Source organism: Pocillopora damicornis, chromosome 4, assembly GCF_964200805.1.
Source record: "Pocillopora damicornis chromosome 4, jaPocDami1.2, whole genome shotgun sequence".
NCBI lineage: Eukaryota > Metazoa > Cnidaria > Anthozoa > Scleractinia > Pocilloporidae > Pocillopora > Pocillopora damicornis.
In genome coordinates, this window is record NC_142673.1 from 4,297,241 (window position 1) to 4,354,740 (window position 57,500).

Genomic DNA, 57,500 nt, shown 5'->3' on the forward strand with positions numbered 1-57,500 from the left:
ATTAGATAATTTAAACAAATACATTTTATTCGGTTTTTGCCGTGATATTCGTCACCATTGGTTTTACAATTTCAAGATAGTTAGAAAAAGGAGAGTAGAAAAAGGAAATTTAAATGTGTATTATAGCGTATTTGTTGTCGAACTATCCTAAAAAAAAATGATGACTCTGGTTGAAGAAACTACTGTTCGTTTTAAAGTTTTGAAATTGGCCAAATTGACAACTTTGTAACTTATGCTCAGGCAGATGACGCTTTTGTGATGTTCAAATCACGTGCGGTATAAGGCGAGGTTGCGTAGAGGTTTTAATAAGTAGATCTTGTAGGTAATTCAAGTATTGGGACTTGCGGATCTAACTGAAGGCAGGTGGTCCTGTGTGTAGCAAACCTGGTGCTTAACTTCTGGCACTTAACTTTTGGGCATAAACTAAGCTCGTTTCAGTTATATTACACTTATACTTTCTTCAGTAAAGTACGACGCAAACTGAACAAGACAGTTTTTTTAGGTAAGGAATACCTTTGCCTTTTAAATAGAGTTACTTGTTGCAAAATTACTAGCCGGGTGGCCGCAGTCACCCGTTTTCACTCTAATTTTTAGCAAATTAAAATCAGATAGTCGATCGTCGCTCCTCAGAGCGTAGCGTGAGGAAAGTGTGGCTTAGCTCTTTATAGTGTAAAACGTGCCAGACAAAAGTTAAATAACAGTTAGAGGCATTTTGTTGGCGTGATAAATATTGCGTAAATGTTGAGCCGTGGAGTGAAACTGATTGCCGAGTCATAAAAAACTTAACAGTCTCTGAAAATAATTCATCTACAATCCTCGACCAAAATATGGAAAAGAAGAAAAAAAAAAGAAAAGACCTAGGGTTGATTCTTGTTTCTTTGCGCTTGTAGAATATTCTAATTATAACTACACAGAGCATTATCCGTTAATTACGGCAATTCACGAGCTTTAACTCCCTAATACTTTAACACCTCTTCTCATTGACAAATACTTTTTTTTCTTTAATAATGTGGACCGGGATATATATGTATATATATACTAATTATGCTCTTCAGACGAGAGAGAGAGAGAGAGAGAGAAATTAACTGTGTGTTTCACAAAAACGAGTTACCTTTGTCGCCAAGAAAAATAGAAATTTGGATATTTTTAAAAATTAACGCTACTTTGAATTGTATTCCAGAACGTTTTGTATTTGTTTATCACCGACATTGTCTTGATATGGTAAGCTTCTATCATGGGGGAATTAATTATTAATTTCTTTTTGTTGCTTACTAAGGCATGTAAAAATACTGAAACATTTGTAATAATATTCTGATGCAAGTTATAAGGTGTTTCTCGAATCTTGCAACACAATATTACTCCACGAAATGGATATTTGAGGTTTCTTTATTGCGACAAGTTTTAGTGTTTTAAAGAAGAAAGGGACACCTTCAAACAGTTACTACGAGATGGATGAGGTACAGGGAACATTAAAACAGTTTTATCATGCGATCAAACTTCCTTGGAAGCAATTCTAAAACTTACCGGTGTCGTGCTAGCTTGATCAAGGGAGGCTGAATGGATGGAAAAGTTCTGGGAAAAATTAAAATTGATTCCCGTGTAGAACGTAATAAACCTTGCCTATCGCTATGATTTGGACCGGGATATAAAAATTGTTTCATTATGTTCTTTAGACAAGAAAGAGAGAGCGGGAAGTTAACTGTACGTTTCACAAACACGAGTTACCTTTGTCGCCAAGAAAAAATAGAAATTTGGTGATTTTAAAAATTAATGCTACTTTGAATTCTGTTTTAGAGCGTTTTGTGTTTTCTTTATCACTGCCATTGTCTTAATATGGTAAGCTTCTATCATGGGGGAATTAATTATTAGTTTCTTTTTGTTGCTCATTAAAGCATGGAAATATACTGAAAACTTTGAAAAGCATTCTGACGCAAATTATGGGGTGTTTCGAAACACAAAATGGATATTTGAGGATTCTTTATTGCGACAAGTTTTAGTGTTTTAAAGAAGAAAGGGACACGTTCAAACGGTTATTGCGAGAATGATGAGGTACAGGGAACATTTACAAAGTTTTATTATGGAATTAAACTTTCTTGACTCGGAAAGAAATTTGAAAACTGAACGGTGTCGTGCTAGCTTGATCAAGGCAGCCTGATGGAAAAGTTGTGGGAAAAATTATCGTTGATTCCTGTGTAGAATGTAACATACTTTGCCTACAGCTATGCTTTGCATTTGTACTGCATTGTATATCTGAGAATCACTTAATGGGTGGCTGTGAAGGAAGCAATTACGTCATGGTATCAACTGAGAAGAATTACCTTTGAATAGTACAGTGATGATGAATAAAGATATCTCAAATAGGTTAAACTAACCAGGGAGAAATAAATTGCGGAGTGGCGAAAGTATACAAAAATGCAAATGACTAATTCGAAAACGTCAAAGCAAGTTTTTCAAGATGGAAATCTATTACTCAGTTGACCTTTAATTTCATTATGGTTACGAAGACTTCTTGCCGCCAATACAATTTTAATATATGCAATACTTTAGCAGTTTCTTTTGGTTTCTTTTTTCGAAGTTTTTGCTTGACTAGTTCTCAATAAGCATGACCTTGTCATTATTCAGTGAATTTAAGGGTCTGATGATAACCAGTTTTTCCCTCAGCTGTTCCTATTATTTATGACGATTGTTTGTATCATAACTTCAGCTTCGTGGGGTGCCAAGGATAAATTATGTATCAGAACTTGTAAACAACCTAGCTCGGAAAGTAATTGATTTTGAACTGACACCGTTCACCGATCGAGATAATGAGTAACGCGTCGTTAATCTCCGGCGGGTGAGGAATCAGGCACACACTCCGAACTAAATGGTAATAAGAATAAAACCTGTGCCTTCCCCTTTGTATTGTCAAGTTTATACACGGTAGCTTGATGAATGTTTGATCAGGTATTGAACAACTTCGAAATTTGGGTCATTTTGTATTTTACAACAGGCTCCGTTTTATCCAGAAATCTTCTCCTCTGTAATATGCAACTACTTTATTTTTTTTTTCTGAGATGGCTCCTCCTTTCCGAAGTTCATTCAAAATTAAGATAAACCATTCCACAATTCAAACATGGCGATACAAGTGTTATCCTTAAATCTTTGACTTTCCGTCTAGAAACCGTGAGCTGTTTATATAACATTGCTTGGTTGGATTAAGACTCTAAAACGCACCTTCTCTTTTCCCTTATCTCGGGTGTCTAACTGGCTTTCTCAACTCTTTCTGGAGAGTTTTCTTTAAAACCATCTTGTGGGTGGAGGGCAGGTGAGGAACTGAACTGACACTATGTTTCCGCGCGGAAATGGTGTAACTTATGAGGTGTCAAGATAAAGTGTCTCTAAAAAAGCATGAAAATTAGTTTCCACGAGGAGGTCTTCCAAAGTTCAATATCAAATTGTCCTTGTTTGGGAGCTAGTTGCAAACCTATCTTACAACAGTTGGATCTATCGAGGCCGCCTACTGTTATTTTTTAATTACGTTCCCTTCTAGCTAAATAGTGTCACGAGAACAACGGTCACATCTTTTTTTTTTAACACGGTGCGAAAGCCGACCGAAGTCGGTGAATTTGCGTGATGCAAATTTTAAAAGTAATCACTAGTGAATGACGGCGTTCAAATTAAAACGAGTATTTCTATTCCAGAGTGTGCATCAACTCGCTGGAATGATGCTTCCAGTTGTACAGAGAACACATATGCTTCTTGCCAGCTTCTTTCTGATGATTGCCGCTAATTTTCCCTTACAAGCAGGAGGCTCTTCAAAAGACATCATCGGTAAGTTTTATCCCTTGATTGTAAAAAAATCCAGGCGAAAGCTGTTAAAATTATCTGTTCTGTTCAATTAGCCATCAAAAAAAAGTAAAAGCTTCTATGTAATGTAGGGGCAGAATTATGAACGTCTTGAGAAACTGCTCTTCTTTTGTTTTCCGTCTATAACCTATTTTTCGGTGATACAGAGAATCGAAGTGTAAGGTGAAGTATGTACGTACAAAGGCTTCTGGGATAGAATAAAAGATGGCGTTCTTTGCAGAACACGTGTGGTAGTTTGATTCACAAACAACACAACATGGTGGCAGAAGTGGGATCTTTTCAATCAGGTTTAAACTGAAGGAAAATTAGAAAAAACGGAAATATGGGAGACCCTGTCCCAGGCGAAGCTGGAAATCAAGCTGTTCAACAGCCCGTAGTTGATGAGCCGAACGAAGATGTCGTTTACCCAGCACGGCTTGCACAACAACAAGCCGTCATGCTTGCACAGCCTACGGTCCAACAGATCGCTGAGGCAAATTATCCAGTTCCACCGTCGGAAAAATTCAGTTTTAAACCCGACGAGTGTTTCGAACGATTTCGAAAGGCGAATGGCCTCGACCAAAAGGACGGTGAAAGCCAAGTAAACACTTTAATTTACTCGATGGGAGAAGAAGCTGATGACATTATTGGCTCATATGGAGTAACCGCCGAGTAAGCAAAGTTGTATGACGTCGTGAAAAGCAAGTTTGAAGCTCATTTTGTTGTTAAGAGAAAAGTAATATTTGAAAGAGCCAAATTTAACTCGAGAAGTCAACAGGATAGTGAGTCCGTGATTAATTTCATAACAGATTTATATTGTCTACTTGAATAATGTGAATTTGGAACATTTAGAGATGATCTAATCCGGGACAAAATCGTTGTAGGTTTAAAAGACAAAAAGCTCTCTGAACAGCTGCAACTTGATCCCAAACTGACTTCAGAGAAGGCAGTTATTAAGGCTAGGCAGTCTGAGACAGTGAAGAAACAACAAACTTTCTTACAGGAAAACAAGTCTGAACAACCACCAGTTGACCGCTTTTCTAATGGAGCGGGAAAAGATGCTAAAACTAAACCAAAAGATCCAAAGAAGCCCCCTAAGCCTAGCAAAGGGACAGAGAAGAATCCTGAAACACAGTGTTCAAGGTGCCTGAGTCCACCACGCCCAAAGAGACGATGTCCAGCCAGAGAATCTAAGTGTATCAAGTTCTCCAAAGTAGGACATTGGGCAAAGGCTGGCAAATCTCGATCTGACAAGAGAGTAAATGAAGTCCCCTTACCATTGTATCAGAACACAAAAGAAGAATCGGATAGAATGTTAAAATCAAGCGTCATATCCAACGTTGACGAGCCCACGGATTGATGTGCTCCCATGGTGGTTGCCCCAAAAAGCAATGGCAAAGTCAGGGTCTGCTTGGGACTTAGCAAGCTGAACGAGTATGTCAAAAGAGAGAACGACCCACTTCCAGCAGTCGACACAACTCTGGGAAGATTGGCAGGCTGCAAAGTCTTCTCAAAACTTGATGCAAACCCAGAATTTTGGCAGATAAAGCTTGCATGGGAATCAAGACAGCCGACCACATTCATCACTACATGGGGCCGATTCTCCTTCAATGTTCTACCCTCTGGTATCAACTCTGGTTCTGAAAAATTCCAGAAGAACATGAATCAGATTCTTCAGGGATTAGAGGGCGTAGAGTGCAACACAAGTGACGTTTTAGTTCACGGAAGAAACCGAGAGGAACATGAAGAAAGACTTGAAACACTTATTAAGCGTCTGGTCGAGGCCGGCGTGACACTCAACCTTGACAAGTGCAAGTTTAGCACAGACAAAATTAAGTTCCTCGGACACGTCATTAGTTCCCGCGGAATTGAGGTGGATCCTGACAAGTTGCATGCAGTTGCAGCTCTCCCGCCACCTCAAAACGTGCAAGAAGTGATAAAATTTCTGGCCATGGTCCTGAAAAGACGGGGAACTCCTTTGTAAGGGAATCAGTAGACATGAGGAACTGAGCAAGAGAAAGCGTTTGAGTATATCGAAGCTGACCCCACACGAGTTCCATTACTGGAGCTTTATGATCCTGACAAGGACACCAAGATAGCAGCTGATGCCTTATCCTATGGTCTAGGCGGAGTAGTTCTTCAACTCTGATAACTCCTGTCAACCAGTTTCCTTCATGTCGAGCGCGATGACTCCCACCGAGACTAGATATGCGCGGATAGAAAAGGAGGGGAGTACATCAATCTCTGTGGACACTGACCATAAACTCCTCGTACCACCTCTGAGAACGCACACACTGGATCAACTCCCACCGAGGACCCAGCGATTCAGAATGCGACTGATGGGATTCCACTTTCAAGAGATCAAGCACGTTTCTGGGAAGAAGATGTACATAGCCGATGCACTTTCAAGGTTTCAGGCCAAAAACAAAACAGCTCAGTCTGCAATTGATGACGATGAAATGTACGCACACATAGAAAGTGTGTTCTCATCGCTGCCTGCCTCAGATACGAGACTATTGCAGATAAAGGAAGCACAGGAAGAGGATCCTGTTAGCAGACAGATCAAAACTAATTCTCCTCAGGGATGGCTTGACAAACATTCGCTAAACGATGTCATGAAACCGTATTGGTCGAGCAGAGGTGAATTGTTTGTCGTGCAGGGCATTCCACTCAAAGCATCCAGGATCCTTATCCCATCCTCCATGCGTCTTGAGATCTTGGAAAAGATCCATGAGGGACATCACAGGAATCACCAAATGCCGCGAGCGAGCCAAAAACTCTGTTTGGTGGCCAGGACTCAGTGAAGAAATCCAGGATCTGGTTCAATAATATAGGGTCTGCGCTTTGCATAAGGAAAAGAAGCCCGAACTGCTTATAGCAACACCCTTACCAGACCGCCCCCGTCAAGCCGTAGCCACAGACCTCTTCGAGCTGAAAGGTATCGACTACTTGATTGTAACAGACTACTTCTCAAAGTACATAGAAGTAGCAGCCATGAAGAAGAAGACAATGTCAAGTGAGGTTATAAGAGCAGTTAAGTCGATATTTGCCAGACATGGCATCCCCGAACAAGTGCGATCCGACAATGGTCCTCAATGTTACAGTACAGAATTCTCATACTTTGCAAAAAGTGGGGATCCAAGCGTATTACCAGTAGTCCGAGATTTCAAACGAAGACATTGATCGTGGAGTTAGAACCATGAAAAATCTGTTCTCGGGAGAAAGAGACCCAGGTAAAGGATTACTGGCCTACAGATCAACGCCACTTGCATGCAAGTTCTCTCCTGCCCAGTTGCTGATGGGAAGGGAGATAAGGAACAGTGTTCCAGTGTTCCATACTTCCAGCTTAACCTGCAGTGGCCTGATCCGGAAAAGCTACGTGAAAGAGAGAGCATGAGCAAGCATAAGTAGCAAACAGTGTTAAATAGCAGGCACAAGGCAATACTTTTACCTCCGATTGGACCAGGTACGATAGTCTTTGTGAAGAACCTTCAGCGTTCAGAAAAAGTAATCGAAGCAGCAGCAACAATCTGGTCATATGAAGTTGAGACACCAACCAGCACGATTAGAAGAAACCGCGTTCACCTAACCCCACTGCCAGATCAGCGGGAAAATCAACAACTAGAAACAAGTTCCAGCAGAGAGCCAAGCTGCAACACCTATTCGGAAGGACGTGTTTCTAAAAGAGACTTTCGAGTACCCCTGTAACACCTAATACTGCTACTAGGCCTAAGCGAGTTATAGGAACATCGCTCAAAGTCGGAGAAAATCTAGGTTTAGCATTATAAGACACTGTGTTAAGAGATCTGATTTAGGCTTTGTCCATGACTTATCAGGCTTTGTGATGTTGTGTTAGCTTACATGAAATATGTACGTACAGAGGATTCTGGGATAGAATAAAAGATGGCGTTCTCTGCAGAACACGTGTAGTAGTTTGACCCACAAACAACACAACATAAGGGACTGTCAAACAATTATTATGTACGTCATAAAGGAAGAAGTCTTTAGCTGTTTAAGAAATTATTTGTCATGGGGGATTTCACTGAATTTTGTTCTTTCCTTACAGACCAGTTAAATTTGTTCGCTACGATTTGTCACAGAAATATTGTAATGAAAATGTTTAAAGGGTTGTGAATGTACTTTTTATGAGGAATTTCAACCTCAACGCTCTAACATTATGAACGAAAGTAATTTTCTGAGTTTGTTTTGTCTATCACTGCACTCACCGACGTAATGTATGGAATTTATTTTGTTTAACGCCCTCGAGGCAATGTTAGTTTTAGGTATTAACCGGTTTTATATCGCATCGTGAGTCGATATGTAATTGCGTGAATTTGAAATCTGAATGACACATCTCGAATGTAAATTATTGAAAATTATCCTGGTGTTAACAATTCAATGAACGGTTGGAAGTCTACCATAATTTTTCCAGTGACGAGCTCTTCAACATTTCGAGAGATTTGAATTATTTTGAAAGATTCTCTTTTCGCCTATAATTCCAAAGAGACTAGCTTTGGTAGTTTACCGCGAGGTGGGCCAACCGCGCAGTCAATCAGTTTCGTATTGTATATTCTCGACTGCGGTGCCGTATATTTGCTTTACAAGTAAACATGAGATATCGTGACTCTTTTAGTTTTGTTATTTTTCTGTCTTGCCTAACTGATATCCCACGATGATAGATCTTCCGTGGTACCTTACACTCCACAAATTTATTTACAACTGGTGTTACTGAAGCCACACCTTATTTTATAGCTTATTTTATAACTCAGTTTTTAGTCTATATTGGTATTTTTTTAAATTATGGTAATAGCCCAAACAGGTTTTCCTCACCAATCAATAGGGTTATGTTATTTTGGTATTATCCTTCACCAGGGAGCTGCACCTTTGATGAGAGCACATTTTGCAGCTGGTCCAATGAAAGATACACCGACCATTTCGATTGGGTGCTTGGACAAGGAAGTTCTTCAGGCAGTGACACTGGACCAATCACTGACTACGCAGGTACATTACGTGTTTAATATTTCTACGCAAAGTACCCTTTGAAATGAGGTACCGACTAGAAAACTTTATATCCTGATAAATTAAGACCATACTTGTATCTTAATGATTCGCACAGTTAACTAACAAAATTATGCCATTTTGATTTGAAAAGCTGAGTTGTATACGCAGTTTGATTGGTTCTTACTCATGATCTATTAACAGCTTTTAACTTTTTCTATCAAACGAAACAAATAGATTCCATGTTGCCGTGCGTCTCGCTACAAATAAACACATCGCAGACGACATCAAAATATGGCGGGAATAACAATGACACGCAGAGCTACACCCGGGTCCCCCCCTTTTTTTTGTTACACAGAATATTCACACGGTTGTAAGGTTTTCCACGTGTATTTTTCACTGATGAAACATAGCATTATAATCTTTTATTTTTCACATGGATCGACTCACATGCACATAATTTTTTTGCATACGTCATATGACGTCTACCAGGATATCTAATCCGCCGGTTATAAATACTATTTCGGCTATTAACATAATTTCCTCCAGGAAACGACAGAATTTCACCACTTAACATTTAAACCGCATTTTGACGTGTTCTATTATTGGGCATATATCTGTTAAACTGATAGGGGATGTATTAAACGCTTCCTCAGAAAATGGCTCGTATATCTACATTCAAACGTTATCTCCTCGAAAGTACAACGAGAAGGCCAGATTGAAAAGCCCGTGGATGTGGGGTCCACTGTTGATGACGTTTTTCTACTCAATGTACGGCAGTACTATTGAGACTCTCTCTGTATATGTTAGAGTCAATGGCAGTGAATCCAGGATATGGAGTCGTCATGGGAACCGCTCTTCACGCCATTGGATCGAAGGCTGCGTGGCTATTAATTACGAAGGGACTTATCAGGTAGTTCAACAAGCCAAGGCAGACCGATGCATGACAACACCTGTGTGTTTGTGTGCATAAGACGTTTTTCCTTAAGGAAACATTAATATTAAAATTTTGTGAAAATGGACCGAGTGCTTTTTATTCTTCGTAGGAGAAGACCTGAAGATTTTCCAGTCAAATGGGTGTACAATTAAGTTGCATAAGGATCCATAATTCTTGACTGGACCCTCACCATGCCTTCCTATTTTCTCATAGGTGGTAATAGAGGGCATTGCAGGTGTGACTTCTGCATCAAGTATTGCAGTTGATGAACTCAATTTCAGTGAGAACCTAACTTGCGTTTCAGATGGTGACATTACTCCATCTGAACTCTTTAAAGGTAATACTACCCTTGTGTTACTAAAAAAGAAGAAATTTGGCTTGAATTGTATTAATTAGGTTTCTTTTCGTTTGCATCGAGAATACTCGTGTCGCTTCCTGATGAGTCAAATAGATTTCTCAAGGCAAAAACTTCAGGGAAGAAAACGTTTCTTCACCTACAACCTCAAAATAAAATGAAAACCTTCGCTTTACTGTATGAGGTAACGTAAGTTGTTCTTAATAACAACTGAAGTAAATACGATGTAAATTAATCGAGAAATTGTCTTCCGAAAACGCATTTCATTGCCATTTTTTGATGCAATTTCAGTGAACTGTACCTTTAAGGAGAGTTTTTGTGGATGGCGAAATCTATTTGCACCTTCGGATCAAATCGACTGGAGGAGAGGATCAGAAAACTCAAGTGGACAAATTGAAGCGAGCGGTAATCTCACTGGCAAGTAAAATATGCCACCACCATTGTATTTTTAGTGTCCCCCACCTTACAAAACATGCTCAACTTTACGGGCATTGACGACTTCACCACCCATGATCATTCAACTATTGTTAATATATTTACCTATGATGAAACGGTTATTCCTTAATGAAAAGGACAAAATCCATCAACTTTATTTAGAAGAAAGTTAGCGTCTTGTACCGTTTATTATTCATCTATTCATTTGTAATTCTATGCTTATGCCTTTCTTTTCAGTATCAAGAGTAAGAAAATACATTTATATCGAATCACATCCTGACAAAGTATATCAAACCGCTCAGTTATCGAGTCCATTTCTTCGGGGACCAAAATGTTTCCGCTTTTCTTATCGCTTGTCCGGCCGTGATGTGGGAAGACTGGATGTCTTACTTCAACTTCGAGGGCGACGAAGAAATGACTTGGTGTGGAAAAAGTCAGGAGATCAGGGAAGTCAGCGGATAATGGCTAGCGTCGATATCGGTTATACTGACGATTGTCAGGTATACACACATTCAAAAGGAAGAAAACAATGAGATGATATTTAATCTTCTTTATGTAACTCTGGAGTTTTCTATGATCCCGAGAATTGCAATATGAATAGATTTATCTGTCAATGTAGTATAAAATAGTAAGGAGTAGTGCTCCTAGTCCTGTGTCCACCTTGCCCACTGATAACCTTTTCAAGTAATTAGATTAGACTGCACTGTCCCAAAATATGTAAATAAATAAGATATAATTTCAATGATAATTCTTATCACAGATTGTCCTGCAAGCAACAGTTGGCAAAAACTACACAAGTCATATAGCAGTCTATGACGTCAACTTAGTTGATGGACTATGTCATGACGAGAGGGAACTTAGCACCAACGTACAAGGTTCTTGTCATGCTTCTGTTCAAAGTATTACAGAACCAATCATGATTCTCTCGCGTTTATTTCTTGATGGTCTGTTATAAAATGCGCAGTTTCCGAACTTTTGTTATAAATTTCTTATTTGTCAACTTTAAAGATAACGGCTATCACATCTTTTATTTTTAGGGAATTGTAACTTCGATCGTAACTTGTGCTTTTGGAGGAAAGATTTAAATTTTATCTTCGCATGGAGAAGAAAAAAAGGCCGGACAAAAAGCCCTCAGACTGGACCTAGAAGGGACCATACTTCAGGTAAAACGAAGTAAATAGTACTTTTGAAGACTAGTATTTCCGCATGCGGGGTAAATCACTTTAAGCAGAGATGGAAGGTATAAAACTTGATATAAGCGGTCATAACATAATTGATTTGCACCCTGCATGCTCAAAAACGAATGAATGAAGATTTAGCAACTGAATCAGAAAAATTAGATTGTACTAGTATTTGCTACTCTAAATGAAGAATTTGTGCTTGTAATACTCGTTTTTCTATCGAAAGGATCTGGTTATTACATTTATATTGAAACATCGGGACCGAGGAAGATGGGAGACACTGCAAGGCTCACGAGTCCGTGGCTAAGAGGACCACATTGCATGACGTTCTACTACCACATGTATGGCTCGTCCATGGGATGTGTTGTTGTGTACATAAGACGACAGGCTGCAGACAGATTACAACCGCTTTGGCTGAGGTCCAAGAAGCAAGGAAACAAATGGATTCAAGGGCAAGTTAGCATAAACGATACTTCAAGTTATCAGGTGGGACATCACTTTTTGAATCATAACCTCTGCCCAAGGTGGCTACAGTCAAAATAGATTTATCGTTTCTACTATAAAGAGAGTTCTCCTATGACTTCTGCCATTTTAAAAGCGCTGTTAATTACAGCAGTCTTACCAAGTCTTATACGATTTTCGTTGGAATCTAATAATCAAGGTTCAGTGACAGGTTCAAAACTCAGGGAGATTAAACGCTGGCTGCAATATCATTCTCCAGAAAAAAAAAAATTAGGACTTCTAAGATTTTCAACAAACGGGAGAACTTTGATGTATAAAATAAGTTGTCTCTCACCTCGTTTACGTGAGATCTCATGATAGCTTGGAAGTCTTCTTCTCTGTCATTTTTAGATAATAATTGATGGTATTAGAGGGAGAAGCGGTAGTGGAGACGCAGCCCTGGACGACTTCACGTTTCAACACGGACATTGTCACCAATTAAGTACGGCAATATCAATATCTTCCTTCGATTATACGGAAATAATTTGGGCACATGATAACGGTGTTTACTTCATTTTCAATCTATGGAGCAGTACCTTAATGTGGTTTTTTCAGTTTTGTGTTTATTGACGTCACTGCTGGAATTTGCTAAGTTAGTTTGATCGTTTGAAACTTCGCTAAGAATCGCTGTGAGGCAGACTTTGACAAAAAGCATGATCCATGATTCCATTTGAATTTACTATTTTAGGTAAAGCAACGTTCTACGTGTCTTCCACCATGGGGAAAGATTTCAGAATATCGACAAGACCCTCTGAAGACAATCGGTACTCGGACGAGTTCCGATTCAGTATCGAACATCCCCAAGGAAATCCGACAGAGAAGACTTTTTTCATCTACCCTTATGCAAAGGGACACAGCTTCGTTACCACAAAGCTAGATATTTTTAACTATAATAACTATCCCTTGGATGTTGCTGTCCTCAATCACAAGGATTTGTCACTGAATTGCAGTAAGATTTTTTTCATTGGCAGAGATAGGGTTGGGCCTATGATCACTCTTGAAGATCCTAGTCTAATGGATGGTTGCAAATGCGAGACGAATTTCTTTTTTTATGCCTGCAATGTGGTTCAATCAGGTGAGGAAGAGGAAAAGACTGTTTAAATGAAGCCTGAAAAATGTTTCTTTAGGCTACATACTTTGAGGAAGCAAAGCGATTTTTTCACGCCCGATTTTTGTTTTTCGCGCCATAGAAAAACGAGAGAGAAAGAGAGATTGACAACAAGGTTGAGGTCCCTATTCAATTAATGGGAAGTCATCTACATGATTATTTTCGAATTTTCTCACTTATTTTAAAACCAAATTTTAGTACTAAAAAAAGATCATTCGTTGAAAGATGGGAATTGTGCGTAAACCAGGCAAGTTACAAACCAGAGTGAGTGCCAGTTGAATGGAGAAAAAATTCCATGAAATATTTTCTTTGCAGAAAGCCGTTCTATTTCCGGATGTGAACCTGGTTGGTACAAACTAGGAAAAGCATGTTTCATGTTCTATTTCCAATCATCTAAGGCGTGGCGGATTTCCCGGAACCTGTGTCACAAACAGAATAGCGAAATCGCTATAGTCAATAGTGCAGAGCAACTAGAGGCCCTTGCAGATCAGCGGAAAAAACTCAAGCGTGAAAACCGCGGTCTTACACTTGGACTTGATAGCAACCTACGTTGGGTTTGGATAGATGGTGAGAATGCAAAGAGTAATGAAAATCTATGGGGACCAAGGGAACCAAGTGGAGACGGTAAATGTGGAGCTTTCTTAAATGCAATTGAATGGAATTCAAACTGGGCTGGGTACGGATGGCGCTGGAATGATATATCCTGCACGAGCCGTCAAGGATATATTTGTGAGGAACCATTAGGTATGTGATTTAGTGGATGGTGTATCAATCAAATTAGTTTATCCCTCTCTTTCATCCGTTTACTATGTTTGTTCTATGTAAACTTCACTTGACTGGAGGAAAAAAACAACACTAGGTGTTTATAGTTTTTTGAAATTCCTTCGAACTACTTTTTTTCAAAAAGACTTCTTGCAATAGACAATTATGTAGCATAGAGATTGTTTTCATCTCTTCATTTGAAAGTCGATGGAAAAATATTGTTCATATATCACAAATCTGTTTACTTTTTAAGACGTCCCCCTACCTGTGGCTCTCTTTTCTACCAGTCGCACCGATGGAGTTGTTAACCTGAGTCCAAATGGAACCACTAAAGCAGTGTCTGATAACATCACGCTTACAAGAGGTCCCTGGGGTAATCCAGTTGGCTCCTTTCTCTTCAGTGGTTCGAATAACAGCTACGTGGAAGTTGAAAATGAGGGAGAACTTGATACAACGTTTTCGATGAGTGTTTTTGCATGGGTCCACCCTGACGCTTCTGCCTCTCGTGCTGGTCCGATATATGATAACGGTTGCTCGATGTGGGTTTTTCCTTCAACTTGGGGACTTGAAACTCGTTATATGGTTAGGGATCGTTCTAAGATTCACCTATTGCGTAAGGATGGTGTTATCAAAATAAATGATTGGAATTTTATAGGGACCACATACGACTATCACACTGGCGTTGCGTCTGTGTGGGTGAATGACAGCATGGTTATGAGCAAGTCTCTTGGATCTAACGTGGAATTGGCGACTCAAGGAAATCTTACGATAGGAGCGTCCAACAATCGTGAGACACAATTTTATGGCAAAGTTTCCTGCTTGCAGTTCTACGCTCAAGCATTGTCCGTGGATCAAATTATGAAGATAAAGACAAGATGCAATCAAACCAGTAAGCATGTCTAATAAATGTCTGCTTGGACCTTGTTTTCTCAAAAAGGCAAAATTTATACCCAGTGACGTTGTTTCAAGAACCAGCCAATTTTTATTTTAATTGACCCTAGTGTGTTTTCTTGTATCAGTCTTCTCTTTACCATGGAGTTGCGTTTTAGCCTCTACTGTTATTTTATTTTTTGTTTTGATCTCTCTCTCCCTTTCCCGATTTCTTTGATTCGTCTAACCTGCCCTTGTAGGCAATGCCTAAGATTCAGCTGTATAAATTACAGACTCGACGTTTTATTCTTGAAACGTTTACAATTTTAATTTGGAGACACCTCTTAAGGTGATTCTGTAATCTATGGTCTTTTATACATAATAGGATAACACTTCACTTAACTCAACTCGTCAACCTGGTGCTCTTGGAATAGTTTTTTTCTAATTCAGGTCAGCCAGGAACTATATTAAGGTTATTGACCTTGAAGATTTATTTTTACTCAATACTTTTGCTTCTTTAGTATTACCTTGGACCTCACTAGATTACAAAAAAGTAGGATGCTATCGTGACACAAGTAATCGTGCAATTCCAAAATTAGAAGACGCTGACCCTTTATTGCTCGGTGCCTACCAGGACCGTGAAAATCCGATCGAAAAGTGCGCCCTCGCAGCTCGCAAAAGGGGTTTTCGCATGTTTGCACTTCAGAATGGCGGATGGTGTGCAGCCAGTGTGGGGAATATCTCTTTTGACGTCTGTGCATTTTATGGGTCAATTTGCAATTATGTAGTTTAGTAGTAAGGCCAAATAAGATTATTGAATTATTGATATTGTCGTTGATGACAAAATTTCAAACATTAACAAGCCACTTTTATCGACTAAGTAGACCCACTATTGAAACTAAAAGCAGAGCAACGCGTGATTGTCATTCCTGATAATTGTGGCGTGTACTACAATCAAAAACTATAGAATGGCTCTGTTGACATGATTTTTTGTTTCTTTTCCATTAAGTTTCCCAATCATGGTGCCGTCCGGGCTTTTTTCCCCTTCATGGTGGTTGCTATTTTATACATCCCTCAAAGGAACTTAATTGGCAACAGTCTTTGAGGAAGTGCAATCGAAGCGGTGGAACCTTGGCCAAGATAACTCGTGAAGGTTTGAGATCCACTTTCTCCAATTTGTTAGAAGAAATAAGACGCTTCAAGCCATATTATAATAGTTTCTTCATTGGCCTGTTGAGCAAGGACGAGTGGGCATGGATTGACGGCAGCCCGTTACATAGCTCGTTGTGGAAGCAAGGATATCCAAAAACAATTAAAAAAACCCGTAGCTGTGGTTATCTGGCTGGTGGCTCATCGGGGATAAGAAGTGGTGCATGTACATTGAAGAGATACCCACTGTGTCAGAAAAAAGCTGGTGAGTTCCTTACGAAGGAAAAGTTTTGGTTTTTCAAACCTCTCGTACAATCATAACAATTGAGAAGGTTATTTTCTAAATATAATTGTGACATTTTTACTATATTATAGAAGAGTCGTTGTCAAACCGGAGTTTGATAAGATGTTCAAGTATTTTGCAGCCATTCCAACCTATCCTGGCCATAGATGGATCTTACTCTACTTGCTTTCGTTCTTTGAAGGTCAGTAACGACATTGGTTGCTTAATTCGCGTGCTAAATCTGTTGTTGAGTTTTTCTGGATCGAAATCTGCAGCAGAATTTCCTACCATTGAGTGAAAATAGATGGACTAGAAATGTCATCTGTTCTGGCTTGAACAAAATATTTTCCCCTATGTTTTATTCATTTCTTTTTACGTTCTCGTCGGTTTAGGAATCAAATCCCTGGTGGCAAGCAACTTTTAACAAACTGCTGTATGTCGTTTCTGTTTCTATAACTGACAAAATCGATTGCTGTCCACGTGACTCTGGAATCATCGATGTTAGTGTGACAACCAGTCAAACTGGCTTGTCTCCAACATGCTCCAAATCGATGGCATACGATGGAACAACACATGAGTTCATTTTTGATTGCTCACCACCCGCACTTGGAAATAATGTGAAAATAACGCTGACGGGTGATAACGTCACGTTAGTTCTCTGCCATGTTGTCGTGGAAACAATTGGTAAGTTATTGAAAGATTCCTATAATTTTTTTTTGGCCCATACGTTTTTATTAGTGAGGGAAAGAAGAAGCTAATCAAGCTTATTTTACATTCTTTGGTATCAGCCTTCGCACTTATAATCTTTGATAAAGAGGTGAGCCAACATGATGTAAGGGTATTCCATTCAGCAATTTTACTTCGGCCTGTGTCATTTAAAAATGGACGGGAGATATCTTTTTGGGGGGCTGCTCTGCTTGTGAGAGTAAACATATTTGTTCAATGTTTGACTTAATATAGAGTCGACCCGAGAGGTACACGGAGTTTTGCGTGAAGGATGGTACAATAAATACGACTATAACTCCAAAAAGACGTCATCTATGCGTGAATATCCTCTAATTCAAGGTCCACCTGAAAGCCGGATTATTTTGCGAGATTTTGATGCGCCAATAAATTTGGCAGAAAACTATGTGCAACGATTGACAAGTTACCTACAGGTAAAATCTCATCATAGCGAACGTATTTTTGCACTCACCTGAGATCGATTGTTGGGCTTTTGATGCGTTGTAAGGTGCACTTTTCCTTTCGAAAAGTAGGGAGTATCTCAATTGAAAGGTAGTATGAAAGAATCACCGTAATCATGCCTTTTTTAAATGTTAAGATTAAGTTTGTTGTCGGTGTCGCTGCTGTTTATGTTGTTGGTGCTATCACTTTTTTTTATTAAAAGAAAATATTTGATAGAATTTGACCGAGCAGGCCAATTGTGAAATGCTGTTTCAGGTTTCTCTGAGCGGAAACCACACATTTTATGCGGCGTGCGACGATATGTGTGAGTTATGGAAGTACGATGTCACAGAGACAGGCATCGGAAGAGTTAAAATAGAATCTGGGGAAAGCGAAACGAACCAACCAATTATTTATGTTAAAAAATGGACAGAATATCTTCGATGGGACAAGTAAGTGATGTGCAAGTAATAAGTAATTATGATAAGTACTTTTTTCATTAATTAAAATGATTTTGGTGACATTTTTAGTCGTCATTAGAATTGATATACTCTAATTACTTTGTTATTGAAGGTACCCAGAGCAAACATCTCAGCCAATCGTCCTTAGCAAGTGTCGCTTTTATCGAATGGTGATCTTCGGTAGAGAAAAAGACGGCAATGATCACATATCTGTGGGCATGCGTAACCCAAATGGGGAATATGAACGGCCTATTACTGGAGAAAGACTGTTTTGGACTAAACCAGGTAGGGACATTCTAATTCGTTTATTTGGTTAAAGCAGAAAAAGGAAACGAAAAAGGAAACAAAGTTAGGGAGAAAAGCATGAACAGAAAGTGCTTCACACTCATAAAAAAGGAAGACAAACAAGCACACACACAGAAACAAAACAGACTGTTTAATACAACGATTTATTTATGTCTCTCTCACGGACCTAGACATCTTTACTATGAAGCTGAAGCTCATAACTTCTCCTGGGAGCTACTGGAATTTCTTTCGTTCGGTGCCACTATTAAACAAAGAAACAAAAGAAAAAAGACATGTATTAGGAGACAAACATCTTCATTTCCAATACTTTTTTTAATTGAGGTGTAAAATTTTCTTTCTCTTCAAAGGGACGCGTAATTTAGAAATGTCACTTAAGAATCACAAGGCATCGATATCTGCCTTCATTGGGTCAAATTTACTCATAACAGGTTGGTCTACTGGTATTATCCTACATCTACGAGGATTGTCTCACATATTGAAATATGGGGAACCGGGAAGATTTGAGTGATGATGTCGGAATCGATCCCTCCAAAGGAAGCTAGAGCTCTTTCTCTTTTCTTTACATAAATTATCATCATGTGATTGATAAAAAGTTCGTGGCCGGTACTATGTGACGTTTCAGAAATATATCAATTAAAGAATACCTCTCTTAACTGAGACGCAACACTGCGTCGAAAAAGCCTCGAACAACATATTTGGAGACATTTGATGATTGCTAACTCGAAACGCGTGATTAGGATTAACTTTACGAGAGAAGGACGGTAGACTGTCTGTTTAAACTTGCGAGTAGAACTTTAAGCCCAACGATCAACCACTTTGTACTCATATTTTGGGGTGTAATTGATGAATCTATTCTCATAAGTTGCGGTTTCGCCAAGAAAAGTTGTAGGCAATAAAATGGGTCCATCATACAACATGTTTGGTCAAATTATAGGATATTACAAGTTTTGCTGTGAGGGAGTTTATTGTCCTGACTGCCCATTGGAACTGAACATCTCATGCCTCGGACAAAATCTAAAAGTGAATTCAGCAGTGAGCCTGTCCTGTGTTAACACATCATTTGAGGTAGTTTTTAACACGATCGGTCAACCTGGAAATTTTACTTTGAAGGTGAGTAGCTCTCATTTAAGTAGTTATCATCATTTAAGTGATGATTCCTACTACATTTACGGCAAAAAATACACAAGACACCATGCCATGCTTATTTAAAAAAATTGGCAATAATATGAATCATAATGAAGCAAACTTTGAAATTGTAGGGGTTCATTTTTCATCACTCTTTTGTTTTAGTTTTATTCATTTATATTTTCGTGTTTTGATCACTGAATTGGTCATCGGTATCAGTGGAAACACATTGATCTTAACTATCTAAGAGTCTGTCAACCCCATTACCTTAAAAATAGAAGTAAAACGTACGTAGTCGAAACTTTGTGGCCCGCACTACATCGAGACAAACGAGCATTACTTGTGCATTAGCCAGGTTGGATGACTACAAAATCTTTAATTTCATAAGAACGAAGCCTTAAGATAAAGCAAAGTGGTGCATGCACGAGCGATAAGCCTCACTGAACTGGAACCTGTGATATTTAAAAGTTGTAACCCATACGCTGTGATTATTTTCAGGCCAGCTATTCATTCGTGGAACATCCAGAAGAAATTCTCGAGGAGCGAGTCTTGGGACAAGTAGATCTAAGAGGTAACTCCTTTTGCACTGACATAAAGGATTAAAAGAATTACTGTGTCTGTGTGAATCCGTAAATGTTGCTCTTTAACCACCGCTAACGGAGATTATTTACATTTTGTGTTTCTTCAAAAGCGGTGGTGCTAGAAGAATGCTACTTTGAGTCTGGAAAGTGCGACTGGACTAGCCCACATGCAAATTCCAAGTGGAAGCTCTTTCCTGGTAAGAAATCAATAAAATACCTCAGTAACTTTAAGTACTTAAGAAGAGAAGGGCAGTACTGCGAGCAACAGTTAAGTCTTTTGCAATTGACTTGCTTTTCTTGCTAACAAAAAAAACACCTTTGAATAAGTTATTACGCTACAAAACACTCGCTAAAGGAAATAATGATTGAATGATGGGGCTGAAATTAAAGAGGTCTGAAGGGAATTGATAAAGACTATGATGCCAAATTCAGAATCTTTTTGGTTAAACGTCGCTACTGATAGAAAAAAGTACTAAAGAACATTTTATGCTATAAAATTTACTGTACACATTTTTATCTTAGATAATTTTGTCTACATTAATGGCTCTTACAAAGCGCAGTTACAGAGTCCAGTGTTACTATGGGAACCTTTTCATCAAGTCGTTGGCTTGTGCTTACGGTTTACTTACCTTATACCTGTTAAATCAAAGTCAACTATAAAAGTTCTACTTCGAGAGCCAAGGAAAGAGGAGCCGATTTTAGCTTGGCAGCTTAGTGGATACCATGGTACAAAATGGTCAGTGGCTGAGGCGTCTTTGCCCGGCGCTACTGCAGTTCAGGTCAGTAAATTATGAGGATGAAATTTATTCGATTGAATTCTTCATTTATTTCTAAAGTTCATATTTTATTTTTTTTTTTATGAATCTTTGATATTTGCTATGACAGGTGATGATACGTACTTCATGAATCTTTTTGTCTAGATTATATTTGAGGGAGAGGGCTTTCTTCATAACCAAGTAAATGCAGCAATCAAGAACGTGATTGTAACTACCGAGAAATGTGGCTTGCTACCATACTTTGCAAAACCAGGTTATATTTGCCGCTTTTCTTTTTTCTACTGTTTTTTTGAGTTGCTGGTTTTGAGCATGACAAGATTGTGTAAACCTTTAACAAAAAAAAGCAATTATCAATGACATCACTGATTCTTTCAGTTCACATAAAATAAAAGGCTATATTAAGTTTTCATGCATCTCATGGATGATAAAGAGAAAAGAAAGGAAAAAATCGTATGTTTTCTTAGCTTTTATTGATCGCATTGGATTTTCAGGTTTTAGTTGCGGGAATAAACAGTTTCAATGCAAGAATGGCGAATGTGTCAAGAAAAATTTGCGATGTGATGGCGACTTTGCTTGTACCGATGATTCAGATGAAGATAATTGTGAATGTCCCTCGAATAAGTTCGCTTGCCTGGATGGAAAATGTCTTCCAGCATCAGCTGTATGTAACGGTATAAATGACTGCCCTAATGGAGATGATGAAAATAACTGCCGTGAGTAAATGTGCCTTTGCCATTCACTTTTTGAGTCTTGATTTAATTAGAGTGAAACTCGCTATTTGCCCTTCCCATCTATGTATGCTGAGTTGCATTTCCAAAAAGTTTGGAATTACTGCTTTTTAGGGAATAAGTGCCCCTTTAAGCATCACTGTCTTGATGGATCATGCATTGCTTGGTCAGAGACCTGTATTCGAGAGCCTTTCTGCAAGGATGGAACTAACACTCCATCAGTTTGCGGTAAGTAAGGCATAGAAAACTTCTTAACCAACAAGGTTAATTTTTTGAAATAACACGTTCTTGCATCGAAAGCCTGAGATTTCAGGCCTCTGCTATGGTCTCGTCGTAATCCATTTATGGACGAAAGATCGCAAAATAAGTCATGTGAGTCGCAAATGGACATGATCATAAGGTGTTAGAAATAAAAGCTGCGTCTTCGTAAAATTATGGTTATTATCTTCTAGTCTACTAGCGTAATAAGCGACAGCGATGTTTCTGAAATGTTCTAACTGCGAGAGGCGTCCAGTATGTACGTTTTTGTCTTGATCAAATTCTTATGAACTAGTGAAGACAAATAAGTATCTACTAGTGAGGGAAGCTTTCGTTTACGCGGATAATTGATCCCGTCGTTGGCGAAATTAATCCTTGGAGCGTGACAGTGAAGTAAGTAGCATGTTTGATGGAGTCGATAATTTGCATTGCAGGATCTGGGAAATGCCGCCTTAACGACTTAGCGTGTTCATCCAAAGAGTCCAAAGGACCAATTAGATGTAAATCTTTCAGAAGTAAGTCCATGGCTCTATTAAAGCCTCTAAATAAACTCAAATTTAGCGCAGAGAGAAGAATAATGCAAGTTGTAAGACACATGCGCCAGCGGTGGCTTGTCACCGTTGCGTTAGGGGAACGAAGATAGAGGGAAGACTGATAAATTTCTGAGGTTATTTATCATGAGTCATAATAATCCATTAGACATCTCCTAACTGCTGTCATTTCAAATAGGGTTTTGCAATTTCGAAAATGACTTGTGCCAGCTTAATCCGGATATGAACGCCACTTTCCAGTGGATAACAGGTGCAGGTGAAACACCAACGGAGAAGACTGGGCCAAGTTATGATCATAGCACTTTAAGCAAAGACGGTAAGAGGTGAAATGAAATGTTTCTCTTACGTAGGAAAACAAATAATATCAGTCGGATTAACATACAGTGCATCTTACTTAAAATCCTTACCTAACTTGTTTTGCATGGTGCAGTGCGCCCAAGTTAGTACGACGGCTTATTCTCCTTGAGACGTCTTTGTTGGAAAAGTTCGGTCTTATATTTGTTTGGTGCCGTGGTACCGCTGAATAATAATATCAACGTAAAATCGTGAAATGGCGTCACGACAAGCTTTTTATTATCACGTGTACAAATTTGCTTTATGGTCACTCAAACTTTCTTCGGTGCTCTCACAAAAAGGGAATTTGGCATAACTTACACAAAGAGAGTAATGAAGAACATTTGTTATTTCATAGGGTCGTATATCTATATCGAAGCTTCTCCGCAACGCCCTGGGGACGTGGCAAGGTTGTTAAGCGAATGGATGGAACCCAACCAGTCAGCTTGTGTTCAGTTTTGGTATCATATGTACGGCTCAGATATCGGTAATCTGAGCTTTTATCTGAGGACTGATCAATCCGAGACATTGGTTTGGAGATTGTCAAGCGATCAAGGGGATCGCTGGAAGTTTGGTCAATTTCCTCTGATAAGTGAAAGGGCTCATAGGGTAAATAACGCTTAGCTATCAAACTGCCGTACATTTCGTTTGAAACGTGAATCTTTATCTTTATTTTTTTGGCTGGAACTGTTCTCATTTTCTGAAAATCTAATTGAAAAAGCAGCTGCCAAAGTATGCACATAAATGTATATTGATCATAATATTTGAAAACGGGTGAAATTTATTCGCTGATCTTGGCTTGGTGGTGAGCTGTTCTTAGTAATTATCTCTCTCTCTCTCTTTTTTTACTTACTTTGAGTTATATGGAGATTAAAAACGTTGATGAGAATGTTTTCACAAATCATATATTTTTTTATGCTGTTTGCAAAGTTTGTCATAGAAGGAACGACTGGTGATGGAAGTGAAGGTGACATTGCGATAGATGATATGTCTGTGCTGGATGGAGACTGTAAAAAGATTATTGCACAAGGTATGGATAAAAACACATAGGGGGAAAGCAAAGCAATGGTTTATTTACAGCAAAGACATTGCTTGGCATAATTTTCATCGCCGCTAAAGTTTTTTTTACACCTAAAATATTTCGAGGCAGCCTCTTTAATGATCTACTAATAAAATTTACAAAAATTGCGGAGCGTGCAGCGTACTTAGCGTAGCCCCATACCTCAGCAAATTTGGTAACCTGTTCCGCTAGACAATTTTGGTCGTAACTCGATGTTCGTCGTCCGTCTGTCTGTATTCTCATTCACCCAAAAATATTAACCATTCTTTGCATAAGCGAACAGCTGCACTTTAAACAAGGGCAAATGGCAATTTACGAATAGACGTGAAAGTCGATGAAGTTATGTGCTTGCGTGAGTCTATGACCAAGTCGCAGACCAAGGGTGCTAAATGTGGATGTAACTTTATGGAGTGCAAAAACTCAAGGTCTGCCTTAGCGTAGTGTAAGCACAAGTTAGACCTATTGCGTATCGGAAATCTTCGTAAGAGAGTAGTCTTAGATTAACAAACTTTGCTGTTTCAATGCAACATCGACCGAACCAATTTAGCTCTAGATATATTACCGTCCACTCACGAGGGTTTATTTAAAATTGAAGGCGTTTTCGTGCGACATAAATTTGTTAACAGCTGATTATGGCACAGACTTTGTTGTCAAGTATACGCACCGAACTCAACCCATTTTAGTTTTGAAAGACAACTGGCCCTAAGAAAAAAACGGTGTCAGCCAAACGCATAGAGAAAAAACCACCGGAGGGTTTGATTGATGGTAGGAAGCTACTAAACTTAACCAATAAATTCCATTCGTTCTTATGAGATAGAATTTATGAATTCGATAAAAAAGGTTTCTATCATTTTCTTTCAATCTTTAGATAGTCCAGACTGCAGTTTTAGAGAGGATACGTGTGATTGGGAGACTCGGGAAGGATGGACTCTCTCTAAACACTCACCTGATCCAGATTTAAAAAACTACGGTAGGAGTTTGTCATCAAATTCGAGACTTTTCATTCAATTTTTGTAGGCTGAGAAGTTATAGTGAGGTTTATATTGATTGAGGCCTTGAGCTACTGTATATCTCTTTTATTACAAGCTTTTGCCGATCCAAGTAAGGCATCGATGCCGTAGATCGGCAAAAGCTTGGAATAAAAAATAAATTTAGTGACTCAATGCCTCAATCGAATCATTCATTTAATCGACATGATACTGATGGACAACTTCAAACTGTCTACCCAAATATTTTTAGAGTAGAAATAACACAATATGACATATTTATTGATTAATTAGACACTGGGCAATCCACATTGGACATACTTACTGGCAAGATACCTGAGCGGCTGAAAGACAGACTTGCTCACAGACTGACTAAATGACAGACGAAATGAACCAGTGACGGACTGTTGACCGATTAACAGACATCAGCACTAAACATATTGAAAATGTCTCACATGTGAAATCGCTGTTAACCTCTTTCAGGCCATAATCAAATAGCTGCATTTTATTTCTTACGTCACTGTTAGGTCCAGGGGTATCATTTATTTTTCTCCGCGCCGGAGCATCTGAAGTGCCTCATACACTCTCTTCCCCAATTATAAACACTTACGAATGGAAGTGCTTACGCTTATGGTATTTCATTGGTGCCACAAACTTGTACAAAACGTCGTTACAGGTGTTTCTTCAGTCGTTAATATCGAACCTATCCACACTGCTCTTCTTTGTGGATGAAATGGCAAGTGCGACAAATTATACTCAGATACCGTTGCCAGGCAATTACAGCAAAGCAAAGGTACAAAAATGTAATTCTTGTTGGTATACTTGTGAGGAGAAATTTTTGCTGACTCCATGTATACAAGTTCACTTTTTTCTATTACAAGCATGTTTTATCAATTGTTGCAGACTGAATAATGTCTTATAAAGTACACTCCCCTTGCATAAATTTTGTAAGAAATTCCGACACTTGTGAAGTATGAACGTTTTCTTTCAACACAATACAGCTTAAATTCTTTGGTATTTATGAAGAGTTTGGGGACCAAATTCTGGCCATTGAACAAGTTTCCTTTTCTAAAGAGCCTTGTGACCCAATTTCTTGGCGACAAAATGGTGAGTTTACATGTTTAAGACTTGAAAACTAGGTTTTGTAAATTTTGTTTAATTCTGGGCGCAGACTACCTAAGGGACGACTCGTTTATTACACAAAACTCTATACTAATAGCTTTAAACAAATTTAGTTTTAAAATTCGTTAAACTGTGTATCTTACTTTACAAAATGGCAACCCTCTGACGGAAACTTTTACTCGAAGGGAATGCCTGTTCGTCAAGTTAGCACTAAATCATATACTTATCTGTACATGTAATGTTTTTAAGTGTCGTAACATTTAAATCTATGAGTAATTAATGTCATAAAACCTCTAGATATTAACGAGCCCCTTGGAATGCAAAATGGTGAAATAGTAGACACGCAGATCAGTTCTTCATCATCAATAGACGAGGCTCATGCTGCCAGTCGAGGCCGTCTACACTTAAACGCAACTTCAGGAAAGGCAGGCGCTTGGTCCGCCGGCAGAAATGACAATAGCCAGTGGCTCCAAGTTGATCTGCGTAATAATAACGTCAGAGTCACGGGTGTTGCGACACAAGGGAGAAACGGACGGTACGCCCAGTGGGTAACGAATTATAAGTTACAGTACAGCAACGACGGGGTAAACTTCCAGTTCTACAAGAAACCTCAACATACCGCTCTTGAGGTGTGTACGAAATCTATTCAGCTGCCCACTTTTAATGTTCGTTATTAATTTTTTTAAAATGATATCAACCAACTCGTTTAATTGCTTTTTTGCCAAACAATAGCTCTATCAACTCTTAGAAGTGTTTTAAGCAAGTCTTAACATGCTTGATTCAACTATCAGCATCAATGACAATGAGACGATCAACTATCAGCATCAATGACAATGAGACGACATATTTAAGAAACTGAATGTGCGTAATCTTTATGACTTAACACTCTTAGTTATCATATGCTGACTTTGTGTCAAGAATAAATTTAAATACAATTAGTGGTTTAAAGAGTCACTATTTTGCTAATATAGGATTTCGCTGGAAACAAAGACCAGGATTCTGTTGTTTATCATGAACTAAAGTTACCTATTAGAGCACGATTCATTCGCCTTCAACCAGAGGCTTGGCATAGGCAGATATCAATGAGAGTTGAGTTGTATGGTCATCAAAAAGGTATGTTAATCAAAAGCGTGTGATTTTATCTTCAAATTGAAAAAATGTGAAACTATTTTTGTGGAACCAGTCTATCCTCAAAAGAAAACCAAAATAAACAAAACAAAAAAGGCATAACATTCCGAAAAAGAATAAATTATAGAGGTTCACCATGAATTTGATTGTGATAAGCAAAACCATGTGTCACCTCCATTCTCAAATAGAATGTCAGAAAGCTCTGGGTATGGAAGACAATGGAATCTCCGATGGGCAAATTCGTGCCTCTTCCAGCTGGGATGGCAACTCTGTCGCTAGCCGTGGGAGATTATCAATTAAAGCATCTGGTCGCATGAGAGGAAGCTGGACGGCTTCTGCAAAGAATTCACATCAATGGCTTCAGATTGATCTTGGAGCCAACGATAATATAGTTACAGGGGTAGCTACTCAAGGAAGGCAAGATACTGACCAAATGGGTTACCAGTTACAAGCTTCAATATGGTAATGATGGATTTAATTTTCAATACTACAAGGATCAAGGTGAGGACAAGGTGAGCAAAAATTATATTGATTTAGGGAAACCTCCACGAACATCGAAAGTTGTAAAATAGGATCTGGATTAAAAAGGAAATTCTTAGCTGTTAAACTAAGTCATAAGTTTCAGGCGTTACTTACAGTTTGACAACTTTGGTAAAGTTAGTGTAACTTTCATGCCAGCTGGCTTTAAGACCTAAGGGATCAACGGGAAACACGCAACAATTTGAATACACGATTAGCCTCGAATTGAATTCTTGCTTGTCGTGAGCACAAGAAAATATGGACTATGCTGGTCTAATGTCAAAAGCAGCGTTTGGCTGCGAAAACGTTTTCTGAATAAATGAGTCTTGTTAGCGTCGACCCGATGGTACCAGACTTTGCAAAGCGAAATTTTCAGTTTTTTATTTCAAAGAAATGATAATAATGATATTGATGATAATGGTGATAATAATAAATAGAAAAACACGCTGTATTAGCTCGATCACATAAACAAAGATTGATGAAGTGCGAAGACACCATGAAAAATGAGGATAAGGTGGTTTTTACGTGGAGGACAATATTTATCCGTATCTCTTATTTCTATCGTGAGTTTAGGCTAGTTTTTCCCTACTATTGTTCAATTTCACAGGAACTACTATCTTTATACCTATATAGGATTTTTCTGGAAACAGAGACCGTGATACGGTTGTCTTTCATGAATTAAAACCGCCCATCAGTGCCCGCTTCGTTCGTTTTCTCCCGGAGGCTTGGCAAAACCACATATCAATGAGGGTAGAACTGTATGGCTGTCTTGATGGTAAGGACATTTCCATATATCTTAACTGTGCACTGAGTTATTCAGCCTTTTGCAGATCGTGATTTTGCGAGGGTTCTTTCAAGACCTTACCCTTTATTCTTCGCTTTCATAATATTTTTAAGGCCTCTGTCATACATACTATTTTATGGGTCGTTTTTAAACTAATTTTTGTAAATTTTTTGGTATACCATCAGAATGTCAGGAAGCTCTTGGTATGAAAAATGGCGCAATTCCCGATAGACAAATAAGCGCCTCTTCACATTGGGATAATTATCATGCGCCTTGGCAGGGTAGACTAGATTATAAAGGGACATGGAAAGCAGGGTCGTGGTCATCACGAGGTAATGATATACATCAATGGCTCCAGATTGATCTGTATAGTCCATACATGAAAGTTACAGGAATTGCCACACAAGGTAGAAATGGTTACGATCAATGGGTGACAAGGTATACATTGTGGTACAGCAACGATGGTAAAAATTTCCAACCCCACAAGGAAGCTGGAAAACCGACGGAAAAGGTGAATATTACGTTGTACCTTTTGTATACATATCAATCACGAAAGTTTAAGCATTAGAAGGTGACTTTTTTCATGCAAATGCTATTTAATTTTTGGAGCGTGATGAACCATAAAGAAAGCTGTGTTTCATTGTTATGATGTTTTGACCCACTACGCGAGCCGGAACCATGGCCAATCAGGTTTACACTTAGATTGAAATCATCCAGTTGAGTAGCAATGTGCAATCCTTTGGTTATAAGAATTTTGATGTCATACAATTTTAATGGTACCTGGAACATTTTTTGACAATTATATTTCACTGCCTTTTCATTCAGAATTTTGATGGAAACAGCGACCGGGATACAATTGTTTATAATAAAATCAACCCACCAGTCAAAGGTCGCTATATCCAAATTCGACCACAGGCCTGGTACGGCCACATTTCTATGAGGACAGAGCTTTATGGTTGTCTGGAAGATGTCAGTGGGGGTAAGGACTGTATTTACATTTAAATCGACAAGGTGTGTACAGGATTTTTAAATTGTTGCGTATTGAAATTGCCTCTCAAGTGGTCTGGTGTTCTCAGTTGATGCACTGCGATTATAATTTGCTTAAACCTCTTTCTGTTGCAAGCGAAGTTATTGGAAAATAAAGTAATTTGGTGTAATCAACTGAGTTGACATTAAAAGGAAGGTAAACATTACATTTGGCATTTCTATTTAAAGTAGGGAATCCTACATGTAGACTATAGGCCAACAAGTAAGGAGGAAGATCAAAACTGTTCGCGTATATCTTAACCTTCATTCAAGCCCGTCAGACCATGGTTTTCCTTCCTGTAGTACCCATCAACGTGTCAGACTGTCAACAAGCTCTTGGCATGGAAAATGGTGCAATCGCTGATGCACAGATCACAGCTTATTCCATCTGGGACGATAACCATGCTGCGTCTCAAGCAAGACTGGACTTTAAAGCAAGGGTAAAAAAATCTGGAGCTTGGTCAGCTAGGAGAAATGATGTTCAACAATGGCTTCAGGTGGATCTAGGCAGTCAGTACGCCAAAGTTACGCGTGTAGGGACACAGGGGAGAGATGATTATAGCCAATGGGTGGTTAAATACAAGCTGCAGTATGGTAATGATGACGCTGAACTTCAGTTTTATCAGAGAGGAGGAACAAATAACGACAAGGTATTGAAATAAATCTCTTTAGTTTACAAAATAATCTGGTAGTCTACCTGTTGGTTTTTTATTCTTTGCATATTCCAATATTCATCTGTTATTACTTAATTCAAAATTTCCATTTGTTCCTTATAGCAAACCACACAAGCAATGGTAATGCAATGTAATTAAAAAAAATATATGAACAAAGAGAAGGTTTCATTTCGTGAACGGCATAAAAATAAAAGATGACAAAACTTAGAGACAGATATTAGGGAAACAAAAATCGTTTTTATCTTCAAACCACCTCCTATTAAGTAGCAGACTCATAAGTATGTTAAGAGGAAAATATTATATCCTTGGGTATTAACACTTTTCCAATTCTCTCTCTTAGGTGTTTGATGGTAACTCAGATAGAAGCACTATCGTTTTTCATGAACTAGAGCCACCCATAAAAGCACGCTTCGTCCGCTTTCGACCTCAAGTTTGGTTTAACCACGTGTCAATGAGGATAGAGCTTTACGGATGTCAAGGTAAGAATGGAGGACAAGGTTCCTGACCATTAAATGTAACAATTCATTCGATATACATTATGCTGACGATAAATGAAATCCATTTTGATTATCAACACGCTTTCATCGTGTATCATTTGATTATGAAGTAGGAAGTTTTTTTGCATTGCTTTCATTCACTATCGAGATACAATCGACTTCGTGCCATTGTGTAGTACAATTTAATCATGTACCGTGGTTTACTGAAAATAAGAATTTTGCTCAAATATTTAGTTAAACCTTTGGAATGCCAGGAACCTCTCGGTTTGGAGAATAGCTCAATAACAGACGGGCAATTAAGTTCTTCTTCTCAACTGGACGATGCTCATGCTGCAATGCAGGGGAGACTTAACTCTAACGCAACCGGAGGTTCAGGAGGATCTTGGTCAGCTGGTAATAACAATTCCAGTCAATGGCTTCAGATCGACCTTCTTGATCAAAGTAATAATGTGACCCGTGTAGCTACTCAAGGAAGACATGATGCCAGCCAGTGGGTAACGAAGTACAGACTGCAGTACAGTGAAGATGGTAAAATCTTCCATTTTTACTGGGAACCAGGAGATACAGCAGCGAAGGTAACATTAGATTTGTTGACTTGTTTGTTCTGTTTTTAGAAAAAAAACCGGGAAACATTAAAAATGTGTATTTTTCTCACGTATGTTGCCTTTACATTTCCAAGCCAGGGTTATAATCTCATTGAAATTTGGAAAGAACCACCTTATTCATGACTAAGCCGGGCGCAGTTCGGAGATTTTTCTATTCCTCTTCTTCTTCTTCAGGTTTTTGATGGAAACAAAGACCAGAATTCTATTGTTTACAATGAAATTAACCCACCCATAACAACACGTTTCATCCGCTTTCAACCAGTGTCTTGGCATGGTCATATATCGATGCGTGTAGAGCTGTATGGCTGTCAAGGTATTAAAGGAATAACATTATATACTACTACTACCACTACTTTTACTACTACTACTACTACTTCTACTACTTCTTCTTCTACAACTACTACTACTATTACTTGTACTATTACTACTACTACTACTACTACTACTACTACTACTACTTCTACTACTACAACTACTATTACTACCACTACTACTACGACTTCTTCTACTATTACTACTACTACTACTACTACTACTGCTACTACTAATACTACTACTACTACTACTACTAGTACTACTACTACCACCACTTCTACTACTAATACTACTACTGCTACTACTACTACTACTACTACTACTACTACTACTACTACTACTACTACTATTACTACTACTACTACTACTTCTGCAATTACTACTACTACTACTACTACTACTACTACTACTACAACAAGTACTACTGCCTACTACTACTACTCCTACTATTATTACTACCACTACAACTACCACTACTACTATAACTACTACTACTACAACTACTACTGCTACTACTACTACTACTACTACTACTACTACTGCTACTACTACTATTTCTACTACTGCCATTACTACTACAATTACTACTAGTACTAGTATTACTACCGTTACTACTACGACTACTACTACTACAATTACTACTAGCACTAGTATTACTACCACTACTACAACTACTACTACTACTACTACTGCTGCTGCTGCTGCTGCTACTACTTCTACTACTACTACTACTACTACTACTACTACTACTACTACTACTACTACTACTACTACTACGACTACCACTACCGATTCTACTACTACTACTACTGCTACTACTACTACTTCTACTGCTACTACTACAAGTACTACCGCTACTACTATTACAGCTAATAATGCTGTTACTACTACTACTACTACTACTACTATTACTACTATTACTATTAACACTACCAGTACTACTACTATTACTACTACTACTAGTAGTAGTACTACAACTACTACTACTACTATTACTACTACTCGTACTAGTTCTACTACTACTACTGCCTCTACTACTACTACTATTACTTCTACTACTACTACTATGACTATTACTAACACTACCACTACTACTACTTTTACTACTACTACTACTACTACTACTATTACTAATACTACTACTACTACTACTACTACTACTATTACTAATACTACTACTACTACTACTACTACTACTACTACTACTATTATTATTATTATTACTACTACTTCTACTGCTACTACTACTTCTACTACTTTTACTTCTACTTCTACTACTTCTACTTCTACTTCTACTACTTCTTCTCTCACTGCTACTATTGCTCTCCCCACCGCAACTGATACTACTATTAGTTTATCTCTCTCTCTACCTTTTGTTAGATGATCGTCCGTGCGACGCATCAGTGGACTCATGTGGATGGAATATTGCTCGTGGTTGGAGAAGAAAGAAATTCAGAGATCTTGACAACAGTTATCTAAACGCAAACGTTGACATTGGTAGTGATGGTAATGACCAAGGTTGATTGTTTTGGCACATTGTGTTTTTTATCATCATTATTTTCTACCCAGACCTCTGTCTCTTTTTTTCTTTTCGACTTTCCTCCGTTTTACTAACTAAACGGCTGGAACAGGCTTGATAGCCTTTTACGGAGATTGACGACTGAAGAAGGGTGCATTTGTAACGTGATGTTTCTGCCATAGGGATAATCGGCGATGAAAACTACGAGATCCAACTCTTCGACAGTAGCCGCGGCTATATCTCAGTCTCAGACATTCGACAGGCAAAAGGGGGATTCACCATCTGCTTTTGGTTAAAGACGTCAAATGTTGGTTTTTTTGTTGAATATAGAACTGCTGTATCGGGAGATCGAAATGAAACGCTGATATTTGGGCTCTATTGTGGTAACAACACTTTTGATATTCTACTGAGAAACCAAGAAAGGTATCGAAAACTTTTTCTGCGGTTTATTTTTTGTTTTTTTTTGACAATGTGTTATAAAGTCATGACTTGAACCTGAGTTTGTCTCGGGATCCACATATATGACCCCCACCACTCGGGCGTGTGTGGATGGGTAACTGCACGTTTTTCAAAGTCACAGCAGTCACAGTTAACTTACCAAAGTAGTTGCGGAGAAATCTCGAACGGTTATGTTATTTTTAAACATTTTAAATTAAAAGATGGTAGAGATACGATTCATTTTGGAAAAGAAAAATGGGAACTTTTGAGCTCGGTTATGAAGAATAGACGGTGTTTTTCTTGTTATGAGTGTTTCCTTCCACTCTTAGTGTAACGCTCGTGGTAAGATGAATAAAATATTTCTGTATACATTTTTTTCTTTCTCAAAGATACTTATCCTTCAATTAGAACTCTTTTGTTCATTATTTTTCATACACAGTCAATATTTAATGGGTGTGACAGATAACTCTTGGCACTACGTGTGTGTGCTATGGGATGGCACTATCGGAATACTAGCCGTATTCAAAGATGGTCACAGAAATTTTAAGGAAGCTCGCAGGAGGGCACCCAATTCTGAATATTGGAATGAAGGTAATGACTGCATAATTATTCTCGAAAGTGGAAAACAATTAAAGAACAAAAATCAAAGATAAAGTAAAAACAAAAATATTCCATGTTGATGTGGAAGGCGTTAGATATAAAGCATACTCTGATGCACATTACAAGTTCTTGAGCAGCAACTAAGTGGCAAAAGCTCGGAAGGTGGAGTGCTCTGGACTGTTGATTGCATTCCTGTGAGAGAAAAAAATGTTAAATTATTTTGAGCTACATTTAAAATAAATTCAAAGCAATTTGTATCTCGGATACCTGCAGGAACCATGACAGTTGGCTTCAGGAAAACGAACAACAGTAATTCAGCTGTTCTTGGCAAACTGAGTGGCCTCAATATATGGAGCTACCCTGTCTCAATCACTGAGATTCTGAGCATGTCATATGGTTGTGGAACTGAAGCAGGAGACTCCAAATCCTGGGAAACAGTCAGGGATAAGGTAATTGGAGAAGTTAAGGTTAAAGACTCCAGAACATGCAAAGACAGAAAAGGTAAGTGTTCTGTAAAGAGCACAAATTATCTGAAAAGTTTAATTTTACCTTGTAATTAATAAGATGCTGTTAATCCTGTTAAATAAGTAAGGTATGTCTATTCGCTATGAAAGTGGTATGCGTTCTAACTTGTTTGTTTTCTCGTGTAGGAAGAAGAAAGATTCTAAGAAAAGTAAAGACGGAAGTTTTAAAAGTAGAAGCGTGTTGAGTCACATAAAAAAACTTTTATTTTGATAATGCTGACAGTACGCCCCAAGCTTCCTTTTTCTTCATTTGGGAACGCATCAAGTATCAACTAGCCGTTTGGCTCGTTGTTTGTTCGAACATCAGTGGCTACTTTAGTCATAGGATCTTTACGAACTAGTGAATGTTTATTACGTGCAGTACATCGTGCATAAATGTCGAAATATGGCGGGACAATTTTTACAGAGTTTGCGTACATCTAACACCAAGAAAAGTGAAGAATGTGGTTACCCCTACTACGCGACTTTCGTTTGGAGGTTTTAATTCTTTTAGCATTCGTTCGGCAAGATCTTAGCTCTTTGTCTGTGTACAAACTTATGTTTACTGATGAATGACTATCATAAAGTTCTTTTTGTTGATAAATCTTGATATCTTCTCAGCTAGCAGACTTGTGGCAGAAGGCATTACGGTCCACGTCAATCAAAGCGCTCTTTTTATGAGTCCTCTTTACGATGCATCGCGTGGTGGCCAGAGTCGATGTCTCAGGTTTCGTTACATGCTGCAAGGACCTGGGGAGAAAGCACTGACAGTTTACCGGAAGGCGAAAAAATATCGTGAAATACCTATTTGGATCTCAAAAGGCATCACCCGGGGGAACTGGGTTTATGGCCAGGTTCAACTCAGTTCCATTTCAGACTTTCAGGTAAAGAATTTTGCTTCTTCGCCTTTTCTTAGATTTTCTCAAACGAAGTAGACCTTACTTGTTCTTTCCTTTCGTCTATTGAACAAAACTCTCAGTTTTTTTATGTTGGTACCGTAAGTTACATTCAAATAAACCGTCCATAAAACTATACGGACATATCGTTCACTTTTGGTAGAAATTTTTCTGAGTTGCCACGCGAACCTTAATCAATCATACTTATCCCATCCCCGCACCACCAACATTACGAGCACATTAATAGGGCCCTTCAGGCACCAGAAACTGCGATGAGATTGGTAAATAATTTCGGAAATTGTTTCATTACCGAGACAGGTGCTTATAAAAGCGGAAATGGGGAGGAGAGAAGACTTAATAGCGTTGACAGGGCTGTACATCGACGAGGGAAAAAATTGCAGAGTGACGCCATTGTCGGCGAAAAAAGGTGGAGTATAACAATGTAAAGACATACAAGAATTTTTCTAGGAAAGGGCGTCATTGCCACTAACCTTTAAAACACTTGTACTTTCGAAGCAATTGAAATTGTCATCGCGCAACTCCGGGATGATGCTGCCGCTGTTATTTGCGCTCATGAGGCACTGTACATGTACTTCGTGTCGAACGATGAAGACACCAGTCAGGTTGTAAAGACAGACACTTCTTAACATTTTAGCTTTCATCTGTTGTTTCCCTTTCAGCTTGCAGCGAGAACTTAATCAACGAAACAGGATATTTCTTCTCTCCTTCATATCCTGGAAATTCTCCAGATGATACTTTTTGCAAATGGCACATCACCGTCCAGAAAAACCACATCATTCGTTTGGAATTCCAAGAATTTTTACTCACGAACCACCCCACATGCGAGAGATGTTTCCTTCAAATCTTTGATGGACGTGATTTATCTGCGACCGCCATAGGAAAGTTTTGCGGCGATATGCATCCTCCAGTTGTCATTTCTTCATCAAGCCATTTCACGATTGTTTTCCGTTGTGTTGAGGGTTTGCGAATGACAAGATTCAAGGCCTTTTATCATTCTATTAGAAGTATGTTATATCTCTATGATTTTAAATTTTGAAGATATATGGACCTGTTTTTTATGTATAAACCTTAGTGAAATTCAATCAAAAGTTCTGGAATTAAAAAGTAAAAATCCAATCGATGACCAAATCAATGCAACTTGAGGTTGAAGTAGGCTTAATTGGTCTTCGGGTCACTTTCCTTAACATGAGGTGGAGATATTTTCGGTGAGATATGAAACTTTGTCAATTAGTTCGTGGTAGAGTATTTGATATAGGGCAGTATTCAATCATTCCTCCAACAAAGGTAAAATGCCAACTGAAATGCGTAGTGGAGTTTGACGATAATTGATTTTTTCCCACTTCTCTGCATTAGAATTTAAGAGTGCTAAATTGAAGAAATTGTTTGTTTGTGAGAGACATCATCACAATTTCCGAGTTTTCGATTCCACTATCGGAAAAAAAGGTTTTGAACCGTAATAGGAAGAATAATAACAACGACTGCGACAAAGCCATCAGGGCTAGTCGTAGCTAATGCCTTTATTGAAAATTGGTGGTTACATCTACGTTTTCCATTTTTCAGCTCAATATTGGGAAGGATCGTCTTGTTCACTTCATCGAGGTAATTGAATCTTCATCGATAAACTGACTGCTTGAAATCATTTTTTCCAATTGCTTTCCAAATGATGAAGGGGTTGAAAGATGATGGTAGATAGTAACTAAATGTCGAAAATCGTTTTTAGAGTGCCCATCAAGCTGCAAGTGTAAGGAGTTTGCTGAAGTATACGATAAGAGGATTCTGATTATTGGAGAAAAGTTGCTGGCTATACCGAGTAATCTTCCTCCAAATACTGGAGCAGTGTATGTTTAACCATTTCCCTGCTTATCATCATTATTACTACTCATTATGCTAACAATCACCAAGTCTTTCTGCCTACATACACAGAACAAAATAAAGAGATTTGGCATGATGTCTACGGCAACCGTCAAACGGCAAAAAGCAATATTGAACTCATTAGCTCCTTTTTCCAGCCTTTTGCATTCTGAGGTGGAAATATTTTAATGAGGAAGAATAGATTTATGTTCATAAAAGGTTATTAAAGGAAAAAACGATCCTGCTGCTGTGTTCATTTCAGAGTTTGAGGCATTGAAGCTGTAAACGTCTTGCATTAACTCTCTACATTGCTTACTTGCACCTATTAAGCCGTTCATTGATGATTTTGGTTAGGAAGATTGTTCCAAGGGATTTTTCCTCCTCTTTTGATATTATTTAGTGAATTGTAGCCTGCTGATAAGGTTTCCTTTTTTAGTTACTTTAGTTCAAGTCTAGGTGATTCCTTATCAAGGCCATATTTTTACCGCAGAGATGATGTGTCACTAATAATATCATATCTACCAGGGTTTTTCGTCAAAATCGGATCTTGCAACTTCGCGAGAAGGAATTTTCAGACCTTACAATACTCGAGCATATGTGAGTTGAACGCCATATTCTCTGTTTTTATTAGTGGTAGTGCTAGGTTTTGCTTGAAATGCGAAAACTTTAAAGATGTCAAATAAATGTATGTATATTTAACCAACCCTCTGATTCTTCACGCTATCTTAGGGTTAGCGAAGACAAAAATAATGTATTTTACAGTGCACAATACGTATCTACGAAATTTATTCTGCAAGCATGGAGAGCACAATTAGAGTATGACTCTCCAGGTTTCTGGCTGCATTCGATACCTTGAAAGATCTTCGACAACAAGTTGAATAATACTCCTCGAAAAAACCATACATTTTAGAGATATCAAATTAATAAGTTACGTGTTCTCTTTGAAACAGTGACCTTAGCTTCAATAATCTGCTCCACTTAGATGAAGAATGTTTTCACAACGTATCTTCTGTTACTACACTGTGAGTACTGGATGGCGATTATTGATTAATAAGTATGAATAAATCATTCCAGAGAATCGTCAACAGTATATTTGCTGGCGAACTTGTCATCTTTTTCACCTCAAATGTTCCTAGGGCCGATAGGGACATTCCTCCCCATTTCTTCATTCGAACCATCATCCTGGAAGCATCTCAAACGACCAGATCAGGCTGGCGTGGTTGCTTGTGTGACTAGGAGAAATAGATAGCCAGGGTAACGTAGTAAGCGTTTGGGAGAGGGCTGACGACGACATCTTCTCAATCCATCCGTCTCGCATTATCGCTTAGATTTGTTGAAAGGAACTGTTAGAATCTTACTTGAAGGCTTTCTTGTGTTCTTTGCAGGAGACTGAATTCTAACTTTCTTCGAATTCTTCCTATTGGAGTATTCAGTGAGCTCCCTAATTTAAAAGTTCTGTGAGTATCTCCAGATATAATCTCATTATTTCACATTGCATGACATCATGAAACGACGATCGACAAGATCTCCATTGACCGAGCTCAAGAAAATGTCTATTTTATTTCAGTGATTTAGGAAGTAACCTGCTTAGCAGTATGAGAAGTGGGATGTTTGATGCACTGTCAAATTTGAATGTTTTGTAAGTACTCATTTTCAGTAACATTTGAAAGCTGACAAAGATTAAGAACTTTCAAAGCAGTATTTCGCCTTTGTTTTTAGGGGTTTACGCGCAAACCAACTGACGAATTTGCAGTATGGCGTTTTTGGCAACAAAAGTAACATGACTCATTTGTAAGTAAAAGGATCCCTTTTCTTCTAAGCCAATCGCCAAAGTCATACCATTGCTATTCAAAACAAACCGAAGGGTTATGATGAGGAGTTTAGTTACACGGTGAAGCCATATGTCTAACCTAATACTTTATTTAACATATTCGAAATGTAATGATGGATTTCTAATTTTTATAAGGTACCTCCAGGAAAACAAGCTGACAGCATTGCCAAATGGCTTGTTCAAAGATCTCTCCAAGGTGGAAGTCTTGTGAGTCCTGAAATGAGCAAATTAATGTCTTCTCAAATTACTTAATCTGCTGTAAAGGGAAAATTTGATAACTTCTTGTTCAAACCATGATAGTTTTCGTAATGGAATTTTGATTGTGCTCATTGTTTAAAGTAGACTGACGTTGAGATACACTTGAAAAGGGTTTTCGCTGAAATAAATTCGCCTATAAATCGTGTTGAGATTTTGTTTGATGTCTCTCATTCGACAGAAATCTAAGCAGCAATGAGCTGAAAACAGTGACAAAGGAAACGCTTCAAGGGCTCAGTACACTGAAATATTTGTAAGTAGTTGGAATTTTCAGCCTTGAGGGTGTCTCTCTGTGGTGATTTATCTCCGCTGAAGTCGGGTGTAGGTGTAATGTCCGTAGAATAAATGAGTTCAGTGGTAAAAGAGAAGTAAATTACAATGCTCGACCAATTGGGTATTGAACCAAAGGAAGTATTAGCTACGGAACGCTTTTACTTGAGTTCTCCATTGTTCATCAGCTTAAGTGTGAAAAATTCATTTTTCAAATAGCTTAAGACCATTCTTTGTGAAGTCATTAAGTATTACTCTTCTCCATTTCATCAAGCCTGTGTGCAGATATTCAACTTCAAATAACAACTTTTGAACAGATCAATCAACTATTCTTTTTGCTTGATAAAAACAGGTACTTGGACAACAATAGATTAGCTAACGTACCTACAGATGCATTCAGCGAGCTGACTAGCCTTAAGTATCTGTGAGTATTTTACAATTGATATCGTAATAGCTACGTTTTTTAGTCTATCTAAAATGGATACTTCATGATGATATCACTTGTCAGTCGACACAATATATGTGTATATATATTATCCCACGTATCATTTCTTATTTGATTGATGACATTGAAGTTCAGATGTAAAGTGTTTTGGTCTTGAAAAATCCCCACAGGAAACTAGATCATTTCATCCTTTGTTGTTACGCTGAGAAATCTGTGGAAGGGGTTACTTGTGATTCTCCTGCTGATGAGTTCTCCAGCTGTGACGACCTGATGAAGAACAAAACGCTTCAGATCTGCATTTGGATTCTTGGAATCCTCGCCTTCCTCGGCAACCTTCTTGTCATAACATGGCGAATAATTGATAAAGAAGAGAACAGGGTTCATTCGTTCTTGCTAACAAATCTTGCTGTAGCCGACATGTTTATGGGTGTCTATCTTTTGACAATTGCAATTGTGGACGCGAGATGGCAGGGTGAATATTTTAAGCATGATACGAAATGGAGGGCTGGTATAGGCTGTCAAGTTATTGGAGTCCTATCCATGCTCTCAAGCGAGGTATCAGTGCTGATTTTAACAGTCATCACCATCGACAGATTTGTTTGCATCATCTTCCCTTTCAAGTTTAAGCGTCTTACGTACAAGTCTGCCGTATTCACCTGTGCAGTCGTGTGGATACTTGGCGTGGTCATCTCCGTGATACCAATCATCGGAATAGACTATTTTTACGATAAAAGTGGTGATTTCGGTTTTTACAGTCGCTCAGCTGTTTGCCTTCCTCTTCAGCTATCGGAAGGAACCCCTGCCGGCTGGGAATATTCCGCCTCTTTTTTCATCGGTTTAAATTTCGTTTCGTTCACGTTTATCTTGGTGGCGTATATCTTAATGTTTTGGACGGTCAAGCGCTCTGCCCGCGCTGTTCGATCAACGAGTATGAACAAAGAATCTGCAATGGCTAAGAGACTTATTTTTATTGTGATGACCGACTTCTGCTGCTGGATGCCTATAATAATTATCAGCATTTTGTCCCTGACAGGAAATTTCTTCGATCCGCACAAAATTGCCTTGGTGTGGATCGCAGTGTTTGTTCTTCCGCTCAACTCTTCCCTTAATCCAATCCTTTATACATTTTCTACCGAGAGAGCGAAGCGAAGCTTAGCCAGAAAGAGGAAAAATGTTACTGGCATGGTTATGAAGTCTTTGAATAGTCGCGCTGGAGGTGGGTCGAAAAATGACAAGATTCACTTTTTTATATTCAATTGTTGTTACATTTTCCATGGACTTGGTAGGCGATGATTTCTTTGAAAAAATGCACTTTTCTTTTTGCATCTTAATATTTTCCAAATGTACAACTTTCAGTAGAGTATACACTTTGATAGTTATAATAAGTTGCATATTTAAAAAGACCTCTCAGAGAGCTGAGAGCCCATTATGAAGTTGTAATGGTTCCTTATCTGAACCTTGCCCAAGTTGGCTACTTACTCTATAATCGTGTTATCTTTTCCTTTCTATTTCTAGATCAATCTATGGACTGCCTGAGAACAAATGCTGAAAACACTTTAGTCTCCATTGCTGAATCCAGTCCCCGGCCGGTTAAGAAAATTGTGGAAAAACAGGAACAGCAAAGTAAACAAGTGAAGACTAAGTTAAAGCTGATCGAAGTAGTGGATATCTTTCAAGAAGATACAACAGGAAAGCGTTCAACGGTAGGAACCTCTTAAAGATATATCACTGAACTTTTCGATAGTAAACATACATGTAGCCTAGTATGTTAAAGGTAGGTACCTAAAGGTAGGTTTCAAACATACATGTAGCCTAGTCATTATCAACCAACCATGAATACATCGAGCGATATTTCCGTAAGTGCTCCTATGAATGGTCCAATTATGCAACGCAAAACGATATTGCAAACGAGGAAATTTTGTCCCCTTGCTGTCTTCTTGTGATGTAGGGTTATGTCACAGCTTGGTGCGAGGAAGAAGGAGTACTTGGTATGGTATTACTGAAGTACTTCGGAAAGGAAATGAAGGAAGACTGGACTCGAGAGGTCGATGTAGTTCAAGGTCTGTCAAGTAATGAAGACCCGCAAGACAATCTTCTTCATTATCGCTGGCACTCTAAAGGTAAGTGACCACCTCTACTAAAAATGCATCCGACATTTCTGCACATGTTTAAGAAAATACACTCATTTCATAAACTTAGCAAAAAACGCAAAAAACCAAAATCCACAGCAAAAAAAGGAGCAGCTCTGAAAAACAACAGATTCTTGCTTGAAACAATAGCACAATTCCATTCACGAATGGAGTAAGCTTAGTTGACGAGGTTTTTAATCGAAATAATCGAAATGGATCCAATCATTTTAAATCCAGTGGCTAAGTCATGTGTCTAAATAGGTAGATACACTCGAAAGGCGTGCTGATATATTCTACGTGTAGCAAGGGGTGGAAGGAAAGGTGGAAGGAAAGGTGAAAGGGAGTAGTTAAATGCCGATAATGGCATGTTTTTTTTAGTCTTCAATCTTTTCGCGCACTACAGGCTTTTCCTGGAAAAAGCTGATCACAGGTGGCTAATTTTAGGGCTGATTTTGAAGTTGGAACTGGTAGTGTGACATATTTAAGGCTTACGGTGCTCTTTTATTTACTCCAAAATGCGGAGAAACTATATCGGAAGAGAGGCAAGGGGCTAATATAGTACAAGTAAATACCTTGTTTTGTTTCGGGTAACAGTGGGCTGCTAAATTTCTAAGTCATTTTTTCATTATACTGCTGCTACTGCTCTTGATTTTCAGCGTCTGAACAGAGTATTGAACACGGCAAGAAGAAGATTCATGGCATACAAGGAAGTAGTTGGTAAGTTATCATTTACGTAACTCTGTAACGGTCATTTAAACTATAGTTGTCTCGTTAAACTGAACTAAGAACACGGACATGGCCGACGGAAACTTTAAATTATTTTAATTTAGTCAAATTTTCATTTTGTAATTTAAAGTTCACTGTTTTATGTATTACATTTCCTTACCGTACGTAAGGAACGTTACTGACATTGTAAGTGCTGATTTATCACATAATTTTTACTTTACGTTCTCATCTTAATTAGCTCTTCATTCCCTTCTGAATTTTTTTAAGGCTCATTTGTTACGATTTTGAGTCGAGCTCCACTTTGGGAGATTTTCTTTCGGAGAAAGGAATTGTTATCGACTTGGACGCGGTATGCGCTGTAGTTTGTGACGTCATCACCGCCATAGAACATCTTCTGGATCATGGAATAGCTCATAACAACATCACAACTGGCAACATTTTGATCAGGCAGTGTCCAAGAGTAAGAAAATAACTGATGTTTTAGAGTCTGAAAACTTTCGCAAAGCATTGATGGCCGCCAAATTATCTTAGTCTCGCCTAAAGTCTCTTACGATAGATCTAATGAGCAATAACAGATTAAATGTAGAAGAAAGTAAAAATCGTGTCTCTTAATGCGCGAGACCATTTGCAATGGGTTTCACTTGAGAAAATTTTAAAATCGTTTCTATACACCTCTTCCATGCATGTCGGGCCTCATTTGATATTCATCTAAAAATTGGTGGTCTTGGACTAGCTAGCTAGTGTAACGAAATAACAACTTCACCCAAGAGCGTGACTAAGTAGGCTCTTAAGCATGCAAATAAAAGATTGAAGATCATTCCCGCCATCATGAATGAGGTCCACGGAGCGAATTTGACAGGATCGACGCGTTTTACAGGTACCTCCGATCAAAGCCGTTCTTGGTGGATTTTCTCAAGCGTCTAAAGCAAATGATGCAGGTGCGTTTACAAAATCGGCGGCCGACGAACAGAGTTGCCATAGCCACGACATAAAGCAGTTCGGACATTTACTAGCAACCTTACTAGGATACTGCCATGGCTCCAGTGAATACGTAAAGGTAATTATTATGAAGTCAGTGTCAGTAAACGGTCAAGATTAAGAACCGCATGTAGATAGTTTACCATCTTTTACTTGGTTGCCTTAGCTTTAGTGGGCACAATAGAAAGCTGACATCTATTTTTCATATATTCAGTAATACCTAATTAACAACAGTGCAGCAAGATTACGAAACCAAATGACCCTGACAAGTGTTCAAGACCATACAGGTGTATTTCTCCGAATTATCTTGCCACGTAAAGGGCGATGTTATCGTAAGTTTCGCCAAAAGTCTCATGGTAAAAGTTTAACTCTTCTCATCGATCTCTGCTTTTTATAAAGCTGTTCGTAAGCATACAGTTCTTTTATGCAATGCACATGAAGCTGCCTGATAAAAAACATAACTTTCTTTCTTTTGTTTTGTTCATGTTCTGTAGTTGCGTGAGATTATGAACCTGTGTTTCGAGGATACAGAGGAGAAGAGGCCTACAGCACGTTACATCCGAGAAGTATTGGAAGAAACCTGGCGCGCTGAGGGGGTTTGGGATACATGAGGAAGCTAAAGAAAAAATCGAAATTAGCTTTTCAATCGCATTTGGTACCGCGGTTGAAATGGTTGTATTAGTGACATCATCGATTTCTCTGAGTATTCCGTAAAATTTTTTTCCCATTTTTAACGTGCGTTTGCTGAAACAAGAAACGCTTTTCGGCCATTTGCCTAACATCGAAAAAATTTGTTGCATTTCTGCTTTCTATTATGTGTAGGGTGCTGCGTGGGCTATTATGACGGTAAACGGATAGAAAGTCAGGAGTTCATTTAAAAATAATTTATACAAAAGCTACTCAGTGTATTTGAAGTTCGTAAGTATTAATTCAGGGGTGAAACACCCGAGGCTTCCAAGGAGGATTGTCGGTTCCCCGTTCTGTTTCAGCTTCATTAGTTTCGATAATTCAATTAATTGACGAAAATAGACTATGTTTAATTTAGGTCATAATAATATACATGAAAAATACTCAGATCTGATTGGTTCAGATAAATGCAGTTTCAGGTAACTCAATGTAGAAAAAGGTTAATTCAGTGCAAATAAATGACAAAGCAGACATTCTGATTGGTCAATAATCAATGAAACTCACATATAGCTCATCAATCGCGAGTCTTGGATGTCGTAACATTTGCATACGATGAAAATTTGCGAGCGAAACAGTGGTCGGCGTTTTAAGTAGGTTTTTTTTCGCCACCGCAGCAACAATACAGCAACTGAAAAAACAGCTCTGACAAGGATAACATACTGGTTTTCGGTTTGGAAAAAGTGGTGTTTAGAGAAGGGAATTGCCAAGAAAATCGAAAATTACCCAGCTTAACACTTTACTGGGGCGATTTTATGCCGAAATTAAAAACAAAATGGTTAAACCTCGCAAACGACGATTCCATTTCATCGAAAGTGATTTGGACACGGACTGAACAATTCCTTGAACTGTTTAGCCGGACTTTGAACTTTTTTTCACCTTAAAGATATGAAATATCATTGTAATTTATTGTTTTGATCGTACGCGGTTGTTTTGGCCGAACGCACAATGTCACTTGCAGGTTATAATAAATCATATTTGCACTTGATGCGCGCGCTTTGCTTCTGCATAATTAAAATAAGCTGTCTGGAATTTTTGATGTACATCATTCATACGTAATTACATGATTTTTCTCGTGTAATTTGGAATAAATAAGCACTTGTTAATTTTTTCAAAGACCACAAATTACACTTGCCTTACGGGCTCTTGCAGTTTTGTTTGTCTTTGAAAAAAATTTACTCGTGCCTATTTATTCCAAATTTCACTCGAAATGATGTAATTACCTATCCATGAAAATGAAAGTAGTAAACCGATGAGAACAATGACAACGATATTAAAAAATGAGGGTATTAAGAATAGTATGTGATGGAGCTTGAGACGAAATTTTTTAAAATGGCGGTCACTCAGACAAATCCAAGATGGCGCCAAAACTGCTTTTGGGAACAGGTAAATGTGCGGGGGATTTAATGAAATGCAAGCCGTATAGGTATTTGTGGAAATTTCTAGGTAATTCACGAAACAAAAGGGGCTTTGAGAACATGTCCGGGAAAATCCGCAAAAAACAAATCAATCACGCCAGAAATATTTGAAAAATAGTAAATTTTTTGACACAAATCTGTGCACCCAAACTAATAAGAAATAAAAATTATATTGAAGTTTTGATGGGTTTCATGGATTGTAGTAAAACATGACACCAGTATCTGCGTCATCTTGTTTATTTAAGGGCATAAAGTCTCCTTCTGCAAAAAGTTTCTTGATAGTTCCGCGCTCATTTAAGAGCATAGCGTTTCCTTTCCGCTAAAGGTTTCTTAATTGTTCCGTCTGTGATAGCGATTTGTCCTTGCGCTTGGGTCGCAAGTATCGTTTAGTTATTGCTGGAATATCTTCGTGAGTATCTGGTGTGTAAAGTAGACTTTGTTGTTGATGAGAGACGTTGTAAGGCTCCTCAACCGCCCATTGGAAATTTCAGCATCTATACTTTCTACGGTAGGTAAGAAAAGGTCGGAACTGATCTTTTTCAGATCTGGAGACCCTTATGATTGGCAAAACGGTAGCTTACCACCCACTTTTACTTTGTAGTCATCACTGCATCACTTTCGCATGCAGGCATTGATGATAACCATGAATAGAATTTTCGCGAAAGAAAGCACATCGTTTCCAGTCTGAATATCGGACGTACCGTAAAGCTGAAGCAGGGGTGTTGACTTCGAGATCTTTCAGACAAAGTTCACACTTCGTAAGAAGGTGGGTAGGAATTGTCTCAATTGGAGCTGGCGACGCTGTTATTGTCACGAAAGGCTTCACACTCGCCACGATCTTCATTTGTCTTGATAGACCTTGATATTGATGCAAAAGGTGATCTAAGAAACAGTTTTTTGGTCTTCTGGTAATGAAAAAGCCATGATATGTTTCATGTCTTGATCCAAGCGTGTAAGTGTCGCGAGTTGCGAGGGGGAATGTTAATCGCTGTTCTGTTTGAAGAATCTAAATAACTGTTCTGGAACCGACAATATCTATTGAAGTGTTGTTGAAACGCTTCCCTAGTAGACCAACAGCAAGGGGTGCTATGAGGCAGGCAAGAGCTGGTTAAAAAACATCCTTTTTGAATGAGCGCCTCTTTCTTCTGTTTAAGGTTTGCTTTCTTTTGGGTGAGATAGAGGAGCTTGTCTTTGTACGGTTTCAAACGTTGAAATGATGACTTTGGAACATCAAAACGAGACGGTCGATCGTCGCTCCTCAGAGCGTAGCGTGAAGAAAGTGTTCCTTAGCTCTTTATGGTGTAAAACGTGTCAGACAAAAGTTACAAAACAGTTAGAGGCATTTTGTTGGCGTGATAATTATTGCGTGAAAGTTGAGCAGTGGAATTAAATTGATTGCCGAGTCATAGAAAACTTAAAGAGTCTCTGAAAATCATTCATCTACAATCTTCGACAAAAATATAGGAAAGAAGGAGAAGAAGAAAAAAGAGACCTATGGCTGATTTCTGTTTCTTTGCGCTCGTAGAATATTCTAATTATAACTACACAGAGCATCATCCCTTAGTTGAAGCAATTCACGAGCTGTAACTCCCTTTTTCGATTGACAGATACTTTTTTTTCTTTAATGATTTAGACCGGGATATATATATATTTTAATTATATTCTTTAGCCAAGAGAGAGAGAGAGAGAGAGAGAGAGAGAGAGAGAGAGAGAGAGAGAGAGAGAGAGAGAGAGAGAGAGAGAGAGAGAGAGAGAGAGAGAGAGAGAGAGAGAGAGAGAGAGAGAGAGAGAGAGAAGTTAACTGTATGTTTCACAAATACGAGTTACCTTTGTCGCCAAGAAAAATAGGAATTTGGATATTTTAAAAATGAATGCTACTTTGAATTGTGTCCCAGATCGTTTTTTGTTTGTTTATCATTGACATTGTCTTGATATGGTAAGCTTTCATGGGGGAAGTAATTATTAATTTCTTTTTGTTGCTCTTTAAAGGATGGAAATATACTGAAACATTTTTTATAACATTCTGACGCAAATTATAAGGTGTTTCTCGAATCTTGCGACACAATATTACTCCACAAAAAAGATATTTGCGACGAGTTTTAGTTTTTAAAGAAGAAAGGGAAACGTTCAAAAAGTTGCTACGAGAATTATAAGGTGCAGGGAACATTTAAATAGTGATCAAACCTCCTTGACTCGGAAAGCAATTCTAAAACTTAACGGTGTTGTAATAGCTTTATCAAGGCAGTCGAATGGATGGAAAAGTTCTGGAAGAAATTAAAGTTGATTCCCGTATAGAACGTAATAAACTTTGCCTATAGCTATAGCAGTTGTGCTACATTGTATATCTAAGAATCACTTAATGACTGGCTGCGAAGGAGGCAGCTACGTCATGGTATCAACTGAGAAGAATCAGCTTTGAATAGTACAGTAGTGTTGAATGAAAATATCTCAAAAAGGTTAACCTAACCAGGAGAAACAAATTGGGAAATGGCGAAATTATACAAAAATGCAAATAGCTGATTCGAAAACATCAAAGTAAATTTTTTTGAGATGGAAATCCATCACTCAGTTGACATTGAATTTCATCGTGATTAGGAAGACTTCCTGTCGCAAATACGATTTTAAAATATGCAATACTTTAGCTTTTTTTTTCTGAAGTTTTAGCTTGACTAGTTCTCAATAAGCCAACCTTGTCACTGTTAGGTGAATTTAAGGATCTGATGATAACCAGTTTCGCCCCCTAGCTGTGCCTACTATTTTCGACGATGCCAAGGACAAATTATGTATAAGAACTTGTAAACAACCTTGCTCGGAAAGTAATTGATTTTGAACTGACACCGTTCACCGATCTAGATAATGAGTAACGTGTCGTAAGTTGTAGGTGGGCGGGGAATCAGGCAAACACTCCAGCGTGTAGGCCATTAAGAACAAAAACCAAAAAACCCTATTCTGTGTCTTTCCCTTGTATTGTCAATTTTTTAAACGGTAGCTTGGTGAATGTATGATCAGATGTTAAACATCTTCGAAATTTGGGTCATTTCGTATCTTACAACAGGCTCCGTTTTAGCCAGAAATCTCCTCTTTTCAGTGATATGCAATTACTTTAATTTTTCGAAAGAAAATTTTCCGAAGTTTATTCAAATTAAGCTAAACCATCCCACGATTCAAACATGGCAATACTCATGTTATCCTTAAGTCTTTGACGTTTCGGCAAGAAACCGTGGGCTGTTTATATAACATTGTTTCTTTGGATCAAGACTCTAAAACGCACCTACTCTTTTCATGTATCTCGGGTGTCTAACTAGTTTTCTTACTTTTTTGTGTGGAGAGTTTTCTGTAGAACCATCTTGTAGGTGGAGGGCAGGTGAGGAACTGAACTGACACTATATTTTGGCACGGAAATGGTGTTCATCTCCAAATGTTTAAACAGCTTATATCCGTGTTTTAGTTGTACGTAATCAGGTGTCAAGATAAAGTGTCTCCGATTATGCATGAAAATTAGTTTCTACCAGGAGGTCGTTCGACGTTCAATTTCAAATTGTCCTTGTTTGGGAACTAGTTGCAAACTTGCTTTACGACAATTGGATCCATTGAGGCCGTCTACTAGTATTTTTTAATTGAGCTCCCTTCTAGCTAAATAGTGTTACGAGAACACCGGTCACATCTTTTTTTTTCCGTACACGGTGCGAAAGCCGACCGAAGTCAGTTAATTTGTGTGATGCAAATCTTAAAAGCACTGACTAGTGAATGACAGCGTTCGAATTGAAACGAGTATTTCTATTCCAGAGTGTGCATCAACTCGCTGGAATGATGCTGCCAGTTATCCAGGGAACACAACTGCTTCCTGCCAGCTTCTTTCTGATGATTGCCTCTGTTTTTCCCTTCCAAGCAGGAGTCTCCTCAAAAGACATCACCGGTAAGTTTTATATCTTGATCATAAAAAAATCCAGGCGGAAGCTAGTAAAAATTATCCGTTCTGTTGAGTTAGCAACCTAAAAAAACGTGAAAGCTTCTATGTTATCTACGAGCAGAATTATCACCGTCTTGAGAAACTGCTCTTCTTTTGTTTTCCGTTTATAACCTAGTTTTCGGTGTTGCAGAGAATCGAAGTGTAAGGGATTGTCAAACAATTATTACGTGCGTCATAAAGGAGGTAATAAAAGATACGATGGTAGTAGACGTCCATACCTGTTTGGTCAAATATAGCAAAGAAATGAAATTGTTTCTCATGGGGAATTTCATTGACTTTTCTTCCTTTCTTATAAACCAGTTAAATTCAAACTTGTTCGCTACGACTTGCTACAGAAATATTTAAATGAAAAGAATTAAAGGGATGTCCATGTACTTTTTATGAGGAATTTTAACCTCAACGCTATAATATTAAAAACAAACGTAATTTTCTCAGTTTGTTTTATCTATCATGGCACTCACCAACGTAATGTATGGAATTAATTTTGTTTAAACGCCTTCGAGGCAATGTTAATTTTAGGTATTAACCGGTTTTATATCGTATCGTGAGTCGATATGTAATTGCATGAATCTCGTTGCGATCATAATTTCAAAGAGACTTGCTTCGGTGGTCTACCTCGAGGTGGGCCAACCGCGCAGTCTGTCAGTTTTGGATTTCTATATTCTCGACCGCGGTGCCGTATATTTGCTTTGAAAGTAAACATTATATATCATGTGTCTCTTTTAGTTTGTTATTTTTCTGTCTTGCCTAACTGATATCTCACGATGATAGATCCACAGTTCAGATACTACACAGTAGGTGCTAAAAATGTATTTAACTAGGCACAGGTGGCAAGAGACAGTAGAAACGGTTACATATTATGGATTGGCTGTAAATTTTTCAAGTAGTGGTCGCTTCACTCGACACCCTGTATGAAATCGTGCTAATTTGTGCCTTCACGATTAGCAGCCAAGGGCAATTCAAAATTGTGAGAATATTTTTGGATCTTGGAGGACGTTGGAGAAATGGGGCAATTCTTCAGGGTACCTTACATTCCACAAATTTATTTACAGCTGGTAATACTGAAGCCATAGCTTATCTTATAGGGAAACTCAGTTTTAGGCTGTATTGGTACTTTTTAAAATTAAGGTAAAGGCCTAAACAGGTTTCCCTCAGCAATCAATAGGAGTATGTTATTTTGATATTATCCTTCACCAGGGAACTGCACCTTTGATGAGAGAACATTCTGCAGCTGGTCCAATGAAAGATACAACAACCATTTCGATTGGGTACTTGGACAAGGAAGTTCTCCAAGTAGTGACACTGGACCAATCACTGACTACACAGGTACATTATATGTTTCATTTTTCTACGCAATGTACCCTTTGAAATAAGGTACCGGCTGGAAAAATTTATATCCTTATAAAGTAAAGACCTTACATGTATCTTAATGATTCGCAGAGGTAACTGACGAAATTATGTCATTTTTATCTGAAAAGATGATCTATAGAAGGACAGACAATAATGTCACCTTTAACAACTTCTACCTTTTTTATCAAACGAAACAAATAGATTCTATGTTGCCGAGCGTCTGTCCTCCAATGGATAGTTCCCAGAGACATCAAAATATGGCGGGAACAACAGTGACGCACTTATCTGCACTTCGGGTGCCCCCTTTTCCTATTTTTGTTACACAGAATATTCACACGGTTTTAAAGTTTTCCGCGTGTATTCTTCACTGATGATACGTAGCATTACACCCTTTTTTTCATATGCATGGCTCGGCTCACAAGCACATAATATTTTTGCTTAAGTCATGTGACGTCTATCAGGATGTCCAGTCCTCTGCCGCGCGAACACTTGACTATTATCATAAATTCCCTTAGGAAACAAGGGAATATTACCATTCTGACCGCATTTTGACGTGTTCTATTATTGAGCGTATATCTGTTAAATTGATAAGGGGTGTATTTTACGCTTTCTCAGAAAATGGCTCGTATATCTACATTCAAACGTTATCTCCTCGAAAGTACGACGAGAAGGCCAGATTGAAAAGCCCGTGGTTGAGGCGTCCACTGCGGATAACATTTTTTTACTCCATGTATGGCAGCACCATTGAGACTCTCTCTGTATATGTCATAATCAATGGTAGTGAATCCAGGATATGGAGTCGTCATGGGAACCGATCATCACGTGATTGGATCAAAGGCTGCGTGGCTATAAGCTACGAAGGGACTTATCAGGTAGTCCAATAAGGTTTTTCCTTGGGAAAACATTAACGATGCGATTTTGGGAAAATGGACCGAGTGCTTTTCATTCTTCTTTGAGAAGACCAGGAGGTTTTCCAGTCAAATGCGTGTACAATTTAAGTTGCGTAAGGATCCATAATTCATGACTAGACCCTAACCATGTCGTCTTATCTGCTCACAGATGGTAATAGAGGGCATTGCAGGAGTGACTTCTGCATCAAGTATTGCAGTTGATGAACTCATTTTCAGTGAGAACCTAACTTGCATTTCAGATGGTGACACTACTCCATCTGAACTCTTTAAAGGTAATGCTGCCCTTGTGCTGCTAAACAAGAAGCAATTTGGTTTGAACAGTATTAATTAGGGTTGTCTTCACTTGCATCGAGAACACTTGTGTCGCTTCTTCATGAGTCAAACAGATTTCTCAAGGCAAAAATTTTAAGGGAAGAAAACGTTTCCTTCACCCAGAACCTCAAAGTAAAATGAAAACACTCGCTTTCCTGTAAATGGTAACATAAGTTGTTCTCACAACAGCTGAAGTAAATACAGTGTAAATTAATCTAGCAATTGTTGTCCGAGACCGCATTTCATTGCCATTTTTTGGTGCAATTTCAGTTAACTGCACCTTTAAGGAGAGCTTTTGTGGATGGAGAAATCTATTTGCACCTTGGGATCAGATCGACTGGAGGAGGGGGCCAGAAAACTCAAGTGAACAAATTGACGCGAGCGGTAATCTCACTGGCAAGTAAAAGATGCTACCGCCATTGTATCTTTAGTGTCCACCACCTACACAAAATGCTCAACTTTACGGGCGTTGATGGCTTCACCACCGATGATAATTCAACTACTGCTAATATGTTTACCTTTGATGAAGCGATTATTCCTTGGTGAAAAGGACAAAATCCATGGACTTAATTTAGAATTATCCTTGTCACCTGACGTATTTCGATTCATTGTCGAAGAAAGCCAGGGTGTTTTACCGTTTATTATTCACCTATCCATGATTAATTATGTGCTTATGCCTTTCTTTTCAGTATCAAGAGGAAGGAAATATATTTACATCGAAGAATCACAACCTGACAAAGTAAATCAAACTGCTCAGTTATCGAGTCCATTTATTCGGGGACCAAAATGTCTCCGCTTTTCTTATCGCTTGTCTGGACGTCATGTGGGAAGACTGGATGTCTTGCTTCAAGTTCGAAGGCGACAAGGAGATTACTTGATGTGGAATAAGTCGGGGGATCAGGGAAGTCAGTGGATAATGGCTAGCGTCGATATCGGTTATACTGACGAGTGTCAGGTACAGACTTTATAAAGGCAGATGATATTTACTCTTCTTTATGTAGGTCCTATTATTTTTATGATGCCGAGAATTGCAATATACATAGATTACATCTCTCACTCTAGTATAAAATAATAAGGGGTAGCACTCCTAGTCCTGGCTGTTGAAGTTGGCCGCAAGTGTTAATCCTGCTTACTGATAACCTTTTCAAGCAATTAGATTAGACTGCACTGTCACAAAATAAATAAATAAATACGATTTCAATGATAATTCCTATCACAGATTGTCCTGCAAGCTACAGTTGGCAAAAACTACACAAGTCGTATAGCCGTCTATGACGTCAACTTAGGTGATGGACTATGCCATGACGAGAGGGAATTTAGCACCAACGTACAAGGTTCTTGTTATGCTTCTGTTCAAAGTATTACAAAATCATTCATGATTCTCTCGTCGCTTATTTCTTGATGGTCTATTATAAAATACTCAACCTCCGAGGTTTTGTCATAACTTTCTTATTTGTTAACTTTAAAGATAACAACTCTCACATCTTTTATTTTTAGGGAATTGCAACTTCGATCATAACTTGTGCTTTTGGAGGAGTGATTTAAATTTTATCTTCGCATGGAGAAGAAAAAAAGGCGGGACATCGAGCCCTCAGACTGGACCCAGCAGGGACCATACTTTAGGTAAAACGAGGTAGATAGTACTGGTATTTCTGCATGTAGGGTGAATCACTTTAAGCAGAGATGGGGGATATAAAATTTAACCTAGGTGGTCATAACATCATTGATTTGTACCCTGCATACTCAAAAACCAATGAATAAAGATCTAGCAACTGAATCAGAAAAATTAGATTGTCCTTGTATTCGTTACTCAAATGAAAAATTTGTGCATGTAATACTAGTTTTTCTTTCGAAAGGATCTGGTTATTACATTTATCTTGAAACATCGTGGCCCAGGAACATGGGAGACACTGCAAGACTTACGAGTCCTTGGCTGAGAGGACCTCATTGCATGATGTTCTATTACCACATGTATGGCTCTTCCATGGGATGTGTTGTTGTGTACATGAGAAGACAGGGTGCAGACAGACTACGACCGCTTTGGCTGAGGTCCAAGGATCAAGGAAATAGTTGGATTCAAGCGCAAGTTAGCATAAACGATACTTCAAGTTATCAGGTGGGATGTCACGATTTGAATCATAGCCTCTTCCTAAGGTGGCTACAATCAGAACAAATTTATCGTTTCCGCTACGAAGGGAGTTCTCTTATGACTTCTACTATCTTAATTGCTAGCCGTCTTCCCAAGTATGGAGATTTTCTTGGAATTTATCCATCAAAGAATGCATTACATAACGGCGTGACAGGTTTAAAAAACTCAGGGAGATTAAACGCTGACTGCAATATCATTCTCTAGTGAAAAACAGGACTTCCAAGATTTTCAACAAACGGGAGAACTTTGATATACAAAAAAAGCTGTCTCTCACCTCGTTTACGAGAAATCTCATGATAGTTAGGAAGTCTTTTTTCTGCCATTTCTAGATAATAATTGATGGTATTAGAGGCACAAGCTTTCGTGGAGACGCAGCCTTGGACGACTTCACGTTTCAACGCGGACCTTGTCACCAATCAAGTACGGCAATATCAATATCTTTTTTCGATTATTTCGATCAATTAGTTCGAAATAATTTGAGCACATTGTAACGGTGCTTACTTCATTTTTATCTATGAAGCAGTATCTTGATGTAGTTTTTTCAGTTTTTTGTTTATTGACGTACTGCTCAAATTAGGTAAGTTGGTTTAAACGTTTAAAACTTCACCAAGAATCGTTGGGAGGCAGACTTTGACATAAAAGCATGATCCAGGACCATTTGAATTTACTATTTTAGGTAAAGCAACGCTCTACGTGTCTTCCCTTAAGGGAAACGATTTCAGAATATCGACAAGACCCTCTGGAGACAATCTGTACTCCGACGAATTCAGATTCAGTGTCGAACATCCCCGAGGAAATCCGACAGAGAGCACTTATTTCATCTATCCTCATGCAAAGGGACACAGCTTCTTTACCACAAAGCTAGATGTTTTTAACTACAATAACTATCCCGTGGATGTTTCTGTCCTCAATCAAAAGGAATTATCACTGAATTGCACCAAGATTTTCTTCATTGGCAGAGATAGGGTTGGGCCTATGATAACTCTTGAAGATCCCAGTCTTATGGATGGTTGCAAATACAAGGCGAATTTCTCTTTTTATGCCCACAATGTGGTTCAATCAGGTGAGGAACCAGAAAAGACTGTTTAAGTGAAGCCTGAAAAATTTATCATTAGGCTACTAGCCTAAGTACATAATACATACTCTGACGAAGCAAAGAGATTTTACAGTGCCAATTTTTTTTGTTTTTCGCGCGACAGTAAAGCGAGAGAGAGATTGACGACAAGGTTGAAGATCCCTATTCAATGAATGGAAATTCATCTACATGATTATTTTCCTATTTTCACGCTTATTTTAAAACCATACTTTTAGAATAAAAAAGAAATCGCTCGTTGAAAGACGGGACTCACGTATCAAAATAAGGCAAACGAGGGGTAGTTCTCTTAAGAATGTCTCAGTAATCCATACGGGGCATCTGTCACAGTAACAAACTTTATTTTACATGTTTTTAAACCACGGAAGTTACAAACCAGGGTGAGTGCCGGTAAAACGGAAAAAATCAATTAACTATTTTCTTTGTAGGAAGCCGTTCTATTTCTGGATGTGAACCTGGTTGGTACAAACTAGGACAAGTATGTTTCATGTTCTATTTCCAATCATCTAAGGCGTGGCGGTTTGGCCGGAACCTATGTCACAGGCAGAAGAGCGAAATCGCCATAGTCAATAGTGCAAAGCAATTAGAAGCTCTTGCAGATCAGAGGAAACAACTCAAGCGTGAAGACCACGGTCTCACACTTGGACTTGATAGCAACCTACGTTGGGTTTGGATAGATGGTGAGAATGCAAAGAGTAATGAAAATCTATGGGGGCCAAATGAACCAAGCGGAGACGGTAAATGTGGAGCTTTCTTAAATGCAATTGAATGGAGTTCAAACTGGGACGGGTACGGATGGCGCTGGAATGATTTACCCTGCACGAGCCGTGCAGGATATATTTGTGAGGAACCATTAGGTATGTGATTTAGTGGCTGGTGCATAAATCAAAACAGTTTATCTTTCTTTAAACCGTTTACTATGTTTGTTATATGTAATATAAAGTGTTGCGTTGTTTTAATCACGTAGTTTATTTGAGGATTTGCTACCGTTACTTAAACACATGGCGTGAAAGATACTGCACGTGACGATTCACACGTTACGTAATCAACACGTGACATATAGGAATTATTGCATTGAATAACCATACAATCAGATACTGTTAGATCCCCCCTCTTTAACAAAACAAGCTATAATGATCATGCATAAGTGATATCAATAACTGATAATTGTGTTCATGCCTATTGTCAATGTTCATGTCTATATCATAATGTTGAGAATGTTCAGGTATCTAAACATGTAGTCTGTTGGGAGGTTTTAAGGTACGTCCAGATACTGTTGTATAGGTTGTGGCTGTCCTGAGGTGGGGAAGTTGAGCTATCTTGCGATGCTGCTGTCTCAGGAACAGGTGGTGGTAGGCCTTTGATGCTGTTGTCCTTTACCACAGGTCTGGGCTTCGGCTGTGATCGAGTGCGACGGTAGACGCCTTCGGTTCGATCGTTCTTAACAATGAAGGATCTTGTTTCTTTCCCAGCTCGGATGACTGTCCCTTGTTCCCATCTCTGGGTGTGGTGGTCATAATGTTGATAGGCTGGGCTGGTCGGAATGGTTGTAGTGTCGGTCCTGCAGCCTTGTTGTAGTAGATGTAACTTTTGTCGCTGATACAGTACTTCCTTTGTCTTACTGGTGCTGTCGCTGACACTTACACGCTTGGGCATTAGTAGAGTTGTCCTTAGCTTAGCTTAGCTTGTTGAAATTCCTCCGAACTAATTTTTTTTCAAAAAAAACTTCTCGCAGCAGTCATTTATGT

At 38.5% G+C, this 57,500-nt stretch overlaps 2 protein-coding genes across 2 annotated transcripts in view; both read left to right on the forward strand.

The window, feature by feature from the left end:
• The first annotated feature begins 10,928 nt into the window (after nt 1–10,928).
• On the forward strand, nt 10,929–33,775 carry LOC113685644 (MAM and LDL-receptor class A domain-containing protein 1). Its single transcript, XM_089205017.1, is given in 42 exon segments — nt 10,929–11,050; nt 11,311–11,425; nt 11,588–11,713; nt 11,958–12,217; nt 12,584–12,674; nt 12,921–13,307; nt 13,656–14,084; nt 14,356–14,991; nt 15,982–16,386; nt 16,497–16,606; nt 16,797–17,088; nt 17,365–17,561; nt 17,845–18,020; nt 18,142–18,314; nt 18,683–18,763; nt 19,270–19,445; nt 19,959–20,031; nt 20,152–20,238; nt 20,564–20,820; nt 20,962–21,070; nt 21,309–21,530; nt 21,660–21,773; nt 22,238–22,318; nt 22,533–22,670; nt 23,046–23,296; nt 23,618–23,717; nt 24,616–24,717; nt 25,261–25,526; nt 25,735–25,840; nt 26,153–26,484; nt 26,827–26,968; nt 27,172–27,416; nt 27,418–27,495; nt 28,136–28,277; nt 28,472–28,797; nt 29,112–29,265; nt 29,616–29,962; nt 30,327–30,465; nt 30,718–31,058; nt 31,263–31,401; nt 32,784–32,909; nt 33,105–33,775. Coding segments are annotated over 42 exon segments (8,421 nt in total). The 5' UTR covers nt 10,929–11,011; the 3' UTR covers nt 33,416–33,775.
• A 15,947-nt stretch (nt 33,776–49,722) lies between these two features.
• Nucleotides 49,723–57,500, forward strand: part of LOC113685626 (uncharacterized) — a 52,241-nt gene continuing 44,463 nt past the window's right edge. Inside the window, exons 1-12 of the mRNA XM_089202585.1 lie at nt 49,723–49,883; nt 51,135–51,263; nt 51,903–52,159; nt 52,347–52,470; nt 52,781–52,906; nt 53,200–53,465; nt 53,730–53,844; nt 54,008–54,133; nt 54,367–54,626; nt 54,989–55,079; nt 55,336–55,722; nt 56,181–56,609. Of these exons, the coding sequence (XP_089058711.1) occupies nt 49,775–49,883; nt 51,135–51,263; nt 51,903–52,159; nt 52,347–52,470; nt 52,781–52,906; nt 53,200–53,465; nt 53,730–53,844; nt 54,008–54,133; nt 54,367–54,626; nt 54,989–55,079; nt 55,336–55,722; nt 56,181–56,609 (2,419 nt within the window). The 5' untranslated portion in view covers nt 49,723–49,774. The remainder of the gene's footprint in view (nt 49,884–51,134; nt 51,264–51,902; nt 52,160–52,346; nt 52,471–52,780; nt 52,907–53,199; nt 53,466–53,729; nt 53,845–54,007; nt 54,134–54,366; nt 54,627–54,988; nt 55,080–55,335; nt 55,723–56,180; nt 56,610–57,500) is intronic.